Here is a 62,894-nt window from a genome sequence, read left to right as displayed (position 1 = left end):
AATGACAAACGCAACATAGCCTGACAGATCTCTGCTGTGCCTTAATCTCACATGGTAACCATAGTTACATTCACCAACCAAACAGCTCTCAGAGGTGATACGGATACAATTGATAGTTTCCCAGCGAGCAAACTCTCGGCTGTGCGAGCTGGGTTCATCAAAATCAGACATTTTCTTCAAATGAAGTAGGATAGGTTTGCGGACTTTAAGGTCTGATATATCATTAGCGTCTTAGAGCGAAAGCGAACAAGAGAGCGAGGAGAGAGAGCAAGAGAGAGAGAGAGAGAGAGAGAGAGAGAGAGAGAGAGGGAGATATGAATATATTCATGGCCCTGTGGTAATCACCCAATCCTGTCAGTCAAATACCATCAAGGATGTTGATCCATAAGCTGATCTAAGGTCAGTTCTCAGCATCACTATCTAAATGTTGTGTAACCCTCCTGACCAGCCTCCCCTCAGCGTTCAGCGCCCCGCCCTCCTGAGGAAAGCACCAAACCCACCCACCTACCTAGCCTCTCACACTCCCTCAGCTGTCTCAGCCTCACTCATGAGATTGGCTCTTGGGTTGCCAAGGCAATTGAAAGATGGAAGGAGATTTATGATATGGAATGCATTGACTAGGTGTAAACCTCAAATCTTTGCTCATCCATGGCACTACTTAAAGGTGGAACAAAAAACATTGAAATGATGACAGTAAAGGCTAAATGGTATAAATAACAGTCAGCTTTCATGTGATCGAAATAATAGGTTAAGTGAGCATCACTTTAAAGGGATACTTCAGGTTGTGGCCCTTTATCTACTTCCCATGAACTCTAGAACTCTAGAAACCAACAGACTTCCAGTCATTGCGCTAACGCTAGTTAGCATTGGCTCGCAAAACTACCTCGAACTTCCTTCATACTGGACACAGAGACATAACAACGGTATCCATGAGTTCATCTGACTCTTGGGAAGTAGATAAAGGACATCATTGCCAAAATCCCGAACTATCCCTTTAATATGGAGGATGAGTGTTAAAATGTTTTCTGTGTATATGTTATTGTGTGTGTGTGTGTGTGTGTGTGTGTGTGTGTGTGTGTGTGTGTGTCTGTGTGTGTGTGTGTGTGTGTGTGTGTGTGTGTGTGTGTGTGTGTGTGTGTGTGTGTGTGTGTGTGTGTGTGTGTGTTTGTGTGTGTGTGTGTCTGTGTGTGTGTGTGTGTTTGTGTGTGTGTGTGTTTGTGTGTGTGTGCGTCTGGCGTGTGTATGCCTGCCTGCCTGCCTGTCTGTGTGCCTGTGAGCATGCGTGCCAATGGTGTGGGAACTGCAAAAACAAAGATGAGTGATCCTACATCAGATCTAAACAGAAGTGTTTTCTCCCTGCTCAAAGCTCCTCTGCTGAATTAAAGACAAGCAGAGAGTTAGTTGGGTCTCTGGAGGGTTGTACTGAAATTATCCTAACGTTAAGGCCAGGCATATCATCTGTAGATCCGCCTGTCGAAGATTTAAATCTAATACAACACAAAGGGCATCCGCTGAAAGATCAAAGTATCCAGACTTTAGAATGACAGTGGTGTATGCATGTGCGTGTTCGTCAGGCAGTTTGTCTTCAAGTCATCATTCACCCAATCAATACAACATCATGTCCTGGTAAATCTATACATTTGACATGTTCGTCATTTAGCAGACGCTCTTTATACAGGAGGGATTAGGGTGAAGTGCCTTGCTCACGGGCACATTGACAGATTTTTTTCAGCAAGTCAGCTCAGGGATTCAAACCAGCAACCTTTCGGTTACTGGCCCAACGTTGTTAACCGCTACACTACCTTCTGCCCAAAATATACTCTTTCATGCACACTTGGTTGGTGGCACATTAATTGGGGAGGATGGGCTGGGTGGTAATGGCTGGAGTGGAATTACTGGAATGGCATCAAATACATCAAACATATGGTTTCCAGGTGTTTGATGCCATTCCATTTGCTCCGTTCCAGCCTTTGTTATGAGCCTTGCTGCCCTCAGCAGCCTCCACTGCTGTCAAAATTCCAGAAAATGATGTCATGGCTTTAGAAGCTTCTGAAAGGCTAATTGACATAATTTCAGTCAATTGGAGGTGTACCTGTGGATGTATTTCAAGGCCTACCTTCAAACTTTGCTTGACATAATGGGAAAATCAAAAGAAATCAGCCAAGACCTCAGAAAAAATTGTAGACCTCCACAAGTCTGGTTCATCCTTGGAAGCAATTTCCAAATGCCTGAATGTACCACGTTAATCTGTACAAACAATAGTATTCAAGTATAAACACCATGGGACCACGCAGCCGTCATATCAGGAAGGAGACGCGTTCTTTCTCCTAGAGATGAACGTACTTTGGTGCAAAAAGTGCAAATCAATCCCAGAACAACAGCAAATGACCTTGTGAAGATGCTGGAGGAAACAGGTACAAAAGTATCTATATCCACAGCCGAAGAACACCATCCCAACCGCGAAGCACGGGGGTGGCAGCATCATGTTGTGGGGGTGATTTGCTGCAGGAGGGACTGGTGCACTTCACAAAATAGATGGCACCATGAGGAAAGAAAATGATGTGGATATAATGAAGCAACATCTCAAGACATCAGTCAGGAAGTTAAAACTTGGTCGCAAAATGTGTCTTTCAAATGGACAATGACCCCAAGCATACTTCCAAAGTTGTGGCAAAATGGCTTATAGACAACAAAGTCAAGGTATTGGAGTGGCCATCACAAAGCCCTGACCTCAACCCCATAGAAAATGTGTGTGTCAGAACTGAAAAAGCGTGTGCGAGCAAGGAGGCCTACAAACCTGACTCAGTTACACCAGCTCTGTCAGGAGGAATGGGAAAAAATTCCCCCAACTTATTGTGGAAGCTTGTGCAAGGCTACCCGAAACGTTTGACCCAAGTTAAACCATTTAAAGGCAATCAAATACTAATTGAGTGTATGTAAACTTCTGACCCACTGGGAATTTGATGAAAGAAATAAAAGCTGAAATACATCATTCTCTGTACTATTATTCTGACATTTCACATTCTTAAAATAAGGTGGTGATCCTAACTGACCTAAGACAGGGAATTTTTATTGAGTTTAAATGTTTTTGGCGAATGTGTATGTAAACTTCCAACTTCAACTGTATGCTGCCTCTTTTAAGTGCTCCCACACATCCAAGCCAAGCTGAAGTGATTATCAAGGACATCATTATCATAAAATCATGAGGTAGTGGGTGGATTTTGTGCCTGATGATAATTGTTGTTATGCTTATAAGAGATGGGAGTCATACGGTTAAAGGTGGTGGTTCAAAGGGTTCAACGTCTGAGATCTAAATGGGGAACTAGTGAGTTTTAATGTACAACCGAAATGAAGAATTTTGCTGGTGGGCAAGACAGAGGGATTAACAAGTTAGACCTCTCAAACCACTCTCGATCCACCACAGACAAACACAGATGGAAGAGGAATCTGATAGAATACTGAACAACTCTGTGTTGAACTCTCTCTCATAACAAAGGCTACAGATGTAGGATCTTAATTTGAGGCAGTTTGTTACAGCAGTAAAAGAATCCTGCAGCAACAAGAAACTTGAAATATTATGTGGATTATAATTAATGGACATTTCTGTCGTGGTTGATACATTTTTCTGTACGGGAAAATGTTGCCTTAAATTTCAAAGTGGAACTTCAAATAAACTTCAAAAGTATTATTTACATCTCAAATACACTACAGGTTTTAAACGTCCTGCATTTCAGGAAAGTTCTACTGCAACAGGCTGATCAAATTAAAATCCTACATTTGTATATCCAATTTTAGTTCCAACCCTCTCTAACATGAGACTCTTCTAACCAGTAGCTTTTGTTCTTTTTCACTTTGAATTCTCAAGGAGTTGCATCAGCTCCCTACAGAGAGCATGTCAGAACAGAGCATGTGTGTGCACTGGGACATGCTGCCTTTAAAGGATGCTCTCTTGACAGCATACGTACACACACACACACACACACACACCTTTTTGAGGTATAGGTCTTATTTTAGTCAAAGGGAGAGATGGAAAATGTCACCCTACCCAAGGGCCCTGCCTGCGAGTCCTAAAAGCCAGCTGTGTTGTTCTTCTGTGCTGCTCAGGATGCCCCGTCCAGCCCCGCCCCTCCTCACCCCATCCGACCCCACCTTTCCTCACCCCCACGCCTACCCTTCTCATCCTTCACCAAACCTCCGCCAAAGATGACAGCAAACAGCACAGGACACCCCATCCCTGTTCCCCTACCCTTTGTCCCACTGAATGACTGCAAGGCTCACAACTCACACCACCAACCCCTGATGACCCTGTCCTCGTCACCGTCCCTCCACTGCTCTCCACCACTCCTGTCCCGCTCCTGCCATGGCCCAGGTCAGGACCTTGTCTACTTAGGCGGCGATGTCACAGAATGTGTCACATCCACTCAGCCTGTCTGAGTCGTGGTCTGGTTAGTGTGGACGGGTGAGGTCGGGAGTGGATGTGTTGCTGGACTTCCACAGCCCTGTCGAGTCCTCTATGAGAAAGCTAACGAAGGTTTGACATGAATGGGGTTGCCATTGTCATTGACCACACTGACAAACGGTAACATAGCACGCAGTGGTAGCTTAAACAGCAAGACTGCAAGCAAAATCGATTGCCGTAGTTATTATCTTGCGATAGATAATTGAAACCAATAATGCATTGAATTCCCAGAGGACAGCAGCAATACAACTACAACATAATAATTTGTTGGACCACTAACCAACAGGACCAATAATGACAGATGGGATATACAGTTGAAGTGGGAAGTTTACATACACTTAGGTTGGAGTCATTAAAACTCGTTTTTCAACCACTCCACAAATCTCTTGTTAACAAACTATAGTTTTGGCAAGTCGGTTAGGACATCTACTTTGTGCATGACACAAGTCATTTTTCCAACAATTGTTTACAGACAGATTATTTAACTTATAATTCACTGTATCACAATTCCAGTGGGTCAGAAATTAACATACACTAAATTGAGTGTGCCTTTAAACAGATTGGAAAATTCCAGAAAATGATGTCCTGGCTTTAGAAGCTTATGATAGGCTAATTGACATAATTTGAGTCAATTGGAGGTATACCTGTGGATGTATTTCAAGGCCTGCCTTCAAACTCAGTGCCTCTTCACTTGACATCATGGGAAAATCAAAAGAAATCAGCCAAGACCTCAGAAAACAAATTGTAGACCTCCACAAGTCTGGTTCATCCTTGGAAGCAATTTCAAAACGCCTGAAGGTACCATGTTCATCTGTACAAACAATATTACCCAACTATAAACACCATGGGACCATGCAGCCATCATACCCTTCAGGAAGGAGACGCGTTCTGTCTCCTAGAGATGAACGCACTTTGGTGTGAAAAGTGCAAATCAACGCCAGAACAACAGCAAAGGAGCTTGTGAAGATGCTGGAAGAAACAGGTACAAAAGTATCTATATCCACAGTAAAACGAGTCCTATATCGACATAACTTGAAAGTCTTCTCAGCAAGGAAGAAGCCACTGCTCCAAAACCACCATAAAAAAGCCAGACTACGATTTGCAACTGCACATGGGGACAAAAATCGTACTTTTTGGAGAAATATCTCCTGGTCTGATGAAACAAAAATAGAAGTATTTTGCCATAATGACCATCGTTATGTTTGGAGGAAAAGGGGAAGGCTTGCAAGCCGAAGAACACCATCCCAACCATGAAACACGGGGGTGGCAGCATCATGTTGTGGGGGTGCTTTGCTGCAGGAGGGACTGGTGCGCTTCACAAAATAGATGGCATCATGAGGTAAGAAAAAATCATCAGGAAGTTAAAGCTTGGTCGTAAATGGGTCTTCCAAATGGACAATGACCCCAAACATACTTCCAACGTTGTGGCAAAATGGCTTAAGGACAACAAAGTCAAGGTATTGGAGTGGCCATCACAAAGCCCTGACCTCAATCCTATAGAAAATCTGTGGGCCGAACTGAAAAAGTGTGTGCGAGCAAGGAGGCCTACAAACCTGACTCAGTTACACCAGCTCTGTCAGGAGGAATGGGCCAAAATTCACCCAACTTATTGTGGTAAGCTTGTGGAAGGCTACCCTAAATGTTTGACCCAAGTTAAACAATTTAAAGACAATGCTACCAAATACTAAATGAGTGTATGTAAACGTCTGACCCATTGGGAATGTGATGAAAGAAATAAAAGCTGAAATAAATCATTCTCTCTACCATTATTCTGACTTTTCACATTCTTAAAATAAGGTGGTGATCCTAACCTAAAACAGGGAATTTGTACTGGGATTAAATGTCAGGCATTGTGAAAAACTGAGTTTAAATGTACCTGGTAAAGGTGTATGTGACCTTCTGACTTCAACTGTAGGTAGGCCTATTCCGGTCCTATTGCAATTGTTCTCTATAAATTGACAGAGCTGCAGCTTCTTTCTCTGTGGAACGCCACTGCTCCATTTTCCGCTGGCTAAATCTCTAGTGGGAATTGCTGTTCTGACATTGCAGATAGTGCAGCATTGCTTTTTTTGGTCCACACTACTTTGCTTTGGTGTCATAAAACAGAGGACTGTAATTTGAGTAAGCACTTCTGCCTCTACCCAGACCATAATAATGTGCTTCCACACACAGTGAGAGAAATTACATAAATGTGGGAATGAGGAAGAAGGTCGAGATTATTCTGGGAAAAACTAGTTGGGGACCTCTCCTGGTTGTTCTCTGTTTGGGTGCTCCGAAAGCCTTAAATGTAGCCTATTTTTTGAATGTTGAGAAATGTCAAGGGTCCACATTGACTCAGTAATAAAAAAGAACTAGAGCATAGTTAAGCATGGTAGCCTAGTGGTTATAGTGTTGGGCCAGTAACTGAAAGGTAGCTAGATCAAACCCCTGAGCTGACAAGGTAAAAAACATGTCTTTCTGCCCCTTTACAAGGCAGTTAACCCACTGTTCATAGGCTGCCATTGTAATTAAGAATTTGTTCTTAACTGACTTGCCTACTTAAATAAAAAACATATTTTTCCATTTGATGGAGAGATACTTTGGTTACAGCTGATCGTTAGTTGGCAGTAGATTTTACGGTCTGCAAACGTCAAATGAATGTTGCGCAGACAAAGGTATCATCAGCAGCTCTGACCAACAGCCAATTAACCGTGAGCGGTGGTGATGTGTGCTGGATAGCTGGACAATTACCTTCGCCCATATATCTGTTCAGCCCCTCATCCATAAATCCAGCAGGAGCTGTAAAGATACGAGGCGCTTGACAAGGGGCAGTAACTCTCGGATAAAGCACAGAGAACTTTGTCCAGACATTGGCCAGACAGTCAGTAGCTGTAGAACACGGCTGGTGAAGCCCTGACAGACCTGGGTTGAAGTACTATTTGAAACCGTTAAATCATTTGAAATACTTTATCTGTGCGTGATTGAGCTTGTCTGGCGCAAGACAACAAATAGAAGAGACACAAAACAACAAGCCCCACACACATCTGGTTCTCTAGGCAGGCTAAAGCAAAAGCTAAAAGTATTTCAAAGATTTCAAATAGTATTTGAACCCAGGTCTGGTATGTACTCTAGTTAGGTGTTTAGTGGAAATCTTTCTCTCGGGTCGGCAGGCTCGTAACATGATTGTTTAACACAAGTGGAACACAGACACTGCTGTCGCCAGAGGTGAGGCTACAAGATATCAGGAATCTAAATGACACAATATTTGGTCATTAAGTGGCGGGTGTGACAGTCACATTGAACTTTTATAGTGGTATTCAGTGTTTCCTACTGATATGACATTACAGGGTAGTTCTTCTGCATCAGGTGCCTCTGTGCCCTGTCAAGGAAACATGCTAGCTGGGAAAACACTGTTGAGGAATATTGATAGATAGGGGTTTGTTTCTGTTGATCTCAATCATTGACTCCACATTATATTTTACAGAGCGACTTACAGGAGCAATTAGGGTTTAAGTACCTTGCTCAAGGGCACACCGGCAGATATTTCACCTAGTAGGTTCAGAGATTCAAACCAGCTACGTTTCAATTACTGGCCCAAGGCTCTTAAACATTAGGCTACCTGCCGCCCTGTGAAGAATCTCTTGTTGTTCTTCGCTTCCCCGTCAGAGTACTAGCAGGTCTAGCATCCACACTGACAAAACAACTCCCAGAGGCTGAGGCTTCACCTTGGGTCTTCAGGCCAAGGTCTCACCTCCGGCTTGGCCCGATGTCATTATCATGTCAATTATCACAATCATTATCATGTCGTGTATGATTATCACGCAAATCAAATACAGTAAATACAGCCATGTCTATCAGCACCAAAGGGATCCAGGTGTAAAAAACGTGATGCAAATATCGGGGAGCTGCTATACTTCTGCGCGTGTGCATGCGTGAGTTTGTACTCTGAGTGTTGAGGGTAAGTGAATGGGGCATCTAACGAGGAGGCATGGGACCAGGTGGGTGTTTCCACTTCCATTGTGATGCAAGTCATTCAGATGTAGCAGATTAGTGCCACGAGGCTGGTTCTGCTCTCAGTGCATTTAATATGAATGTTCTCCTTGTGGGATGGTTTGTTTGGAGATGTTGTAAAGTAACACCTCAAGTTATGGCAGACAGACAGGCAGACAGGCAGACAGACAGACAGGCAGGCAGACAGGCAGGCAGGCAGGCAGGCAGGCAGGCAGGCAGACAGGCAGGCAGAACTATGGCCATTAAAACATTCCATGAATGAACACAAAGTCTCCATTTTTAGAGCACAAACTCTGGTCCATTGAACTGGTTTTGAACTACAGGATATTGAGCTTTGGACATACTGCTTTCCTGTGTTTGCTGTAGGGAACTGGTAAATGTGAATGTGCACACACAACTAGAATGAGATTCTGTTTTGTATGGATGTGCAGCTGTAGTTTGATGTACCTAACTGTGCATTACACTAGTGTCATCTCTGCAAACCATCTCAGTAAAGATGTAACTTGATGAAGCTACGGGGCGTTGAGCACAGAGGATCAATCCCAAGAGGAACAGACACTGTATTGAATGGGAGAATCTCACTGGTCCACTGGAAGAAAACTGACTGTCGTCTGTGCCTTAATTCTGACCGTAAAACCATTGGGCCGAGCGTGAATGAATGAATTAGCTTGAAAGACCACGGCCCATTAAAGGGGTAAGGGGATACCTAGTCAGCTGCACAAATGACTGTATTCAACTGAAATGGTGTCTTCCGCATTTAACCCAACCCCTCTGAAACAGAGAGTTGCGGGGAGCTGCCTTAACCGACCTCGTCAGCACCCGGAGAGTAGTTGTTGTTGCTGGGGGTTAAGTGCCTTGCTCAACGGCAGAACGGCAGATTTTCCCACCAGTGATCTTTCGGTTTACTGGTCCAACTCTCTTAACCGCTAGGCTACGTACTTGCCGCACACAAACACACACACACACACACACACACACACACACACACACACACACACACACACACACACACACACACACACACACACACACACACAGATACATACACAACCTAACACCTAACTAACCACACACTCACGCATACTACACTGACATTCCAACACACACACACACACACACACACACACACACACACACACACACACACACACACACACACACACACACACACACACACACACACACACACACACACACACACACACACATATATACATTCACATTCCTTCACACTCTTCACATAGGCTGCTGCTACTCTCTGTTTATGATCTATGCATAGTCACGTTACCCTTACCGACATGTATATTACCTCAATTACCTTGACTAACCCGTACCCCTGAACATCGACTTGGTACCGGTAACCCTTGTATATAGCCTCGTTATTGTTTATTGTACTATTTTTTCCTTTAGTTTATTTAGCAAATTGTTCTTACTTACTTTTTTAAAACTCTGCATTGTTGGTTAGGGGCTCGTTAAATAAAAATTTCACAGTAAGGTAATACCTGTTGTATTCGGAGGATGTGACAAATACATCTTGATTTGATCTGACACACACACACACACACACACACACACACACACACACACACACACACACACACACACACACACACACACACACACACACACACACACACACACACACACAATGAGCCATGTAAAGGTTATTTTAAGATAACTCAACAATCAGCCTTTCTCTGGACAGCTAAAGAAACCACAGCACATCTGTGATGGAAAGCAGGCTCTCTGTAATGTGTTGCACTGAGGAGCATATGTTACACAGAGGTGTTACAGTGCCTACAGCATAGACTCAACATGGGGGTGAATGTTGCCCAGAGACACAATTGACTTGTTCACTTCTAATCTTGATTTAAGTTCCAGTCAGGACATATTTCTATCTTAAACTGACAGATTTTGACGGAGATGTTTTTACCATGTTACTTCGATTGACGCACGGGTACGCCAATACACTCTTAAGGATTAACCTGCCTTTGAACGTCAACATGGCATTTCCCTCAGGATTTAAAAAAAACCCAACGGGCACATTAAGTGGTCAGTCCTTGTGACATAGATATTCTGGGCAGCCTTGGTAAGACTGGGGTCCCCTCCCTGGGAGATGGATGGCTCTGACACTGGTCTGGCCTTATAAGGCAGTGGAGGGGGTGATTCTACCCTTGTTGCTGCTTCGTTAGTCAGAAACACAGGGCAGAACTGGAGCTGCCAGTGACTCACCTACACAGTCCCCCTGACTAACAAGTCCCCGCATCAGAGAGAAGAAGAAGTGGGTATTACAGTAACTAAACGAGAAAGAGCGCTGAACCAGGATGTGCGTAAACACCCTCCCATGTGTTTGCGCGGGAAATGACATTCCTGGAGACGGCCAGACATGTGCAATTGAAGATAGTGGAGTAGTTCTGGGAGGTAGTGTGCACCGTGCTTGTTTGAGTTTCAGTAATAAGCCACTCAGGTTGATACAAATACTTTATTCAAACAAAGGGGAATGTCCTTATTCTATATACAATGGGCTTCACCTTGATGGTCATCATTACCTCAGGTAAGGTTGTGATGGCAGAGGCCCAGCAGAGGCCTATCTACACCGCCCTCCATAGAGCCCCATAGTCCAGACCCGGGCATGTGAGTCACACCGTCTGCCAGTCTAATGACTTTCATCTTCACAATGGCTTCTCGTGGGTGGCTTGACGGGGACCTGGTAGTGCCTCCTAAACCACGCAGGTGGGAGAAACGCCACCGCCGCCATTTCCCTGAGAATCCTGAAGGAGGATGCTTGTGTTTTGCGCAGAGGTGGAAGGTGGGGAGCGGAGTGCGGTGGACGAGTGATTAAAGAGAGGGAGGGAGGGAGGGAACACTGTAGATAGCACACTGTACATACTGCTAGCCCACACAGCAGGTGCTGTGCTCATAAAGCATCTCAGAGCAGGAGTGCTGATCCAGTACAGAAACCAAATCATTTGATGTTCATACCACGCACCACAGTGGGCTTGTGAAAGCCCCATCATAAGCCCCTGATAAGCCCCACAAATCACAGTGCAGTTGAGAAGGATTCAACCATTTCAAAGATAAGGATATCTGGACACTTATAGATACAGAAAATACCTTTTTCTTCAAACAGCTAGGCTGCCCCATGAGTGCTGACAGAGCAGTCCGTGCAAGCTGCTTTTCCTTTGTCCCGTACAGGCCTGCAATCAGAAGGCCACATGCTCAAATCAAATTGTATTGGTCACATGCACAATCCAAGGCCTACGTACTCAGCCTGTGTACAGTACATGGCCGAGACTCCCAAATAGCAGCACCACAAGTATGCACTGATAACCGAGGCTATTCATGCGTGACACAAGGGGGCTGGTGTTTCGGAGATTGGGCAGCAAAGTCAAAAGAGTAACCCACTTCTAAAACGAGTACCTCCCTCCGGTGTCCTCCCACAAAAACAATATCTGGCATCAAACCAGGCTCCTCTGACAAGAGGATGTTTGTGAATATGCACTGATGGTGATGCTGCCTGGTTCACCTCACTAGTTGTAAAGACAACAAGGATGTTTTTTAAACACATTTAGATACATTTGCATCTTTTCTCAAATGCATGCAATGCCTGACAATATTTTAGAAATGCGTGGCTGTGACATCTAGTCTACAGGGTGGCTAAAGTGGTTTCTAATTCAGTTTCTTAAAGTACTTTTTACTTATTGATCAATGGGAGGTCATTTTTTTGTCAACGTTATAATCGTAATTTGTGATGGTAAGTAAAAACGTTACTTTGATTTCACCTCATTTTTACATTCTGTCACAAAGACCATCTGTTCAACTTTTTTTGTTGTTTTTGTTTTTTGTTGTTGATTTTTACCCCTTTTTCTCCCCAATTTCATGGTATCCAATTGTTGTGGTAGCTACTATCTTGTCTCATCGCTACAACTCCCGTATGGGCTCGGGGGAGGAAGGGGTAAAAATCAAAAACAAAAAACAAAAACAACAAAAAAAGTTGAACAGATGGACATCTGTTCAACTTAATAAAAACAATGTTTTCCCATCTCCAGATGGCTGTGTCACATCCGGCCGTGATTGGGAGTCCCATAGGGCGGCGCGCAATTGGCCCAGCGTCGTCCGGGTTTGGCTGCGTTAGGCCATCATTGTAAATAAGAATTTGTTCTTAACTGACTTGCCTAGTTAAATAAAGGTTACATTTAAAAAAATGAAAACGTTAAAAAAAAATTAAGATTATGGTAAGTGCCTCTCTTCAGCTTCATTAAATAATTAAATTAATCGAGTGCCTGGGATCGGGCACTAGGCGATTTGTATTATGATTTGATTTGAGTTTTTATCAATTTGAACAGAAACTATAGATTGTGCAACACTCCACAATATGTTAAAGTCTAGGTCTAGGTCTTGTGCTTCCAATGAGTGGTTCCACAGTGGATAGCTCAACATTGGATGGTTAGTTGTGTTATGGTGTGTGGGAAAAATCCACTTGAACAGCCCTCCCACCTTTAACACTTGTAAAATCAGCCATAAATCCCCTTGTGACATAAGCCTGTTGTATGTAACATGGGGGGATAATTTAATGCAAAATTCACAACAAAACGTCAGTTATTGAAACATTTCTAGCCTGTCTATTTATGGGTAACAAGGTTAACATGTTGTGCTTGACCCTCTCAGCTTTTTCATTACAAAACACCAGAAAATTGTCAAAAAAGGTAGAACCAGCTCACCTGCTTTTACACTATGATTTGACTAGTAGATGTTCAATGTTTCTTTTGAAATAAATACTTAAAAAGTAATAGTTTCAGCATATTAATACGAGAGTTCAGTTCACACAACAGGGTTGACCAAAAAGTACTCATACTTGAGTAAAAGTAAAGACACCTTAACAGAAAATGACTCAAGTAAGAGCACCCAGTAAAATACTACTTGAGTAAAAGTCTAAAAGTATTTGGTTTTAAATACACTGCTCAAAAAAATAAAGGGAACACTTAAACAACACAATGTAACTCCAAGTCAATCACACTTCTGTGAAATCAAACTGTCCACTAAGGAAGCAACACTGATTGACAATAAATTTCACATGCTGTTGTGCAAATGGAATAGACAACATGTGGAAATTATAGGCAATTAGCAAGACACCCCCAATAAAGGAGTGGTTCTGCAGGTGGTGACCACAGACCACTTCTCAGTTCCTATGCTTCCTGGCTGATGTTTTGGTCACTTTTGAATGCTGGCGATGCTTTCACTCTAGTGGTAGCATGAGACGGAGTCTACAACCTACACAAGTGGCTCAGGTAGTGCAGCTCATCCAGGATGGGACATCAATGCGAGCTGGGACAAGAAGGTTTGCTGTGTCTGTCAGCGTTGTGTCCAGAGCATGGAGGCACTACCAGGAGACAGGCCAGTACATCAGAAGACGTGGAGGAGGCCATAGGAGGGCAACAACCCAGAAGCAGGACCGCTACCTCCACCAATGTGCAAGAAGGACCACTGCCAGAGCCCTGCAAAATGACCTCAAATGTGCATGTGTCTGCTCAAACGGTCAGAAACAGACCCCATGAGGGTGGTATGAGGGCCCGACGTCCACAGGTGGGCAGGACGTTTGGCATTTGCCAGAGAACACCAAAATTGGCAAATTCTCCACTGGCGCCCTGTGCTCTTCACAGATGAAAGCAGGTTCACACTGAGCACGTGACAGACGTGACGGAGTCTGGAGATGCCGTGGAGAACGTTCTGCTGCCTGCAACATCCTCCAGCATGACCGGTTTGGCGGAGGGTCAGTCATGGTGTGGGGTGGCATTTCTTTGGGGGGCCGCACAGCCCTCCATGTGCTCGCCAGAGGTAGCCTGACTGCCATTAGGTACCGAGATGAGATCCTCAGACCCCTTGTGAGACCATATGCTGATGCGGTTGGCCCTGGGTTCCTCCTAATGCAAGACAATGCTAGACCTCATGTGGCTGGAGTGTGTCAGCAGTTCCTGCAAGAAGAAGGCATTGATGCTATGGACTGGCCCGCCCGTTCCCCAGACCTGAATCCAATTGAGCACATCTGGGACATCATGTCTCGCTTCATCCACCAACGCCACGTTGCACCACAGACTGTCCAGGAGTTGGCGGATGCTTTAGTCCAGGTCTGGAAGGAGATCCCTCAGGAGACCATCCGCCACCTCATCAGGAGCATGCCCAGGCATTGTAGGGAGGTCATACAGGCACGTGGAGGCCACACACACTACTGAGCCTCATTTTGACTTGTTTTAAGGACATTACATCAAAGTTGGATTAGCCTGTTGTGTGGTTTTCCACTTTAATTTTGAGTGTGACTCCAAATCCAGACCTCCATGAGTTGATACATTTGATTTCCATTGATACTTTTTGTGTGATTTTGTTGTCAGCACATTCAACTATCTAAAGAAAAAGAGTATTTAATAAGAACATTTCATTCATTCAGATCTAGGATGTGTTATTTTAGTGTTCCCTTTATTTTTTTGAGCAGTGTATATCAATATTATCAAAAGTAAATGGAATTGCTAAAATATACTTCAAAAGTAAAAGTATAACTCATTTCAAATTCCTTATATTAAGCAAACCAGACGGCACCATTTTCTTGTTTTTATTTATTTATGGATAGTCAGGGGCACAGTCCAACACTCAGACATCATTTACAAACAAAGCATTTGTGTTTAGTCAGTCCGCCAGATCAGAGGCAATAGGGATGACCAGGGATGATCTCTTGATAAGTGTGTGAATTGGACCATTTTCCTGTCAAAATGTCATGAGTACTTTTGGGTGGATCATTTTCTTTAGGAATGTGGTGAAGTAAAAGTAAAAGTTGGCAAGAACATAAATAGTAAAGTACAGATACCCCAAAAAACTACTTAAGTAGTACTTTCAATTATTTTTACCATAAAATGAGGGGCAGACGTAAATGAATCACTCATCACATGAAATAATAATCTTGAGATGTAACTTTGTCAAAGCAACAAAATAACTAGGGCTTTACAATGATGGTGAAAACGTTTTTTGGGGGGTTATTGGATTAAAATCTTCTTAGACATCACAGAGGAGGCGCAGAGGGACATGTCAAGATGCTGAATTGTAGCACTTTAGCAAGTCTTTACTCATATTAAATCTGATGTATTGAATTATCCATGTGGTCTATATTAAGGGGCATTTCAGGCACTGATTTCGTGGAACAACCCAGCACACGTTAAGTTCTGCCAGTCGGACATTGGTTGCAATGCTTTTGTCAAGTTTGTTTGTTTATTTGTCATATGCACATAGAAGACACAGCCATACCACATGACACATAATGTTTGTCATTTTTGTATCCTTTAAATGTATGTTTGTGCCTTTGGTATACACAATGTACAATCAAATTGCATTTTGCATTTTGCATTTTGTAGCAGTGGCAGCCTATTAGAACACTTGGAGGCGTGGCTTGTTAGGGGCATGGCTTAATACTTTTTGGCCTCCCATGTGATGACAATTCATGCCAGTTAATCTGTATTGTTCTGTGGTAGTTCTCTAATCATAATGGGACTGATGTAAACGCATGTAATGCCAAAAATCCTACTGAAGTCTAATTGTTAAGGTAGAAACCGTTTTGTTACAATATGACTTGGTACATTCTAATTTCTAAATATATTTCTTACAAATACTTCTAAAAATGAACGTTGGAATATATTTTACAAAACATTGATAAACATGTGAATATATATTCTAAAATACATGCATTTAACATTTGACATTCATATATACATTTTAAATACATGTTGGAATGTATTTAACATTTGTAAAAATAAACAATTTATACATTTATTTGGACAACTTTAAATATTTCTCATGAATCCTAAAAAAATATATTTTAAACGTTTTAGTTTTTCATATCAACAGCGAACATTAACAAAATATGCAAGACTCCATTACATTTTATTAATGTGAGATACATGCACACACACACCGCTGTGGGCCTGAGATATTCCCAATAGGATTGATAAATGTCATTAGTAACAGAGTAACAAAATGAAACCCCGCAGCAAACTCCGAAATTGAGCAGACTGAGAAACGGCATTGTGTAAATTGGAACTTGTTCGGCGCATTGCCATCTCTCTCCTTCTGTCTGTCTGTACAGATTTCACTGTCAGCACTGATGTCACAGTTTCAGCCCTCATCATCTCCTGAACACCATGTCTGTCTGGAGATGATGTGCTCGTGTGGCCTCTCTCTCGGAGCTGTGTTGGTCTCTCTATACTGCTGGGCTCAGCAGGGGGCGGGGGAACTCGCCCGGCAACTCACTGCATGCACCAGTCCACGTCGCCATGGCAACCTCACCGCCTGGCTTTCAAGGAGTTGGCAGTGAAAAGGAGGGAAAGATGGAGAGAGAGAAAGAAAGAAAAAAACAATATCAGTGACATGTAGGCAGGGTAGGCAGTGCTGACTCTAATAGTCAACAACAAAACATAAGAAGATGTTATAAGAGCCAAATACAAAATACATTTTACATTTAATTGCTATATTGTAATTACTTCGCCACCATGGCCTATTTATTTTCTTATCTTACCTCATTTGCACTCACTGTATATAGACTTGTTTTCTTTTTTTCTACTGTATTATTGACTATGTTTTGCTTATTCCATGTGTAACTCTGTTGTTGTATGTGTCAAATTACTATGCTTTATCTTGGCCAGGTCGCAGTTGCAAATTGATTCTGGTGTTTATTGTACTAAAACTGCATCAAAACCTAAAGAAAAGCATAAGGCCTTCCTTCCCGTCCATCCATTCATTCCAATCGTTGACACGCATGGCCGTCCCTGGCTCCAATCACTGTTGACAGACAGGGTCAGCATAGGCCTCGCTGTTTCTCCTAGATTCATTCGTTCCATTGACCAATTTTCATATTTTGCACATGCGTATTGCCTAAACATGTTGTGTGAGTAAGCCCTGCACATTTGGGCGTGTTCATAATTTGCCGCTTGCATCTGAGCCATCTGTTGTATGGTAAACTTGGGCTTCATCAAGGTTTATTTGTGAGTAAATCTGGCTTTGATAACAGCCAGTTTCTACCCAGCCACCGACCACACTGCACGTCACTGTATAACATCAACAAAGCACTTACATTGTGCTGCAAGCCCTAAACTGCATCAGTTATTCAAAAAGGATACATGGTTTAATGCAGGGTTATCAAACTCATTTTGCCCCGGGGGGAACATTCGGTCTTCAACGAGGTCTGGTGGGCGGCACTGAAAATTGGTGATATTTCCTCGCCAACTAAATTGCCAAAATAATCCTCCTCAATCCTTTGTTTTTTTTATTTCCCAATCTCCCTGACTGTCTAGCTTTAATTTCAGTCATTATTAGCAGCTGGCCAGTCAAGAAACTGTATGGAGGACCATTATCATTACTACACAGTTGTGATTTGGTTTTAGTCATTTAAAAGTACATTGAATTCGTTCCCCAGCGGTCTATATGTTTGACACCCCTGGTTTAATGTAAGCTCACTATAACGAAATAGAATCCATCAGCTGAGCCAACAGACATTTGAAAGAACAAATATTATTCTGCAAATTGTCTTTTTCAGTAATTGTGTTATGGACATAATCTCTTGTTGTCGTCGCCGAGTGCCAACTAACCTACTAAACTGAAATAAAATATAAACGCAACATGTAAAGTGTTGGTTTCATGAGCTGAAATAAAAGATCCCTGAAATGTTCTATATGCATAAAATGCTTATTTTTTGAAAATTCTTTGCACAAATTTGTTTACATTCCTGTTAGTGAGCATTTCTCCTTTTCCAAGACAATACATCCACCTGACAGTTGTGGAATATCAAGAATCTGATTAAACAGCATGACACAGGTCCACCTTGTGCTGGGGACAATGAAAGGCAACTCTAAAATGTGCAGTTTTGTCACATGATACAGATGTCTCAAGTTGAGGGAGTGTGCAATTGGTATGCTGACTGCAGGAATGTCCACCAGTGCTGTTGCCAGAGAATTTCATGTGAATTTCTCCAACTTCGTTTATTGGCAGTATGTCCAACCGGCCTCACAACCGCAGACCACATGTATGGCCTCATGTGGGCAAGCGGTTTGCTGATGTCAACTTTGTGAACAGAGTGCCACATGGTGACGGTGCGGTTATGGTATGGGCAGGCATAATCTATGGACAACAAACACAATTGCATTTTATCGATGGTGATTTGATTTCCATTGTCATGCCATTCATCTGCCACCATTACCTCAAGTTTCAGCATGATAATGCGCATGTCACGCCCTGACCTGAGTATTCTTTGTTTTCTTTATATATTTTGGTTTGGTCAGGGTGTGACGAGGGTGATATGTGTGTTTTTTTCTCATCTAGGGTGTTTGTACTGTCTAGGGGTTTTGTAGATTTATGGGGTTGTTTCCATCTAGGTGTTTATGTAGGTCTATGGTTGCCTAGATTGGTTCTCAATTAGAGGCAGGTGTTTATCATTGTCTCTGATTGGGAACCATATTTAGGCAGCCATCTTCTTTGGGTATTTGTGGGTTATTGTCTATGTCTAGTTGCATGTTAGCACTATGTTTCATTAGCAGTCTCGTTTGTTGTTTTGTTAGTTTGTTCAGCTTCCTTCGTGTTTTTCATCATCCATTAAAATTATGCATTCACACCACGCTGCGCTTTGGCCCATTCTTACGACGATCATGACAGCGCAGCCCCATGTCGTAAGGATCTGTACACAATTCCTGGAAGCTGAAAATGTCCCACTTCTTCCATGGCCTGCATACTCACCAGTCATGTCACCCATTGAGCATGTTTGGGATGCTCTGGATCAACGTGCATGACAGCGTGTTCCAGTTCCTGGCAATATCCAGCAACTTCGCACAGCCATTGGAGAGGAGTGGGACAACATTCCACAGGCCACAATCAACAGTCTGATCAACTCTATACGAAAGAGATGTGTCGCTCTGCATGAGGCAAATGGTGGTCACACCAGATACTGACTGGTTTTCTGATCCACGTCCCTCCCTTTTTTGTTTTTGAAAGAATCTGTGACCAACAGATGCATATCTGTATTCCCAGTCATGTGAAATCCATAGATTAGGGACTAATTAATTAATTTCAATTAACTGATTTCCTTATATCAACTGTAACTCATTCAAATCTTTGAAATTGTTGCATTTACATTTTGGTTCAGTATACATCTCTCCATTAGAGTATTTGTTCATTTGAGTAACCCAACGCATTACAGAACAAGTTGTTGTAGGTAGAACATTGGCTTTGTATCCATTATCAATTTCACACATGAAAAGATCTGCATCACCAAATGAATCCAGCTGCAGGATAACGGTGCAACATCTCGAAAGCCTTGAAAGCATTTTGACATCTAGTTGTCAATCTACTCCTCTGTGCAGGATAAACAATTTTACCCTCTCCATGTCCCTCTCCAAGCGCCACTCCCGCTCTCTCCTCGATCTCTACCAAAGTAAAGTACTTGGGAATTGTTTTCACGGTCTGTCATTTAGCCCAAAACAGGTTTTTCTATAGCACGCCACTTACCACCATCTTTTTCAGCCTTCTTTCAAACAAAGGCAATGTCAGACGACTCAACAACAAAAAAGCTACAGTGCCCCCTCTCTCGTCATTGAGGTGCAGCATCCCAACAGCGGCAGAGTTACTGCAGGGTCAAAGGTCATGTCCTGATGGGGTACAGATGTGTTCCTTTCTCTCCCCTCCCCAAGCTTTGAACCACCACAGGTTCGGATCAGAAGCACATCCAGATGTGCCATCAGATGACAAAAGACAGCAGAATTACAAGCCCTCTAAATTGCCCTGCATTATAGGGTCTGTACAGATAGAGATAATTGGATGGATAGAGAGAGAAAATTGTTGCTAGTCAAGGATGTTATTTTCTTGGCGTTTTTACAATGCCTTTATTTGGATGATGCCTGCGAAGAGTAAAATACACACGTATATACACATGCATGCGTGGGCACACACACACACTTACACTCGGCGCATGAACACACACACACCAGCTACATTGCTTCCTAAAAAAACTCAACCATAACTGTAATATCAATGCCACTTGAGCCCTGTATTGCCCAATTAGATCCAGTGGTCAGGCTCAGAAAATGTCCTCACATTTCAACCAGGGTGAGAGAAATAGATACAGCATGAAGAGACCTACACACGTGAGACCACACCCCCTAAGGATTTGTCCCGAACTATCACACAGAGGAGAAATGAGATGAGACTAATGCAAATCCAACATCCAGAGACGTGCACTACATTCACACACACACACACATACACACACAGACGTTAGCACGTACACACACAAACACACATGCAGTCAAGTCAACCACACATCCATTTGTGGATCGACTCTAGTGGAAGAGGAATAAGGCAACAGTGATATGATAAGCAATCAGGGAGTAAAAACACGATGCTCGTCTCTCATCTCTCTCTGAACCACTGCATGATCATATGAGGGCAATATGTAATTGCCCATATGGCTCTTCCATGTGTGTCATGATAACTGGGTTGCTTTACCCCTCGGAGATGGTCTCTGGTGAGCACGATTATGGAAAAGTGGGTTAGCGGGGGTAGATCAAGAAGAGAGGGCTAGATCAGGTGGAGATAACAAAACTACTGAACTGAACTGCCTCGGTGGTGATAACCATGGATCAATCATAGAGCAACCACGGAGCAACCAGTGTAGAACCACTGGTAAAAAAAGGTGGATAGTGAGGAAAAAGAAAAGCTACATACAGACAGATACAGAATGATAGTGTCAGATTTGAGACTGACAGTTTGGGATTATTATTTTCTACCACGGTTGACAAAGGACAAACGGAAAGTTGAAGCATCTCAACACAAACAACCTGGAACAAAGAAGAGAGGGGTACAGGATAACGTGCACAAGTCAGAGGACAGTGAACAAATTATTCAATGGAGGAAGAGGAGACCGACATGAAGAGCAGGAGCTTGAGCAGAGTACGCTACACTCCTTCAGTCGACTCGTCTACAACTGTACTGATTGAGGACCGAGACTGAATGCTAACTAAGGCCTGCTAACCTCCAACAGTGCAGAAGAGCTATTCAACAGCTTTGCATTTACAGTATCTTCTCCAACTACTCACCAGAACCACAGGGCCACACATTGGTTGATGTACCGTATGTTGTCATACGAAGATGCCACTAATGGCCAAAAAAGGTTATGGCCTTAGGCAGAGGGGGCTATGCAGAGTCAAACCAATGGATGAGGTGGAGAGGAGAGGTGGTGGGCTGGGCTGGGCAGACCATTGAGGAAAGGGCCTCTTTGGTGACTCTGGTTGTGTAGATCAGAGGACAAAGACAGGCTATTTAAGTTAGAATCACTGAGTGTATGTTGCAGAGATGGAATTACTTAAGTGACTGACTGACCGACCGACAGACCATCTGCAACGCTGTATGGGAGCAGTATGCAGCAGGGCCGGGCAGTGACGGCTGGGAGCTGCAGCGTTAAAAACAGAGTATCTTAAATAATCCCACAGCACCCCTCCATGGCCTGCATACTCACCAGACGTCACCCATTGAGCATGTTTGGGATGCTCTGGATCGACAGTGTGTTTCAGTTCCCGCCAATATCCAGCAATTTCGCACAGCCATGGAAGAGGAGTGGGACAACATTCCACAGATAACAATCAACAGCCTGATCAACTCTCTGCAAACAGAGGTGATTTCCTTATATGAACTGTAACTCAGTAACATTTTTTAAATGGTTGCATGTTGCGTTTCTATTTTTGTGTAACACCGGCACTTGACTTGTTTCACCCTTACTAGCACTGACTTTGCTGATAGCTACTTTACTCGGGAAAAATGTACTTAGTATGCCTGTGATGTGGTTGTCTCAACCTAGCTATCTTACTCTAAGTCATTCTGGATAAGAGCAAATGACAAATGTAAAAAAAACACACAAAAAACAGTTAGGGCTGTTGAGGCTGGCTGTACCAAACGAGGAGGGGAGGAGCCGTTAGCTAGAGAATCACTGATAACTCTGAGGGCTGCAGGCAGCTGGGGCTACTGCTGCTTCTAATTACACAGGATAACTAGTGTGTGTGTGTGTGTGTGTGTGTGTGTGTGTGTGTGTGTGTGTGTGTGTGTGTGTGTGTCAGTGAGTGAGTGAGTGAGTGTTTGTACATACACACCTACTTGCGTGTCAAAAGGAAACTAAGCAAGATGTCACTCTATAGCGAACAAGTAAGATTTAGCAAGAACGTTACTGTGAAAGAATGTATTGTTTACACTATATACACTTATCAGGGGTATGAGTTCCAAAAGGTACCCTATTCCCTATTGTGTGTAACGCCTTAGTTTTGACAAGAGCCCGGTTAAAAATGGCCAGCATCAGTCAGCTGATTCTAACCATCCCTTCTTGTTAGTTCTAGTCGGGCAGCTTAGTGTCCCATTCAGAGGACCCTCACCTTTTGTTAGTGGCTTATTGGTCATCTCGTTCAGCCTATCAGTGGCCTTCATTCCCAGGACTTCAGTTAGTCTATGACCCCAGCACGCTGTGTGGTCAGAAACATGCTTTCCCCATCCTGATGAGCATTTCCACAGTTTCCCCCCTGCTGATCTGTTCCTCCTGTGGACTGAATCCCTCATGCTCATTGTATTTATTTCATGTATTATGTTAACATTTCAACATTACTGTAATGTTTATTTGAGCACATTCGCCTGAGTTTCATGTGTACAAGTCCAATAGGTTGTTTTGTCTATTGCCATGTGACGAGGCCTTATGTCTGCTGTGGTGTATAGTCCTTGCTGTTATTTTATTTCATGAGGCAAGTCAGTTAGGAACAAATTCTTATTAACAATGACGGCCTACCTTTGCCAAACTCGGAAGACGCTGGGCCAATTACGCGCCGCCCTATGGGACTCCCAATCACGGCCGGCTGTGATACAGCCTGGATACGAACCAGGGACTGTGACGCCTCTCGCACTGCGATGCAGTGCCTTAGACCGCTGTGCCACTCAGGAGCCAGGTATATACTTTACCTGTGCTAGCTCATGTCATTCATATTATAGCAGTGCAATAGCCTAAGTTATTTCTCTGCTTTCCTTTCAGAACCATAATTAATGTCAGTTTTCACTTGTTTCTCAGTTATCTGAACCATGAGCGGTCAGATGTGTGTGTGTGATGTGAACATCTTCTTCCATTAAACTCCCCTTATCCTGGACGTCCGCCTCATCCATGTTCTGACAGTACATTCTGTAGTGGTTGCTACCGGCCTTAAGCAAGCACCTAAGATTTCTTATTACATTTACGGTCCATCGATTCTCTACAACCCTGCCCCTATTTTTCATGGTCCTTCAAGCCAGATCTAGTAACTGCTACAGCCCAAGGATGGCGGTTAACAGAGAAGATTCTCAAGATGATGTGGTCCGTCCGCGCTGACCAGCTCACCTGCCAAAATATCTCGACAATTACGCCGATGGCTACGAGTCAAGGCATAGACTACCACACACATCCGCATACCACTCCTACAAGGGAGAGCAGTTAAGCACTTGAGAAAGGATATACTGCAGTTAAAGTGGCCTTCTTCCCCTTCAACAGTTCACCGGTCCAAGTCATCACCCAGGCTGATCAGCAGAAGAGGACAGTACCTCAGCCTTTTCATTGGTTGCTGATTCACCGGGTTCCCACCTCAGGCTAACCTCGGCCTGAGATCCTCAGGATCAGCATCGAACCTTGACCTGAGATCCTCAGAATCAGTATCGACTTGAGCGTGGACCTTCAGTGACAACCGGAGAGGTCTCACTGCGTTTACACAGCCAGTGTGACGAGATTGAGGAGTTCATTGAAGCAGTCTGGAAGATGAAAGGTTCCCACAGTCCACCCGACCACCGTCGCTAGTACTTACCTGATGGACACTCCCAGTTGTCACTTGGCCGTCTCAGCCAGTCCTCTCCTCTTACAACTGAAATACGTCTTAGATGGGGAGAAAGGGACCTCTGCAACCAAGCTGCTCAAGAAGTTGATGACATCATCTCAGACATCGTCATGCAACAGATACTACACCAGAAGTGCCAGAATGATGTTCTGCGGTGCCAGCGCGACCAGCTCATTTACGCCAGACGTCAGAAAATGCTTGAGACGCAGCACCGTTCTACATCAGCTTCACAATTAGCCCCAGTCTCGGATCCGACCCCTGCTGTGGAGTCCCTCACAGCTGTGCTACAGCTTTCTCCAAGGCCAGAGGAACTACCAGAGCTCACCCTGGCAGAGCACCCTACCACTGTGCTCCAGTCGACCAAGGTGTTCAGAGTCCTGTCGTAGAAGACACCTCACCTTCTACCCTACTAGGTCCTCAGTCTATAGCCTCGGTAGGCCCAGAGTATCTTAGCCCTAAGTTCCCTGATCGCCTAATGGCTTCAGTTTTCTGCTAAGCTTTCCTATCCCAGTAGGCCCAGAGCTTTCTGCCCTTATAAATCTAACATCCCATAGCTCACAGTCTATTACCCAGCTCTAGGCACTCAGTCAGTTTCTCTTGAACCCAGGGTCCAGCTCTCTCCCACCTTTGGGTCTTTTACCCCCACCTTTTCAGTTGTGCAGCTGTCTCTTCACCTGATATCTTCGCCTGTTGCTGCTGTGGGGATCCAGTTGATCTCAGTTCCGGTCCCAGAGCCATCTCCTTTCACTGCCGTGGTGATCCGGTCGTCTATTGTCCTGAGATCTCAGTCCGTCGCTGGTGTGGAGATCCATCCGACCCAAACTCCTTTCCCTGGGACCTCTCCTGTGGCAATGGGGTGGCCTCGCCATCTGCAGTCCGGAGACCCTCATCGAACTCTGCTGCTGCGGACCTATGGTCTTTAGTCCTGATAGATTCGTCGAGACCTGCGGCCGAACCTCTGCTGTCTGCCGCGCTGAGACCATCAAGGAGCTCTGCTGCTGCGGCCCGACCTCCTGATCCAGGGCCCTCACCTGGTTCCTCTGCCTAGGTCCAGCCTGTCCAGGGGCCACCGCCCGTTGCTGCTTCATGGCTCCAAGTACCCAGTCCCAGGGTCCTCGTCGGGCTCTGCTGCAGCAGCCCTGCGGTCTCCAGTCCCGAGACCCTCATCGAGCTCTGTCGCTGTAGCCCTGCAGTCTCCAGTCATCAGCTGACACTAAGCCAGGTGTCAATATGAATCCTGCTCCTCCCCTGGGGGTCTTACAAGCCTTCACTATTGAGGGACTCCTGTTGCCTGTTCCTGGGCAAAGGGGGGCAGCCGTCACCGGATCCACCACCGCATCTTGTTGGCTCCCCTCTTCCAGAACTGCTTCACAGCCTGCACTGGCCCCCACAGTATCACTCGACCTGTTCTGGTGACCTCCAGCACATTTGTGACGGGGCGGCCGGGTGCGCCAAAAGACAGGCCTTCTGTTGGACCAGTCACCCGTTTGGTCTACATTTCTGCCTATCTGGATGAACACAAGTATTCACGTCATTCATCTCAGCCCTTGCTACCCTTTGTTGTTGATTACAAATCTGTCAACATATTTGGGGGTGGCTATTAATTAAAACAGCCAGCTTCAGTCAGCTGATTCTAGCCATCTCTTCTGGTTAGTTCTCGTCAGGCAGCTTAGTGTCCCATTCAGAGGACCCCCACTTTTGTCAGTGTCACGCCAAATACTTATCACCACATCTCATTCAGCCTATCAGTGGCCTTCATTCCCAGGACTTCAGTTAGTCTATGACCCCAGCACACTGTGTGGTCAGAAACATGCTTTCCCCATCCTGATGAGCATTTCCACAGTTTTCCCTCCTGCTGATCTGTTCCTCCATTGACTAAATCCCTGTATGTCCGATGTTTAATTGTGCTTGCATCTAAACGTAAGTGCCTTGAGATCTGCGTCATATTATGTGGAGCTACGTTTTGTGGTCTATTGTGTACACCTTGTGTAGCGCCTGCTAGTTAGCTCGCGCTAGCGTTAGCACTACCGTTACCTTTCTGCATTGGAATGCATGAGTTTTTTAGCGATTAGCCGTCTACTAGCATTTCTCAATTAGGGTGCTCAGCTATTTTCTATTGTATATATAAATCACTCATGCTCACTGTATTTATATTATGTACACATTTCAACATTACTGTCATGTTTATTTGAGCACATTTGCCTGAGTACAAGTCCAATAGGTTGTTCAGTCTATTGCCATGTGACGAGGCCTTATGCCTACTGTAGTGTGTAGCCCTTACTGTTTTATACACTTACCTGTGCTAGCTTACACAGCCATCTCATTCATATTATAGCAGTGCTATAGCCTAAGTTATTTCGCTGCTTTCCTTTCAGAACTGTCAGTTCTCACTGGACATGATTCTCAGTTATCTGAACTATGAGTGATCAGATGTGTGTGATGTGTGAACATCTTCCATTAAACTCCCCTTAACCTGGACATCCGCCTCATCCTTGTTCTGACAGTACATTCTGTAGTGGTTGCTACCGGCCATAAACAATCACCTAAGATTTCTTATTACATTCATGGTCCTTCAATTCTTGACAACCCTACACCTATTTTTCAAGCCCTATGGGTCTTTTTTTAATTGTATTTTTTTACCTTTATTTTACTAGGCAAGTCAGTTAAGAACAAATTCTTATTTTCAATGACGGCCTGGGAACAGTGGGTTAACTGCCTGTTCAGGGGCAAAACGACAGATTTTGTACCTTGTCAGCTCAGGGATTTGAACTTGCAACCTTTCGGTTACTAGTCCAATGCTCTAACCACTAGGCTACCCTGCCGCCCCTTTGTCAAAAGTAGTTCACTAAATAGGAAATAGGGTGCCTTTTGGGTTTCAGATGAGAGAACTTCAGATTATTAGAAGGGATGTAAGATCCTGGGGTAGACGGAAGGTGACACTGAAGTGGCCCAGTAATTACTTTTTAAATTGCATTTGTTCCCTGAAGAACGCCCATAAAGTTAAACTTTAACCCCACACAAACACATTTGCCCTTCATGCACCAGTGGGAGGGTAGCAGTGCCTGCTTTTTCCTGATTCAACTCCAGTCTGGATACAATCTGTGTTTTACTTGTGAGTAAACACTAGCAGATATGCTCACAAGCAAATATTCATGAACTAGCATCATTTCCAACGCATGCACACACCAATTAGGTGGTTGGTTTATGTTGCTGTGTCATCAACTTAGCGAGAGAGCTCTACCACTTCTTAGCTCTTGGAGCCATGTATTACTGAACTACATTTTCCTGTCAGATGTAATTTTATGATACTTACTTATTATCCATGTGCTGTGCCTGATGCAGCACAATTTCATACAAAACACGATCTGTTGTAGACAACAACAAAAAACAGTGCACAGTGACTCTTGGCTGACTTCTCAGACTTGTTCATCTAAGCCGGTCTGGGTGCAGGTCAGCTCTAAATGGGTGTCTGAGCTGTACTGAATTGGCAGGTCACTCCAGTCAGATCAGTCTACTGGACAGGCTGACCACAGACACTGTGACAAGAGGCTCATTCCAAAGTTCTGATGTGTTCTGGTCATTACTGAAGTCGGTTAGAAAGACGGACGGACGGGGGCAGAGAGAGAGAGAGAGAAAAGAAAGAACAGATCATTTGAGAGGAAGAAAGAGTGAGTAGAAATAATTTGAGAGAGAGAGAGAACAACAGGGCTTCATTGTGATGACAGTCATCGGGGTTATTGTGTGGAGACGAGGCTTCACATTCCTCCTTCATCTGATCTGTAATAACATGGATTTACTCAGCCTGGGCCCACACAGATCTCTAATTTACTCAGTATGGACACACCCTTACATGTTAGATCGGAATGTAAGACCCCAGCTAGAGAGAGCGAGACAGACCGACACCAGCTAGGTAGATGGAGTGAGTGGTAAATCCTGGCATTTGACTAAATGAGAGAAGAGGAAAAAAGTAGGTGAGGTAGAAACAGACAGATAAACCATTGGTCAGATGGATAGATCAGTAAGGAACGATGAAAATACAACCACATCTGTTCTTCTACATTAGTCTCATGGCATAGTAAAGATTGAGCTCAAAAGTGAGCTTTCAACAAACAGAAAGAGACTTTTCCCTGGAGGCAATCTGGTCAGTTGAGTGTAGTGCAGATCACGAGCAGAGATCACCACCTGCTGTCTTGTCTCTGAGCTGCTCAATAGCTTCTGCTCCTCACCCACCCACCCGACCAACCAACCACCACACTCAAATCCCCTTGGACCAGAGCACACAGCCCAGGGAGGTGTGATGAAGGGGGTGGGGGATGAGGAAGAGAAGAGGGACTTAGGGAGAGGTTACTGGCTAGTTCTCCATTTCCCTTGCTCCGTCTTCCCTCTTTCCTCAAGCCCCAGGGGTTGTATGGAACATCCAGCCTGAATGAACCGTGTCCCATAGAAAGGGACTTTGAGGGGAAAAGCCAATAAGGTGCTGGAGTAGATTTGCCAGGCCATGATCAAGGCTAATCAAGCCTCTCCTTCTCCATCTGTTACTTATTTCCCCACCCTTTGTTTCTTTCTCTAGTCTCTTCAGACAGACGGGTTGCTTGCGGCAATGTACCAATGCTCCAGCTTACACGTCTGTAGAGGTTCTGGCGTAAGTTCAGACATGGAGGACGAGTGGGAAATGGGAAGCACATCGGCGGTAACGTCACTGCCGTATCCGCTTGTTGACCTTTGCTAAACATGAGCACAATTCCTGCCCACATTTGAAGCACTGCCTACCCAAACTCGTGATTTGTTGTTGTCTAAAAGAGAACCCTCCCAGGATTTTTTTTTTTTTTTTTTTAAACGTCTGAAAGAAGCAGAAATCCTCCCCAGATCTTGAGCCGTTGCCTTACGTTGCTCCAAGGCATGGGACATCTGAGACTACTTTCTCCCTCTCTATATTTGCGCCTCCCTTCCCCAGGCTTTCTTTACCAACATCCTCAAATTCTCCTGTCTTACACCACAGATCTAAATTTCTCTCATCACTTTCTCAGTCATATTCTTCAGCTCCCTTCCACCTCTCTGAGATCTCAAGATCCTTCTTTCCCACCTGTCCTGTGCAGTCTCCTCCTTCTGTCACGGTTGGCCCACTGCGTGCACAAACAACAGCGGCCTCTCCACAGCACATATGCTCACAGGGGTCAAGTGGCTGAGACAGCTGGGCCAACACGCCCAGGCAGCACACCCAGGGGACCCCCAGGGCTGTCCCCTCATTCTGTCTCCCATCAACAGGCCATGGTGGGGGCGATGGTACTGACTCTGCTCCAGTCCTTCAATTACATATGTATGGGTGTATGGGTGCAGTACACAAACAACCACATACAGTAACGCTAAGGCTGGGAATTGCCAGGGACCTCACGATACGATCACAATACTTAGGTGCCGATACGATATATTGAGATTCTATTTAACACACACAGAACGATTCAATACTGCAATTTGATGTTCCAAACTTATTGCTCACTATAGAGACAAGAGATATAAAAATTGTTTTCATCAGTCAGGGAAATATGTGCTGAAAACATGTTGCCTCGCTATTTCAAAAGATGGAGAACAAGCTATAGAATGAAAAATACTAGCATTTTAGCGCAGATACAGCCGACTAGCGCCAGCTGACGCTACATACAGTAGGAAATAAAAAACTTTTTTTTTTTTTTTTTTTTTTTTACACATCGATAATTCATCCAAAAATAATATTGTGATAAGTAACTAATCAATCCCCCCCATACACACACACAAATGCAGTGTGAGAGGGAGTGTCCTATGATTTACATGTCTCAGCGGAGCTGCACTTACTAGTCAGACTGCAGCACAAACAAGACCAGTTCCATCCCTTTACAGAAACTGCAAGTAGGCAATATAACTGGATAGCCAGGGTCTACTATTATTGACCTGAATATATCTATCACAATGCCCAGAAGAGGGTTGAGAGGATGAAAGGATCAATCTGAGGTTGCTCAGATTTCATGTGTGGAGGGAATGCTCAGAGAACAAAGCATAGAGGCAGATACTGTAGGACCCGTGCTGTTCATGTGTAGTTATGGATTTTGATGCACAGGAAATACAACAACCTGACATAAATGGGGTTTCCCTGACACTTTTCTTTCACACGCAGGCGCACACACACAACCCCCAAAACAAGGACTAACCCCTTAGCTTCACCTGTCCGTGTGATTAACGACCACGGCGCCATTAGTGCTGTTCGCAACACTGAGATGGTGGGGATCGAGATAAACATGAACACACATGCTACTGGCTGGCCCAAAAACAAGCACAACGCCATCAATTATTCAGTCCCAGCCATCCCCATTGGCAGCAGATGGCTCATCTTACTGAGCAACGTGGCATATCGTACAAGTGCATATTTCATTTCTATACTAGATAAGCATGATTCCTAGTACAAAGATGAAATGGAGAGAGACATCAGTTGAAGAATCAATACCAACATATTCACAAGAGTATACCCTCTCTCCAGTCGACACACAACGACAAAGGCTTACCAGGTCTTATCGATGCTTCAACACTGCCAGCTTGAGGGTGGTGCTGGTTCCACTCAGATAGTAGGTTCCATTCTAGGGGAAATCTGAAAAGGAATCAAATGGAACACAATGGAGGTGGAATGGATGATTAATATGTGCATTCGTCCTAGAAGATATGGTCTGGTGGCTTCCAGTAAACAAGGCAGTTGATGAAACACAAGAGCATCAACAAATACACCGAGCATTTGGGCAGCTACTACAATTCAACAAGCCAGACAATACGCTTTTTATTTGACCTTTATTTAACCAAATGAGTCAACTGAAAAAACAATTCTCATTTACAATGACGATCTGGCCAAGACTCATGTACACACACACACAATCTGCAGAATGATTTAATTTACAGCAGCAGCATACCGGTATTCTATAATACATTCACACTTAAATAATACACATTATTTTCTGACCAAGATTAAACTATATGAAAAATGGATGCCATACAACAACAAAAAAGGAACGATTAAGGACTTTATAACTCATCTTATGATAATGTATCCTTGGAAGAAAAATAATGCCAATTATAGCAGAAAATGCTAAATTGTCGACAAGAAAGATAAGTCGTTCACGGATTTGTTTCGACAGGCAGCAGTGCATAAAGTAGTATTTCTGTGATACTCATGTCTCCTAGAGTATTCTGCTTCTAGCTAAACAATTCCATCACATCCATGCTATGCATCATGTCCTGTTCAGTCAGATACTGAACGTGGACACAACTGGACACAGTATAGGTCTATCATTGTGTGCATATAATATCCATTGAACTGTCTGCTGACTGACAGATCAAACTGGCTATAGAAGAAGAACACTACAGGGAAAATATGTAGTAGAGTTGAGGAACCTGAGGATTTCAGAAAACATGTTATAGCTCCATCTACTGGAGAATGTAAGAAAGGTCAAGACAAACTGCACAAAGTGGTGCGAGATGAGAGATGCAAGTGAATGAATAAAATGATTTACAGCACTCCAACATGCCCAGGACAGGGTTGTATTCATTAGGGTATGCAAAAGAAAACATTTTACAAGAGGACAAAATTGAGAATTTCTTATTGGACAAATAAGTTTGTTCTTAACTGACTTGACTAATAAAATAAAGGTTAAATTAAAAAGTCCTCTCCGTTTGTTTGTTTTCTACAGTTTAGTGCCTAGTGAATGCAACCCAGGTTCCATCCAAAATAACGACCACTAAAACTAGATGAAGTAGTCAAGTCATATTAAAATGAGTTATTGCATGTCGCTTTGATACAAAGGGGCAACAAAAAGCTAAAATTGCAAAACGTATAAACGTTTTTGCCCAGGCCCTAATACCAGAAGTTATTTCAAAATAAATTTAAACTTTTTTAACCAACACAATTATAACATCCAGCTTCAATGTTATGTTGGCACATGAACACAATGACAGTTCTGCTATTACATTTAAAAATAATAATAATCTAAACGGGTCCTGCATTTTATGTTTGGTCCCACTTTGAAATAAACAACAAGTCTTCATTAGAACTATAATCATGTATAAGCGAGGTCCTATGACATAAAGGGCAATAACAGGCCCTTGCATCTATGCCAAATATGTACCCTCCCCATGACATTTGTTCATGAATGACAACAACGTTCTACCACAGCTCCGGGGGCTGACGTCCAGTAGGTAGGCACCATTAAAGTTGTTTTTTTTCAAAATGTGACCTTTTCTTTCTAGTACAATCATCCCACACTCACAGACTAAAAGAGTTGTACACACTAACAAACTCCCTCTGTCTCTAGATTACAGAGGGAGTAGAAAATACATCAACAACTTAAAACATTTCAAGCATGCAGACACAAACACACATAGCGATCCTATGTCAACCTGCAAAGAAATAAAACAAAATGACAAAAGTCTACATAGTTCAAATGAAAAAAAGCAAACTTTGAATCTAATAGTACATCAACTGTACTTTATAACTGGGGAGAACTGAAACTCCTGACAAACTAGAGGGATGTGATTCCTCAAACCCAGTTTTGGCTTGAGCCCCACAGTGACGGCTCTTCAGTTCAATGCATGCATCTCCTTCTGCAACTCTTCCTCCCTTTCCTTCCAGCTTTGCCCTGGCAGGGATCTCTGTCTCCCTCTGCAGGTGGAAGCTCACACTGCGCCACAGCAGCGGTTCAGGAAGAGCTGCTCGATGACCGAAGAGTCGGCTAGGGTGGACAAGTCCCCCAGGTCCCGCTCGTTACGGGCAATCTTACGTAGCACGCGCCGCATGATCTTACCTGTATACACAGAGAGAAAGAAAGGCAATTTGTTCAATAACGCAATTTACAAGCTCTCATTCAGAACGGCTTTCAAATCATAGGGTAAAATGTTGCATCATATATGTGCTATTCTCACCTGATCTGGTCTTTGGAAGGCTTGGGGCATTCTGTATGAAGTCGGGGGTGGCAATGGCACCAATCTTCTCTCTCACTGTCACAACAGATAATAATACACAGCATTAGTCATCTGAACATCCTCAATCCCAGTTATAATTCATCTGCTTCAACACAGGAACCTATTGTCTCTGAGATGCATGTAAACAAGGATGGTGCCTTCGAGGACAATCCCTTTCGTCATGTTCAGTGTCAGTACTTGGCCTAACGCGCATGCAAACACCTTGTTTTTTGAGCTCGGCCTCCAGGGTGTGGTTGAAGCCGACTCCATCGGTGAGCGTGACAAAGCAGTAGAGACTCTCCCCCTTGACAGGGTGCAGCCGGCTCACCACTGCTGCCTCGGCCACCGCCGCGTGCTCTCCCAGGGCTGACTCTACCTCTGCCGTGCTCAGCAGATGGCCTGGTGTGTGTTCAGTAGAGAGAAAACCTTTAGAAACGGGGAGGTACTAGCTAAACTTGTCCAACAAAGATATTCATTTTCTGTTGCAAAATATTGTGCTACGGTGTGCCCTACTTAACATGACCCAGCTATGCATACACTCCATTGAAAGGAATATAGTACAACAGTCTACTTAGCTCTGAATCATATTTCAGTGCTCGAGCATGTAAGGTAACATTCTCTATCAATCAGTCAGACCTTCTTGGAGGACTAACTTTATCTAATCTTTCACAACAGCAGAACACTAGTCATGACTCTGAAAATGAATCAAACAATGAGGAAATCCTTGATTTAGTTAAAAACATTTATCATTGAACCAGACATTGTAGATTCTTCTGATGACAGTTGTGGGAGGAAACGGTGCCGTTATCACAGGAAAGGTTGACTCGAGTTTCTAAATCAGTGGAATGCCCAGTGGAAGCAGAGAGGGGTGCCAAATGCGGAGAGTGTCCAAACGAGAGTGCAGAAGGCTGTTATATAAAACACCTGTCTCCGGATTACATCTTCAAACTAAGGGCATCCATGACAGAGGGGGAGAACTGGCAACTCTTAAAAATACTAGTTCAAATCACAACGTCAGAGATCTATCTTCTGGTTGGAAAGTCGGAGCTCTAGTTCCCGAGTTGGAATTCCAAGTTGGATGACCGTTCAAATATATTTTCCCCAGTTGGAGCACGTTTTTTACCCTGAGTTCGCAGTTGTTTTGAACTCTGCATTAGAGTTGGAATCATGGCATATTGTTTAGCTAGCTAGCTACAAGTCTAAAAACAAAAGACTCCACTATGCAAGTAACCATTTCACTGTACATCTTCTGTATCCTGTGCATAATGTAATATGTTCTACAACACAAAGGGGAATTCCACCATTAGCAGTAGGGCAAAACAAGAGACCACATAGTAGACATACCAACACTACGCATTACATTTCACAGAGCTCCAGCTGATAGTACTGACCTGAGACATTCAACATGTCATCCATCCTCCCTGTGATCCAGTAGTAACCATCCTTGTCCCTATGACAACCTGGGGGGGAAACGTTAATACATAAGTGCCATATACAGGGGGTCTTGATTTAAACAAGTATACATAAAACAAATTGGAAGTCTATAATATGATGTCACTTAAAGAATACATATTTGTGCGGTATTCTATAAACATCTGTCATGATGGTGCTCAAGACCATGTTAGCCTCATCTTACCATCACCAGTGACGTAGTATCCAGGGAATTTCTTGAAATAGGTGGTCTCAAACCTCTGGTGGTTGCCATACACCGTCCTCATGACTCCAGGCCAGGGCTGTTTGAACACCTGAGGAGGAGGACAAGATGCAAGGATGTCCAAAGTCAAAAAAGCATTGAAAGTCCAATTCATTAAATGCCGACAACATATTGCATATATGAGAAAGAATTACTTTTGCAGCTAAATAAAAGTACTGGGTAATTTCTACAGTTTTCTTACTAGGTAACCCTCGCATGGTCCCTCCAGCTCCTCCCCAGACTCATTCAAAATGGCTGGGACAACTCCAAAGAAAGGGAAGGTCTGGTGGTGGAGGAGGAGAAAGACCAGAGAGCAAATTAGACCGACTCTGCCATCATAATGACAGGAGGCAGGCATCATCTTAGTGGGCAGGAATGGAGAACTTGATAGAATCAACGTAACACTTACAGCAGAGCCAGGCTTCATGGGCGTGGCAGCAGGAAGAGGAGTCAACACGTGGCCACCCTGAGAGAAAAACAAATGGAAAGAGAGATTCAGTCACACACCAAAAGGGCAAAATGAAACTACCTTTCAGTATTTACAGTTTACAGTGACAGAAACAGAGGAGAGATGTCGATGCTGCAAGGAAGCCACCGTGGCCCTTATTGTTTTCTATTTTTACTAATAGAAACACAGCTGTGTGTGCTGAATTCAGAGAAAGACCAATTCATTAAAAACAAACAAGTGGGTACTGACGGTCTCAGTCTGCCAGAAGGTGTCGACCACAGGGCACCTATTTTCCCCGACCACGCTGTAGTACCACTGCCACGCCTCTGGATTGATGGGCTCCCCCACCGTCCCCAGCACCTTCAGAGACTCCCGATTGTACCTGACACAAACAATGGGAGGGACGTGTTATCCTGGAAGACACACTCCTATAGACTCACACAAAAGGACAAAACCAAACATGCAGGCATTTGTGTATATAGCAGTATATTGAGAAGGCAAAAACAGACCATCTACACAGTAGACGTACTTAACTTCTTCGATATAGGGGGCGCTCTTTTAATTTTTGGATAAAAAAAACATTCCCGTTTTAAACAAGATATTTTGTCACGAAAAGATGCTCGACTATGCATATAATTGACAGCTTTGGAAAGAAAACACTCCAAAACTGCAAAGATATTGTCTGTGAGTGCCACAGAACTAATGCTACAGGCGAAACCAAGATTAAATTTCATACAGGAAGTGCCCCAGATTTAGAATGCGCTGTGTTCCAATATCTCCTTATATGGCTGTGAATGCGCCAGGAATGAGCCTACACTTTCTGTCGTTTCCCCAAGGTGTCTGCAGCATTGTGACATATTTGTAGGCATATCATTGGAAGATTGACCATAAGAGACTACATTTACCAGGTGTCCGCTTGGTGTCCTCCGTCGAAATTGTTGCGCAATCTCCAGCTGCGTGCATTTTTCCATTTGGTTCAGAGGAGAAAGGCAACTGCCACGAATGATTTATCATCGAATAGATATGTGAAAAACACCTTGAGGATTGATTCTAAACAATGTTTGACATGTTTCTTTCGATATTATGGAGTTAATTTGGAAAAAAGTTTGGCGTTGTAATGACTGAATTTTCGGGGGGTTTTCTTAGCCAAACATGATGAACAAAACGGAGCGATTTCTCCTACACAAATAATCTTTTTGGAAAAACTGAACATTTGCTATCTAACTGAGAGTCTCCTCATTGAAAACATCCGAAGTTCTTCAAAGGTAAATGAGTTTATTTGAATGCTTTTCTTGTTTTTGTGAAAATGTTGCCTGCTGAATGCTAGGCTTAATGCTATGCTAGCTATCAATACTCTTACACAAATGCTTGTGTAGCTATGGTTGAAAAGCCTATTTTGAAAATCTGAGATGACAGTGTTGTTAACAAAAGGCTAAGCTTGTGAGCCAATATATTTATTTAATTTGCGATTTTCATGAATAGGAAATGTTGCGTTATGGTAATGCACTTGAGGCTATGATTACGCTCCCGGATACAGGATTGCTCGACGTAGAGGTTAAAGGATCATTTAAGCAGATGAAGCACTCAATAGTCCCATCTGTAGACACTGACCCTTTTCTGTATGAAGTCCTGTCATATTCAATAGGGCAGAAATGGTTGAAACTGGGTCAAACCATTAAGTGCTCTCCAATTAGAACAGTTCTGTTTTCTGTTGCAAAACAATTTTGCGACAGTGTGCCCTAATGAACACAATCCTGGTTAGAAACAGGATGTATGAGCCAAGTGTGTGGAGACTCACTTCTGGACGGGCTCGCTGCCATACTTCATCAGGAGGCGGATGGCTGTGGGCGCCGTGTAGAACTTGGTAACTTGGTACTTGTCCACTATCTCCCACATGCGGCTCACATCCGGGTAGGTGGGCAGACCCTCAAACTGGACACCGATCAGATTCACACCACAACAGAGTCGGTCACAAAATGACCACAACACAGAGCCCGAGGAAGATTATGTCAAAACAACTATGATCATAAACTAACTAAGTCATCATTGGCTGTCTGATAAAAAAGATAATGCTGTCTCAACTACGTGAGGAAGTAGAGGTGGAAAATAACATCTCCTTTGATCGCTCTCTTCCGGTTTACAACTTTTTTTAATGAGTCGCTGTACGAGATGAGTCACAATAAAAACATGACTTGGTTACAACAAATATCTCTATACAGTTTGTCAACATGGAGTGTGGAGGTTTTTGACACCATTTAAAATCAAACGATATTATAAACCTGTTGCACAAAATTTGAAGTGGAAGCCCAGAAAAGCAACAAGTTCCTCATAATTAATCACAAAAAGCCTCCCTATATAGTGCATCAGAGCCCAAACGGAACTAATGACAGTAGTAAGACTGTGGGGCCCTCCACTCACCAGGACGCTGGTGGCACCGTTGGCCAGGGGTCCATAGGTGATGTAGGAGTGGCCCGTGATCCAGCCGATGTCGGCCGTACACCAGTACACGTCGTCAGGCTGGTAGTCAAACACCAGCTTGAAGGTGGTGGCCACGTAGAGCATATAGCCACTGACGGTGTGTAGAACACCCTGACGAGAAGAAGCACACATGATCATGACAGCAGCACTGACGTGCATGTGAAGAAAGAAAGAAAAACAAGAGTGCAAAAACCTAGAAGAGACAGAGAGAGGGGGAGGCAAACAAATTGATAACGTGACCGAGAAAGATGAAGACGTGCACTTTAGGTTTCCCCGAGTGGACACAGAGAGACAGAAACGGAGTGTCATTTTTGCGTGCGATATTGCGCACCTTGGGTTTCCCCGTGGAGCCGCTGGTATAGAGGATGAAAAGGGGGTCCTCAGAGTCACACCACTCCGGCTCGCACTCGTCAGACACGCCGCTCAGCAAGCTGTGCCAGCACTGATCCACCTCTGGGTTCCACGGCACCTGGCGGAACCACACACACACAGGTAAAACCCACACAGAATAATTGCCCGGGTGACACGGATAGCTAAATGTTTTCAGCCCGTGCGAGAGACCGCATCAACAATAACGATTAATTCAGCTGATTCTATTCAGCAACATCCAAGCCTAACAGACAACACTCATATTAAGCAGTAGGAAGAAGTATTAAATGCTTTTAAATTGCTTAAATCAGAAGTCAGCTCATGTCAACCCTGCCGCTTAGACAAGAAAGAATAGAACAAACAAGAGAATAAGAAAGCGAGGCACCAGGGATTCAAGTCTAAGTAAAGCAGCAGTGTATGCACTCGAGCAGTCTGTGAAACAACGGTGAGAGAAGTGAGCAAATAATGCAACTTCCAGAATTCATAATCAAACGCATCTCCCAGGCTGCTGTTCTTGGGGGTTAAACGTCACTGGTGGGGTTAATGAAATATACTGTACAGATGTTCTTAAACTGTGGGTAGGGTCCTGCGTTTTCAGTCAACTTTTATCGTCATAGTATTTCTGAAAAATGCCATACATGTGCATCACATTGATAGTGCTGCACATATACTGATATACACTGAGTGTAGAGAATATTGGGAACGCCTTCCTAATATTGAGTTGCATCCCTTTTTGCCCTCAGAACAGCCTCAATTTGTCAGGGAATGGACTCTACAATGTGTGGAAAGCGTTCCACAGGGATGCTGGCCCACGTTGACTCCAATGCTACCCAAGTTGTGTCAAGTTGGCTGGGGATCCTTTGTGTGGTGGCCAATTCTAGATAGACACGGGAAACTGTTGAGTGTGAAAAACCCAGCAACGTTGCCGTTCTTGACATGTTAAAACCAGTGCGCCTGGCACCTACTACCATACCCCATTTAAAAGGCACTTAAATATTTTGTCTGACCCATTCACCCTTTGAATGGCACACATACACAATCCATGTCTCAATTGTATCAAGGCTTAAACATCCTTATTTAACCTGGCTCTTCCCCTTCATCTACACTGATTGAAGTGGATTTAACAACTGACATCAATAAGGGACCATAGCATTCACCTGGCCAGTCTGTCGAGGAAAGAGCAAGTGTTACTAATGTTTTGTACACTCACTCAGTGTATATTGACAGTGCTGCACAATCACAGTAAGAGAAATATTTCCATTATCTACAGCAGGAAACAAAAGGCCCCACTGACGGCATAAGAGATCAATATTGATACACTACATCTACATGGTTAGTCAGGGGTCAATTACCATTTGAAACCTTCTAGTCATCGTTTATCCTTCAGTGTTGCTTTCAGGTCCAATTTAAACCCAATGATCTGATCATCTTAACTTAAGTATAGCTAAAAGTAAAGGCTAAATCCAGGCAGAAAAGGTAAGGGACCCCGGACCAGCTCTGAGCAGAGTGCTGTTAGTAAGACCACAGACAGACACTGACAGAGAGAGACCCTCTAGAGACAGCAGTTAAGTTGTTAATATAGGTGGAACACAGGATCGACCCCCAGGGTTAGGCTACTGCTGAGAAGAGGATCAGGCAAAGGTGTTTATTAAAACAAATAAACAAGGAAACAAGAAATTCAAGCTCAGGGAAATCTGAAATACCTGAGGGACGGGACGGATTTTCTTGACGCCGTCTCTCTGTTTGTCCTGCTAGAAGGGGTTAATAGAGACGGTTATTTCAACAGACGTATATAACAAAAAGAGGGGTGGCTTCTTGTCATTTGAACTGTGACATCTGAGACAAAGCCATACAGGGGCATACATCTATACTTCTCATCTTATACAAACACCAAGGCAAAAGTCTTGACTGTTTCAGGAAATACAAGTGGAAAAACAAAACACAGGAGGGAGTTAACATTAAAGGGATGACGACTTATGCTATTATTTACTAAACAGTAGCCCCCGTAGCATGTGGTAAAGTTGATCGACATGCCCTATGAACAAATGGGTCGTATTCATTAGGCACCAACTGGAAGAAAAGGGAGGCACTACCTGATCTTCTTAATAAGCGACACCCATTTTTATTTTCCATTGCAAAACCTTTTACTTTGGTGTGCCCTGATGAATAGGACAGTGGGGCTTCTGCTGCTGGTCTCACCTGCAGGTCAGGACAGGGCCGCTTGGCAGGGGGGGACTGGGAGACCAGGGGAATGGCTTCCACCTCCTTGGACAGATGTTTCAGCATGATACACCTCTGAACTGGGAAACTCCTGACAGAAGGAGAAGGGGGGGGGTGTCACCAACCTCCCGTGAGCTAGTCAGATAGAGCAGTGCGTCATGAAAAGCATGGTCCTTACCGGTCCCTGCATTTCTGCAGCGCGTCGTCAGCGATCACCTTCAGGTTGATCAGCTTATCTCCTCTGTAGAAACCATCTGAGACAGGGGGGGCATGTCAGTGTTGGGGGAATTCAGAATGGATGAGGTGAAAGGGTGCACACCGAACAATGAGAGAAAGGCAGGGCAGTTACTGGTACTGTAAGATGTGACTGTCAGTGAACGGGCATGAACCCGTCACAGCCCAGGAACAATCTTCATCTTGATATTTTGAAACCCACTGACTATGAAAAGGAATGATTCCGTCTTAGATTATATGTATAGCAAAGTGACAAAACACTTTAGTATTGAGGGTTTTCAGATGTGCATTTTGGGATTGTTTGACATCTAGGGTTCTAGTATAATTTAATAGTTTAAAAACAACACCTTTTAGTCCCCTTAGCAACAGTCTTTATCAGAGGGGAGAAATTGCCAACGACCGCCCCACTGGCGCACACAAAGAAACCCCATCTAAAGAGGTTATGGTTTATACGATTAGCGTCACTCTAGATCAATATCTGTAGTGTGATGCGGTAAGCCTATTCACTGGGCTCTCTCTCTCTATGAGCAAAATAAAGCAGGGCTAATTAAAACCGTGGATTAGGAGGTCATGGGATAATCTATGGCACTATAATCCATCTAATAAGAGTTTCATTATTACTGCAGTTTTGTTTGCAGTCTCACCGGCCGTGATCAGCAACGAGCACTGGGAGTTCAGGATCCTATCGCACAGCGACTCTGCCGAAAAGCCTGCAAACTGGAAAGCACACAAATAAAAACACAAGTACACTAATCAAATACACTCTGCAGTGTGTGCGTAAGTGTTTGCATTGTAGGGTGTGGGTAGATAATTTTGTTTCTTCGAAATCTGTACGAGGAAGAGCTGGTAAAAAGTCTATTCCATCCATTTAGCACTTAAGTGGCTTAAGACGGCATCTAATTCTTAATTTTTATTTATTTCACCTTTATTTAACCAGGTAGGCAAGTTGAGAACAAGTTCTCATTTACAATTGCGATCTGGCCAAGATAAAGCAAAGCAGTTCGACACATACAACACAGAGTTACACATGGAGTAAAACAAACATACAGTCAATAATACAGTAGAAAAATAAGTCTATATACAATGTCAGCAAATGAGGTGAGATAAGGGAGGTAAAAGACAAAAAAAGGCCATGGTGGCAAAGTAAATACAATATAGCAAGTAAAACACTGGAATGGTAGATTTGCAGTGGAAGAATGTGCAAAGTAGAGATAGAAATAATGGGGTGCAAAGGAGCAAAATAAATAAATACAGTAGGGGAAGAGGTAGTTGTTTGGGCTAAATTATAGATGGGTTATGTACAGGTGCAGTAATATGTGAGCTGCTCTGACAACTGGTGCTTAAAGCTAGTGAGGGAGATAAGTGTTTCCAGTTTCAGAGATTTTTATAGTTCGTTCCAGTCATTGGCAGCAAAGAACTGGAAGGAGAGGCGGCCAAAGGAAGAATTGGTTTTGGGGGTGACCAGAGAGATATACCTGCTGGAGCACATGCTACAGTTGGGTGCTGCTATGGTGACCAGCGAGCTGAGATAAGTGGCGACTTTACCTAGCAGGGTCTTGTAGATGACCTGGAGCCAGTGGGTTTGGCGACGAGTATGAAGCGAGGGCGAGCCAACGAGAGCGTACAGGTCGCAGTGGTGGGTAGTATATGGGGCTTTGGTGACAAAACGGATGGCACTGTGATAGACTGCATCCAATTTGTTGACTAGGGTATTGGAGGCTATTTTGTAAATGACATCGCCGAAGTCGAGGATCGTTAGGATGGTCAGTTTTACGAGGGTATGTTTGGCAGCATGAGTGAAGGATGCTTTGTTGCGAAACAGGAAGCCAATTCTAGATTTAACTTTGGATTGGAGATGTTTGATGCGAGTCTGGAAGGAGAGTTTACAGTCTAACCAGACACCTAGGTATTTGTAGTTGTCCACATATTCTAAGTCAGAACCGTCCAGAGTAGTGATGTTGGACGGGCGGGCAGGTGCAGGCAGCGATCGGTTGAAGAGCATGCATTTAGTTTTACTTGTATTTAAGAGCAGTTGGAGGCCACGGAAGGAGAGTTGTATGGCATTGAAGCTTGTCTGGAGGGTTGTTAACACAGTCTCCAAAGGGCCAGAAGTATACAGAATGGTATTGTCTGCGTAGAGGTGGATCAGAGACTCACCAGCAGCAAGAGCGACATCATTGATGTATACAGAGAAAAGAGTCGGCCCAAGAATTGAACCCTATGGCACCCCCATAGAGACTGCCAGAGGCCCGTACAACAGGCCCTCCGATTTGACACACTGAACAATATCAGAGAAGTAGTTGGTGAACCACAACCAGTATTGTTTCTTATCGATGGCGGTTAAGATATCGTTTAGGACCTTGAGCGTGGCTGAGGTGCACCCATGACCAGCTCTGAAACCAGATTGCATAGCGGAGAGGGTGCGGTGGGATTCGAAATGGTCGGTAATCTGCGTGTTGACTTGATTTTCGAAGACCTTAGAAAGGCAGGGTAGGATAGATATAGGTCTGTAGCAGTTTGGCTCAAGAGTGTCCCCCCCCCCCTTTGAAGAGGGGGATGACCGCAGCTGCTTTCCAATCTTTGGGAATCTCAGACGACACGAGAGGTTGAACATTCTAGTAATAAGGGTTGCAACAATTTCGGCAGATCATTTTATTATGAAAGGGCCCAGATTGTCTAGCCCGGCTGATTTGTAGGGGTCCAGATTTTGCTGCTCTTTCAGAACATCAGCTGACTGGATTTGGGAGAAGGAGAAATGGGGAAGGCTTGGGTGAGTTGCTGTGGGGGGGGGGAAATCAGGCTGGTATGATATGTACCTAAAGGCCTCATCCAGACATGGTTAAGATGGTGGCTGTTAGCTACTCACCACGATTGAGTGCACAGCCCCGATGCGGACGCAGGCCAGCATGGCCACCACCAGCTCCACCACCATGGGCATGTAGATTGACACACGGTCCCCCTTCTTCACCCCCTGGGACTTGAGCACGTTAGCAAACTGGCACACCTGCTGGAGCAGCTCTCTGTAGGTCACCTTCATCACGTCGCCAGGTTCATTCCCTTCCCTGTGATGGGATCAAGAACAGAGATGTATCATACATAATGTTTGTAGAGATGTTTCCCGACAAAGACGGCCATAGTTTTAGTCATGTTGCCGGGATGCCAATGTCCAGTGTTCAATTTAACCACTGGCTGATTAATTAGGGCCGATTTCAAGTTTTCATAATCTGTAAAATCGGTCTTTTGGACACTGATTATATTGCAATCCACAAGGAAACTGCGTGGCAGGCTGACCACCTGTTACACGAGTGCAGTGTCAAAAGGACCTTGTGGCTGCAAGGAGCCACGGTAAGTTGCTAGCTAGCATTAACCCATCAAGGACTGGGGTTCCGCTAGCGGAATTCTCGTTAATCCAGCCACAGTGTCTGATTTCAAAAATGCTTTACAGCGAAAGCTCCACAAACGATTATGTTATGTCACCACCAAGTCACAGAAAAACCCAGCCATTTGTCCAGCCAAAGAGAGGAGTCACAAAAAGCACAAATAGAGATACAATTAATCACTAACCTTTGATGATCTTCATCAGATGACACTCATATGACTTCATGTTACACAATACATGTTTTGTTCGATAAAGTGCATATTTATATCCAAAAATCTCATTTTACATTGGTGTGTTATGTTCAGTTGATGATCTTCATCAGAATGCACTCCCAGGAATCGCAGTTCCACAATAAATGTTTGTTTTGTTCGATAATGTCCATAATTTATGTCCAAATAGCTTATTTTGTTTGGGCGTTTGGTAAACAAATCCAAACGCGCGTTCAGGTCCAGCCGAACATCGGACTAAAAGTTCAAAAAGTTATATTACACTCCCGGGTTGCGCAGTGGTTAAGGGAGCTGTACTGCAGCGCCAGCTGTGCCACCAGAGACTCAGGGTTCGCGCCCAGACTCTGTCGTAACCGGCAGCGACTGGGAGGTCCGAGGGGCGACGCACAATTGGCCTAGCGTTATCCGGGTTAGGCCGGTAGGGAAATCCTTGTCTCATCGTGCACCAGCGACTCCTGTGGCGGGCCGGGCGCAGTGCGCGCTAACCAAGGTTGCCAGGTGCACGGTGTTTCCTCCGACACATTGGTGCGGCTGGCTTCCGGGTTGGATGGCGCTGTGTTAAGAAGAAGTGCGGCTTAGTTGGGTTGTGTATCGGAGGACGCATGACTTTCAACCTTCGTCTCTCCCGAGCCCGTACGGGAGTTGTAATGATGAGACAAGATAGTAGCTAATAAACAATTGGATACCACGAAATTGGGGAGAAAAAGGGGTAAAATTAAAAATAAAATAAAAAGTTATATTACAGGTCGTAGAAACTTGTCAAACTAAGTATAGGATCAATCTTTAGGATGTTTTTATCATAAATGTTCAATAATGTTCCAACCAGAGAATTCCATTGTCTGTAGAAAAACAATGGAACGAGAGATACCTCTCATGTGAAAGCGCGTGACTGAGAACGAGGCTGCTGCCAGACCCCTTAGTCAAACAGCTCTCATTCGCTCCCACTTCACAGTAGAAGCCTGAAACAACGTTCTAAAGACGGTTGACATCTAGTGGAAGCCTTAGGAAGTGCAAAATAACCCATATCCCACTGTGTATTCGATAGGGGCTGAGTTAAAAAACTACAAACCTCAGATTTCCCACTTCCTGTTTGGATTTTTGTCTCAGGTTTTTGCCTGCCATATGAGCTCTGTTATACTCACAGACATCATTCAAACAGTTTTAGAAACTTCAGAGTGTTTTCTATCCAAAACTAATAATAATATGCATATATTAGCATCTGGGACTGAGTATGAGGCAGTTTACTCTGGGCAGGCTATTCTTCCAAAAGTGAAAATGCTGCCCCCTATCCCAAAGAAGTTCAACTTATCTTATAAAAATCAATCTTCACATAATCACTAGTTAACCTAGTAATATCATCAACCATGTGTAATTAACTAGCTTGTCCTGCGTTGCATATAATCAATGCAGTGCCTGTTAATTTATCATCGAATCACAGCCTACTTCAACTTCGCCAAACGGGTAATTTAACAAAAGCGCAAACGTACCTAACCATAAACATCAATGTTCTTAAAATTAATTCGTTTTTTTAAACCTGCATATTTAGTTAAAAGAAATTCATGCTAGCAGGCAATAGGAAATTGTCACTTCTCTTGCGTTCAGTACAAGCAAAGTCAGGGTATATGCAACAGTTTGGGCTGCCTGGCTCGTTGCGAACTGTGTGACCATAATTAATTTGCTAGAATTTTACATAATTAGGACATAACATTGAAGGTTGTGCAATGTAACAGCAATATTTAAACTTAGGCTTCCCACCCGTTCGATAAAATATGGAACGGTTCTGTATTTCACTGAAAGAATAAAAAAAAATTATAGTGTCCGGATTTGACCATATGAATGACCAAAGGTTCATATTTCTGTGTTTATTATATTATAATTAAGTCTATGATTTGATATTTTATAGAGCAGTCTGAGCGGTGGTAGGCAGCAGCAGGTTCGTAAGCATTAATTCAAACAGCACATTCCTGCGTTTGCCAGCAGCTCTTCGCAATGCTTGAAGCACAGTGCTGTTTGACTTCAAGCCTATCAACTCCCAAGATTAGGCTGGCAATACTATAGTGCCTGTAAGTACATCCAATAGTCAAATCAAATTATTTTATAAAGCCCTTCTTGCATCAGCTGATATCTCAAAGTGCTGTACAGAAACCCAGCCTAAACCCCCAAACAGCAAGCAATGCAGGTGTAGAAGCACGGTGGCTAGGAAAAACTCCCTAGAAAAGGCCAGAACCTAGGAAGAAACCTGGAGAGGAACCAGGCTATGAGGGGTGGAGATAACAGAACATGGCCAAGATGTTAAAAAATGACCAGAAGGGTCAAATAATAATAATCACAGTGGTTGTCGAGGGTGCAACAAGTCAGCACCACAGGAGTAAATGTCAGTTGGCTTTTCATAGCCGATCAAAGGTATAGGAAATACAAATGGTATAGAGAGAAATAGCCGGCACGTCATATTTCCTATAATAACTACAACCTATAACTTCTTAACTGGGAATATTGAACCAGCTTTCATATGTTCATGTTCTGAGCAAGGAACTTCAACGTTAGCTTTTTTCCATAGCACATATTGCACTTTTACTTTCTTCTCCAACACTGTGTTTTTGCATTATTTAAACCAAATTGAACATGCTTCATTTTTTATTTGAGACTAAATTTATTTTATTTATGTATTATATTAAGTTAAAATAAAAGTGTTCAATCAGTATTGCTGTAATTATCATTATTACAAATATATATATATAAAAATCGGCATCGGCTTTATTTGGTCCTCCAATAATCGGTATCGGCGTTGAAAAATCAGAATTGGTCGAACTCTACTCAAAACAATCACTCATACCAACATGCTCACAAAGCTCGTGCTCACGATGGATCTATTCTAGCTAAGTCTCGTGTGCCAAAGGTTGAAGTAATATACTGACATTTTGCCTCTGCTTTACTCAGCAATGTGCCTGAGCTGTGGAGTAATTTATCTCTTGAAATATCCTCTTAAAATGAAAAAAGCATGACTGGTAATCTCTAAAGACAAGCCCTTAAGACTGCAGAGTGTGCACTAATTTGGTTTGTTGCACCACAGCTTAGAGGGAACATTTCTCACAGGGCGTTGGCTAGTTTATATTGTCAGTTATTTTATCATCAATTCACCGAGCCTTGTGTAATATTAAGCAATCTGGAGTTTCACAATCGGATTTCCACCCCCCGTAAAAGTATGTTTTAGGATGGCACAGTGATTGCTATCCTTGGGCAGAATGTGGGATAGATGGGTGAACTTGATAAGTGACCTTTGCTCTGACTTCTCAGCAGTCTCTTGGGGCTCCTGTTATGGGCCAGTGTTCACACAGAGGGATGACATAGCCAACTGTGTTAGGAGGGACATAGTGCTTTAACAGAGAAACAAACTTGCCCAGTAACCACACTTTAAAACAGAATTTGTCATTTTTTTGTAGGCTGAGGAGCGCATTGGAGTTGCCTTGTTCTATTTCACTGGCACGAGCGGTCTTTCCATCACCTGTAGTCAGAGTACTAGTAGATGCACAACTGAAATCACAGAGCATTTTATACTCACGTCATTTAGCAGAAGCTCTTATCCAGACTGATTTACAGGCGCAATTAGGGTTAAGTGCCTTGCTCAATGGCACGTCGACAGATTTTTCACCTTAGTCATCTTGGGGATTCAAACAAACTACCTTGCGGTTACTGGTCCAACGAACTTAACCACTTGGCACGCATGCAGCCAAGTTTGCACATTTGTTGACATTATTTGCTAGTTCGTTTCTAGCCCACTTATAGCAAATTTTAGTCAGCAATGGGAGAGTCATTGCTTCCTACAAGAGCATGAATTTGTACATATCAGTCTATGAAAAGCGAGCTTTTTTCTTAGAAGGGAAAAAAAAGTGTCCTATTTTGAGACCGGCTTGAATTTGCAAATAAGCCAATAGGCAGATGGTATCATACATGTTTGTATGATTCTCTGTATGGTAATAATACATTTACATTTTTAATAAACAATAGCGCAATTTCAAGTCACCTATAATTTGAGCTTTCGGACAAGTAAAACATTCCTAAAATGGTTCATGGCCCGCCTTGCACCTACATCAGCACAGAATAAACATAACGAACTACAGTAGCAATTAGGGCATTTAGGGACAAAGCCTATTAGGCTGTGTGTAATAGGAAATCTAAAGGGAAGAGAGTGCTTCTGGGTCTGGCTGTGAATTTAGATTGAGAAACAATAGGCCTGCCAAATACTGTAGAGGGCCACTGTTGTTATCTCGCAACTGTTTATGTGCAAGCACGAAAAGGCCCATGCAAAGCTCTGCTTTCACACAACATGGATTTCTCAATAGACTGTACACTCCTCCCTTTTAGATTGATGTTTATTTATGAGCTTCACTCTGCTCTCTGGTGGAGTCTCACACGACTGCTGGCAGGTCAAGGTTATCCAACTAGTTCCCCTCCCCATGGTGGTGACAGAGTGTGACTAAACACACACAAGTCAAGGCAGCCAGTCCTATGAATACACTTTCAGCACTCACAGTCAAGATGATGAAACACTCCACTGTTGTAGAGGTTGGCAGAGGACAGAAAGAAAAAAACATGCCTGCCTAGCACCTACATCAGCACAGAGTAAACACAATGAACTACAGTACAAATTAGAGCATTTAGGGACAAAAACAGCTAAAGTAGCCTAGCAACAGACGATAGGCTTTCCTATTACAACATCAGTCCGAGACAACAAAAAAAGTAATTCCTAAAGAAAGGACATATCCATTGGACTGACTAAGATAAGCAGCAGGGCCAAACTAATGGTATGCAAAGGCTGATCGGACATGGGAATGATGGGACAGACATTTCACACTTGAGAAGTCATGAGCACAGAGAATGGCATTTCAAGCTCCAGCAAATTTGGACGTTCTGCAAAATCTCTTCTAACTTTAACCAATGTAATGAGTAGCCCGTTGGTACGGAATACAGTTCAAAATTCGACTAGTGAGAACTTCTCCTGTAGTGAGAAGTCAGTTTTCTAAAATCAGAGTTGAGACCTCAGTCACCATAGTACAAGTTATGTGTAGGCCTATTGTTGTTCACAATTAGCCAATATCTGCGCTACAATTTGCAAGACACGCAACGCAGACACCTAAATGAATTCAACTTTGATGTGACTGGGAGCTTGGGTGTCCGTAAACCAATGAATTGAGACTACAGAGTTGCAAAGAAAAAGACATATCTCAGACTGGCCAATAAAAATAAAAGATTAAGAAGGGCAAAAGAACACAGACACTGGACAGAGGAACTCTGCCTAGGAGGCCAGTATCCCAGAGTGGCCTCTCAATGTTGACGTTGAGACCGGTGTTTTGCGGATACTATTTAATGAAGCTGCCAGTTGAGGACTTGTGAGGCGTCTGTTTCTCAAACTAGACACTAATGTACTTGTCCCCTTGCTCAGTTGTGCACCGGGGCCTCCACTTTCTATTCTGGTAAGAGACAGTTTGCGCTGTTCTGTGAAGGGAGTAGTACACAGCGTTGTACACAGCGTTGTACGAGATCTGCAGTTTCTTGGTAATTTTTCACATGGAATAGCCTTCATTTCTCAGAACAAGAATAGACTGACAAGTTTCAGAAGAAAGTTTTGTTTCTGGACATTTTGAACCCACAAATGCTGATGCTCCAGGTACTCAACTAGTCTAAAGAAGGCCAGTTGTATTGCTTCTTTAATCAGAACAAGTTTTCAGCTGTGCTAACATAATTGCAAAAGGGTTTTCTAATGATCAATTAGCCTTTTAAAATGATAACTTGGATTAGCTAACACAATGTGCCATTGGAACACAGGAGTGATGGTTGCTGATTTTTTTAAATTAAGCCATTTCCAGCAACAATAGTAATTTACAACATTAACAATGTTTACACTGCATTTCTAATTTTATGTTATTTTAAAATGGACAGAATGTAATTTTCTTTCAAAAACAAGGACATTTCTAAGTGACCCCAAACTTTTGAACAATAGTATGTATGTATGTATGTACATATATCCTTTATTTAACTTGGCAAGTCAGTTAAGAACAAATTCTTATTAACAATGACAGCCTACCCCGGCCAAACCCGGACGACGCTGGACCAATTGTGCGCCGCCTTATGGGACTCCCAATCACAGCCGGATGTGATACAGACTGGGATCGAACCCGGGACTGTAGGACGCCTCTTGCACTGAGATGCAGTGCCTTAGACCGCTGCACCCCTCGGGAGCACTGGTACTACAAAGATCAAAATTAAAAAGTGAAACATTGTTTCCTGAAATCAGACAGCGAGGCTTGTATTAATTAAGCCCCACTGTACCAAACTAAATGCTAGGTTGGAAGCAAGAAGAAATAATCCACGAGATGAGATAAATACAAGAGATGATTCGGACAGGAACATGATATTCTTATGGCGGCGCAGTGATAATATTCAGATTGAACTATTAGCAGGCATAGGTGTGTCTGTGACGCTAACACAGAAAGGCTTGGAACGCTGCTCGTCCAATCAGCAGCCAGGATCCAAACAACCAATTTTTGTGTATTTTTGCGTCTCAACTTCAAAGCTCACTTATACCAACATAACACACAAATAGCTAACACATCCCTAAATAACCCATCCAGCACTAGAAGCCCATTCGTCCCCATGGATTCACTATTCATTCATGGGGACATCTTTGAACTGAGGCTAGCTTTCACAAAGGAGGGGGAAAAATATTTGATATGACTAATGCGCAATGAGGCAAGAGACAAAGGACCAAGGATCACTGTTGAACTATTTAACTATTTAGCCTCCTCTTCTAGCATTCCATCCCATTGTTCCTGAGGGACACCCCCCCTCAAGCAGAGAATCATAGAACGGCCAACAAGCGAGTGCTTTGACAACCTCCGTAATTCCCTTGACACACACACACACTGACCAGTAGAACGCCACTTTGTCCCCAAGCTTCCGCTCATGAACGTTGCGGTCAAGGACGTTGTAGCAGATGTTGGTGGTGGCCCCCTCCATGCACTTGATGTAGATCTCCCCCTTCGTCACGTCAAAGTTGTAGTCCAAGAACTGGCCCGTGTGCTTCGACTTCCAGTAGAAGTCTTTTGCAATGTCACCCCAGAACTCTGGAATAAGGAAACAATGAGCCATTATGATGACCACTATCTGGTGGTTGAAAGGGACAATCATGCAAGGCCACCTGCAGCCTCCACCACCAGGAAGAACAGAAATGTCAGACAGATGCATTTCTTGTGACATTTGCAAATGTGTAAACACTCATGAACTGCCATCCATGTCAGACAGATAAGATTTTTTTTTTTAAAACAGTATTACTGCATGATGTTGGCTAGCTATCCTTATCCACCCCTGCAGATATGAGAGAGCATGAAGCGAGGCAAGTAGGGAAGGGACGTGTTTTATGCTCATTAGCACAGAAATATTAAGGATATGCTGGCAAAATGTATACATTGTTGGGTCCCAAGTAAAACAAGACCTACTGGCATAAGTTTAGTTTATTAGGATCCCCATCAGCTACTGCACATGCAGCAGATACTCTTCCTGGGGTCCACATAAACCATACAAATACACAACAAAGTACAGAACAGTTATAGACAAAAAGATATAACCTTCAATTCAAAATAAAGTCACAAAGAAACATATATACTATTTACACACTATTCATATATAGAGTATAGTTATATCTTTAGAAAAATAGTATAGGCGCTGTGATACAAGATGTTTGTTTTTGAAAGCTAAACTGGCTTTCTGCCTGAGTAACCTCTGGCGGCAGAGCAATCAATGACGACATGGCTCTATACACAACTGAGCGACTCATTAAATCTGTTTTTGGTTTGGGTATCGTGAAGAAATCCATAGAGGTGTATGTTTGAAGTGCATGCAAATACATTATACAAGGGGTTACACACGTTTTTCTTAAAGACTCGAAGTAGTTAACTTCTCCACACCCATGTAACGCTATCATGCATGGTTGTTGTTATTTCTTGGTATGCAGTTAAGGGGGAAGGCGTGCTGCTAGGACTTTATTTTCTGCACCTTAACATATTACTGGATTATAATGAAGATGGGACAAGATCAGGGCCTGAAAAACTAGCTAGTACAGTTGACCTGTGTATCAAAAATACAGATATTTTTATAAGCAGACATACCTCTCCCCATCGTCACAAAAACTTTATCAATATGACTTGACTGTGATAAATGACCATCCAATGTTACTTCAACTTGTTCAATGGTCACACCCTTGATGCACAACTCCAGGCGAGGATTAGGTCTAAAAGAATGCTTTGAACCAAATACAATGCTTTTGGTTGTAGATGCATGTATGAACAGTTTATTGTTAATTACCCATTCTGAAACGAACTCGTTTCTATGAGTCAGTGAGCTCACTGGCTGTAGATGCTGTGTGGAGTGTGCAATCAGTATACATTCATTTCAGCTTCTCGAAAGACAAGGCAAACATTTGTAAAAACAGAAGTGAAAAGGTGTTCGCTCATGCAATGCTTGTACTTCCACAAGTTGTTGACAAGGCTTTGATACGTGTATTTGTAGAAATCAAATAAAACATTATGGGTCACATAAACATATTTAGCAGATGATATTGCGGGTGTAGCGAAAGCCTACCATCTGGATTTTCAATGGATTTCAGGTAGAGTTCTTTGTAATTTTCAAAGTTGGGAACATGAGCATTCTTCTTCAAGGCTCCTCCTGCATGAAAAACATCCTCCTTTGGTGCTTTGTCTGGAATCATTTTGCTCTCGAGTCAGCTGCCTGACGAGCTAGCTATCCTACCTACCTATCGATTAGCTGTCGAGATACGAGACAGGTGGCAAAATTACCTAGAATGGTTTGAGGGTAAAACAAATATTTGCTCGTGCCCAATGCAGCTCTAGTAACGTACAAATCAAACCAGCCTCCAGTGAGTCACCCTCTCATTGGCCTGGCACAAAAACAAGGGCTAGTTAGCCAAATTAATGTACTTCCTTGTTTGACTGCGGATGCTCCTTTAGCCTCCTACTAGCTACTTCCACGTTAATGCTTACAACTATGGTAGCTAAAGAAGCATAATAAAGCAATGAGGTTAGCTACTGAGAAAAAGACAGGCAGTGGAACCCAAATAAATGAACTAGCAGCGAACTACTTACATCAACTAGCCATCTCTAGAAAAAGTTAAAATATAAAATAGACTTTTTGGCTAAGAAAAGTGTTTCAATGCAACTGCATTTTCAGTTTGAGCTGGCTAGAGTTCAAATCCTTGCAACGTTTTAGCTAGCATACAATAGCTCCCTAGCAGCTAGGAAAGTAGCAAGCAAACAAGATTCACTGGGACTTGCGAGACAAGGCCTTTCTGTTTCGACGTGCTCGGTCGAACACCACTTGACTTGATATACCCTTCTTCCATTCAAACAACACCTATTGCATTCATACTGAAATATGACATTTTTATCTGCAATGGTATCCGTTTTGCCCTGAAGTGGAGGTGGTCTACCGTTCGTCCAAAAACCTCGTTGGTTTAACCGCAGAGACACCGCTAAGGTAGTACGCGTGGGAGCTCAGGAGGTGTACTCCGTTTGACCCACCACCACCGCGGCCGATCATATTTGAGAAGGCAGGTTTTAAAAGGGACCACGTGTCAGAATTTAAGATCCCCGGCCACTTAATTTATATTTTAGGAAATTTACTATTGACAGTAAAGAATAGTAGAATTACACCGGGTTAAATTTCGAAATTTGGTTGTGCAACAGCAGTTTTCCTCTTGTTATGTCAGTCACTGACAGTCCCTCATTTAGCCGTGCTAGCTAACACTTTTTGGTAACACTTTGCTTGACACCTAGCATCATCACACTTTATGGCAGGGTCATAACCATGTCATAATATCTCAGAACAGCTGACATAACTTGTCATAACCTTTATAATATCGTCATAACACAGTCATGGCGCATATTTAGACCTGTTGTGACATATATTGCATTATTTTATGGCTGTTTATGACAACTATATAAGAGTGTCAAAACCCACATCTACCACACAAGGCAAAACATTCCATTACTTACACCATAGCCTACTTGTCAACAAAATGTTCATGTTATATAAAAAAAAAAATCTGAAATTGACCATATTAAATTATCATTGTAATTGCACACATCGTTGTTGGATATGCACCTACCCCAATGCTCTGTTTCTGATGACTGGGATGGATGCAGGAGCATATTTCATGAGCAGAACATTATTTTTTTAATTTAACCTTTATTTAACTAGGCAAGTCAGTGAAGAACAAATTCTTATTTACAATGACGGCCTAACCCGGACGACACTGGGCCAACTGTGCACCGCCCTATGGGACTCCCAATCATGGCCAGATGTGATGGAGTCTGGACAAGACACCCACTTTGTGACTGATGACTGACATAAGGGCACCTGATAGGCCTATCTGGCATATATGTGTGATAAAGTGTATTTTCTTAGTCCAAGTAAAGTGACACAAGATGGTCAGAAATGCTTCATGACATTTCATCAGGTGCATTTCCTTAGTCCAAGTGACAAAGGATGATCATAATGCTTTGTGACAGTGTCAAAGTGTATTTTCTACAAGTTTTTTTTTTTTTTTAAATCCTAGAGTCGATTGACATGCTGGTGCATCAATCTAAGTAACATTTTTTTTAAAATCCCCATTAAAATATGTCAATTTAAGCTAGAGACATCTATTGTGCCTGGCAGGGGAGCAACTTTGGTTTTAGAAGTGGGGGAACATTATATATATATATATATATATATATAGATATATTATTTTTTATCCAATTGGATAAACACTCCAAACAAGCCTACCCAACTGCTTGGAGGCGTCTGTATGCTCCTAAAGCACACCGTTGCCTCATTTTGTATCACATTCCAATGATAAAACTGGGGGGGGACCAAAATGCAATTTCAGAATGTGGGGGGATGTCCCCCCCCCCTACCCCAGTGAAAGTTGCACCCCTGGATAAGGACCACTATGTAAGCAGGGGAAGCTACTGTATTTTAGCCTTTTGAGAGTGGGGCACAATGGTGAGCACCAGTGAAGTTTGGTCAGACGCACAGCAGGTGGCGACAGCGTTCAACTCAGGTAGGAAGCGGATCTGATGGGGGGTGAGGCATTAGAAGAAGAGATACAGTAATACTGTGAGAATAGCTACAACATGGGTGGGATAATGAAAACATAGGGAGAGAAATCAAGACCAAGGTAATACAAATAGGCAATAGAGTAGTATAATGAAGGCTGTTGAGAGGGAAATGAAGGTGTACGTGGTCTAATGGAAGTAAGAGGTCTACTGCAGTCAGTCAGTCCATCTTCTCTCCTCCCTGCCATGCATTAGCATCTCCATCCTGTTCATTATCTAGGTTGAAGATGACAACAGGATTCTAATATCTCATATCTCTTTGCAACAATGGGACCAGCTATGCTAGTTAGCAAAGGTGTTGGTAGTTTGCAAGGGTGCTGGTCCCAGATTTGTGACAGCATGGTCTTAACCTGTATATTTTCAACCTAGTTCCGTATGTATTAGTCAGTGATAGGGGATACGTCCCTTTCTCTCTTCTATTTCCTTCCTCTCCAACAGGCGAACAAAGAGCCAAAAATAGTTTCGCTACCAAAGGAGATGTAAAGCTGTCGACTATTATAACAATGGATAGCTTTATCACTGACGTTAAATCCTTTACAACATCTCTGCTAGACTCTGTGGAGCAGGAGAGAGGTCCACCCAAATCTCCACCACAGTCCTAATGATCTACTGATCATATCAGTTTGCAAACAATGTAATATATATATATATATACACACACACATATAAATGATTGAGTTAATACAGCCGCATACAAACATGGTCTCTTTTTTGTTGTCTTGAGTAAGCAGCTCCAAAATGCAGGTGTTTCAGCTTTGTTCAGTGCTTTCTGTGGTGGCGGGGCAAGCCAGCAGAAAATACAGAGCGTTGCGCTGTGATTGGCTCAATGTTCTGTCAGTCATGGGGACACTACGTAACCGGCAAGTCTAAGGGTAGACTTCAAAAATTCTAGACCCTTGGGTGCTGCCATAGAGTTAATTAGACATGCCCATCCAAGAAGGCTAAAGGTAATTGGACACAGATAAAATTAGGTCAAATCACGTTATATCTACAGTAGCTTTGATTGGACTGATCATGTCAACATCATACTTTCAAAATCTTAGCGAGCAGTCATCATTAATCAAGTCGACAATCTACTGGCAAATCCTTTTTAATCCTTGTGATTTATGATTCATTTTTTTTTGCCCCACCAAGATTTACATTACCACTGGTAAAATAGGTGTCCTGACTCTCATGGAACTAAATGTCCAATCTGGCCCTCATACCATCATGGCCAACTAATCATCCAATTGGCTCATTCTGCCCCCCTCCTCTCCTTTGGATCTATTCCCCAGGTCATTGCTGTAAATGAGAACCTGTTCTCACTCAGTCATTTTACCTGGTAAAATAAGGGTAACATTTCTGGGCAATTCCTACTATCAAATCTGGTCTGAGGCATGGACGCATCTCTGAACAGAGTGCTGGACATAATTTGTAAACCGAGTGTAAACCGATTCAACAACAGGTTAACATTTTCGGTTAGTCAGACGACTACCAGCAGGTGGTCCCTAAAACACACCGCGCAGACAGCAAGTGAACGAACGGTGAACAAATGCTTCAAGTGGTCCAACTAATGGGGGACAAACAGAGAGGGAAGGTCATAAGTCAAAACCTGGTACAGTTGACCCAGAACCATATACCTATCTTATACCTATACAATCACAGATCTACAGTACCCGTCAAAAGTTTGGACACACCTGTCATTCAAGGGTTTCCTTTTTTTGTACTATTTTCTACATTGTAGAATAATAGTGAAGACATCAACATTATGAAATAACACATATGGAATCATGTAGTAACCAAAAAAAGTGTTAAACAAATCAACATTTATTTTATATTTGAGATTCTTCAAAGTAGCCACCCTTTGCCTTGATGACAGCTTTGCACACTCTTGGCATTCTCTCAACCAGCTTCATGAAGTAGTCATCTGGAATGCATTTCAATTAACAGGTGTGCCTTGTTAAAAGTTAATTTTATAATTTCTTTCCTTCTTAATGCGTTTGAGCCAATCAGTTCTATTGTGACAAGGTATGTGTGGTATACAGAAGATAGCCCTACTTGGTAAAAGACCAAGTCCATATTATGGCAAGAACAGCTCAAACAAGCTAAGAGAAATGACAGTCCATCATTACTTCACGACATGAAGGTCAGTCAATCCGGAAAATTTCAAGAATTCTGAAAGTTTCTTTGTCACGCCCTGACCTTAGTTATCTTTGGTTTCTTTATTATTTGGTTCGGTCAGGATGTGACAAGGGTGGTGTGTTTAGTTTTTGTATTGTCTAGGGGGTTTTGTATATCTAGGGGGTTTTCTAGTCTAGGGGTTTATAGGTCTATGGTTGCCTGGATTGGTTCTCAATCAGAGGCAGCTGTTTATCGTTGTCTCTGATTGGGAACCATATTTAGGTAGCCATATTCCTTGGTTTATCTGTGGGCTATTGTCTATGTATAGTTGCATGTCAGCGCTAGTTTTTAATAGCGTCACGGTCGTTTTGTTCAAGTGTTATTCGTTAAATAAATAAGAGGAATGTATTTTCATCACACTGCGCCTTGGTCTCCTCGTTACAAAGAACGTGCAACTAATTTTGCTCAGTGTACTGGCGCACCACTGTATATGGACCTTGAAACTTGGCTTGCAAAGGAGAACCAACAATTGGCAGCAGAGCAAGAACCTGGTCACCTGGACTAAAGTGACGAGGCTCAGTTCGGCGATCAAATATGCCCTTCATCCTCTCCTGTGAAGATGATAACTTCTCTTTAGCCATTTCACCAGCGGCGTACAGCCGTCGCCGGAAATCACACACATACGATAATAGGAACTGAGGAGGCTCGGGAGACTTCCAGTCATCCTGGAGAACAGATAAAAGTCCACGCACCCTATGTCCAAACACAAGGTCATTTGGACTGAAACCTGTGCTCTCCTGTGAAACTTCCCTAGCAGCTAACAGTAACAAAGGCAAACCCTCCTCCCAATCCTTATCCATCTCAGTACAATAAGCTCTCAACAAAGACTTAAGTGTTTGATGGAAACGTTCCAGTGCTCCTTGACTTTGCGTGTGATAGGCACTAGACAAATTGTGTTTAATATGGAGCTGTTGAAGAACCTGACTAAACAGATTAGAGGTGAAATTAGAGCCTTGATCACTCTGAATGACCTTAGGGATTCCAAACAATGAGAGAAACTGAGTTAAAGCTTTTAACACAGATTTAGTCGTGATAGATCGAAGAGGATAGGCAGCAGGAAACCTAGTGGTCTGACACATCACAGTGAACAGGTAACTGCTACCCTTTTCAGAACGAGGCAGAGGACCCGCACAGTCAATAATCAGATACTCAAAAGGTTGGCTAAGTACAGGAATAGGAAACAATGGAACTGGTTTAATAGCTTGATTAGGCTTACCAGTTAATTGACAGGTGTGACAAGTTTTGATAAAATCAGAAACATCCCTCTTTAATCTAGGCCAAAATAAATGTCTTAATATGCGATTGTAGGTTTTCCTCACCCCCATATGTCCAGCAACGTCGCTGTGAGAAGTTTCCAACACCAACTCACGAAGCTTAACTGGTACAACAACCTGACTAATTGCCTCCCCTAGAAAACAACTATCATGAGACACCCACTTTCTCATCAGGACATCCTCTTGGAGAAAATAGCCATGGGCGACATCTCCCAACTGTTCCACAGGCACAATTTGGTCACACAACTCTTCTAACGTGGGGTCATTCCGTTGTGCATTGATTAGATCTGAGCGGGTTACAGATAACGGGATAACAGGGAAAACAGTGACATACTTTGTATTATTATCATTAGTCGGAGCAGTGACCAGTTCGCCACGACCCATAGAACGTGTCACTGCACACGCAGAGAACACCTCTGGGAAACTCTGTACACTCATCAGGAATCCCAACAAATGACGGCTTAGTGGAAACCACTAGAGATGGAAACACGACAGGCCATACACGCTCACCAGCCAAGTTATTCCCAAGGATAACGTCGATACCCTCAATAGGCAACAAAGGACGCACCCCCATAACAACTTCACCCTTCACCAGCCCACAATCCAACATCAGTTTATGCAATGGAACTGACAGAGTGTTCAAACCTATTCCCCTAATTAGAACACTATTCCCTGAATCAGTCTCAGCAGAAAAGGGTAACACAGACTCCAACACAAATGATTCAGAGGCTCCTGTGTCTCTCAGGATCTTCACTGCCACTAGGTCTTTACTTCCTAACATAGACACAAAACCTTCCGTAATGAAGGGTAAATAGTCTGGATCAATATGGACTTTCACATTCTCCTGGGCCTGAGGAAATGAGTCATGGGTGAACTGATGTGGAACAGGTGCAGCTAATGCGGTAGGCTTAGATTTAGCGTAAGCACCCTTTGACCTGAGAAGTGGACATTCGTTTTTCCAATGACCTGAACCTTGACAGTAGTGACACTCCTGCCCAAAGTCAGCTTTACCATGGGAGTCAGGCTCAACCCGAGTTGAATAGAACTCTGCCCGTGAACCAAAGTATCTCGGTGAGCGAAGCCCAAATCTATCCGAACGCCCCCACTCTTTCCGAATACGGGGCTCTGCAAAGACACTTTTGTGAGTCAACACATACTCGTCCGCCAAAACCGCAGCTTCAGCAACATTCTTTACTTTCTGTTCGTTAATATACGTGGCAATACGATCAGGAATTGTGTCCTTAAATTGCTCTAACATAATCAGATCACACAGCCCTTGGAAAGTCACAACTGCAAGGCGGAACACCAGCGATTAAACTGTAAAGATAATTGTCGCGCAAACTCAACATGAGTCTGCTTATCATCCTTTTTAAAGTCCTAAATCGTTGGCGGTAAGCCTCAGGGACCAATTCATAAATCTGTAACACAGCTGTTTTAACTTTATCATAACTGGCACTGTCATGTACACTAAGAGCTGAATATGCTTCCTGCGCCTTACCAGTCAGCACACACTGCAACATTAAAGTGCGGTCAGAATCAGGCCAAGTCCTAGCGTCAGCAACCCGCTCAAACAACGAAAAGAATGTCTCGGGGTCCCTTTCATTAAACTGAGGCAATAACCGTAAGTTCCCAACAATATCAAATGTCTCTGGGGCACGACCAAAAACGAAACTACCCCTAGGTAAATCTGGGTCACCTTCCCAAAACAAACTCTCCCCTGAGATCTTTCCTTCCCTAACCAACTCTATACGTTCTTGTTGCAACTTGAGTTTTGCACGCTCCATATCTTGTTTAAATGCCAATTCCTTTTCATATTTTATACGATCATGCTCTAGCTTCTCACGATCATGCTGCCGATCATGCTCTAGCTTCTCACGATCATGCTGCCGATCATGCTCTCCCTTCTCACGATCATGCTCCAGCTGTAACAGAAGCAGTTCTTTCTGCTGTTCAAAAAGAAGGCTACTAGGACTAACCGATGGAATGGCCATTGTAACATTACTGGGAGACGACAAATCCTCAGCAGAGGCTGGCCCAGTGGTAACTTCAAGAATACCACTCTCCATCAGATTGGCCTTCAATAACAACCTAATAGAATTTTTTAGACGTTTATCACTAATCTCAACCTTGTAGTGTTCCGCGACCTTCAACAGCTGTTCTTTAGTACCTAAATCTAACAATCCCTCCGATGGAGAGCGAATGAACTCATCTACATAAGACGCCATGACGCTCTTCCCTTCTGTTGAGCACACCAGACTACAACCCGAGAATTGACAATCACCCTGAGCACCACAGAAGAGAGATGAGATATGGAGCTTCCCCAAAACCTACAATAACTCAACCCTAGTCTTCGTGCAGATTTGCGGTGGGAATTTACACACTGTAGCCCACTAGCAAGGAAAAACTCCCCAGCATGCTGGCAAATTCCACCAAGCCACGGATGTGCCCCCGAGACAACTGCTCAGTCCACAGACACCACACAAAAATAACAAACATTAACCATGCCCAACATATTCCAAAAAATGAAACACGTCGCTAAACCTATCAGGGGAAAAAGGCTATAGCTCCAGGTAGCAAGTTCCACTACCCTACCCAAATCTCCCACTGAGGTACACAGCCGACTACTCACCTCAGACTGACGTCCCAACAGAAACTAGAACAAGAGTTCAGGCTAAGCAGGGCCTGGAAACAACCATTATACTCTCTCCAACACAGCACACAAACAAAATAACAAAGGCAACCAATACTGGGCCTATCACACTCAAACACAATATGCAAACCAAACACGTACCTCCACGGTCTCCCAAACCAATAGTTCAAAGATCCCGGACGAGCCCCCACTTGTCACGAACCGGCTCAAAGCCCGTAACAAAGGGAGACAACGTGGAGATAAGGAGTAACAAAATATATATTTATTAACTAAAGCAACTAAGGAAAATATACAATGGTGTGTGTAATCAGTAATCAGTAGTGTAAGTGAGTGTTTTGCATGCATGAATGTGATAATGCAGGGTATTGAAAGGTGCCAATGCAAACAAACAAAAGGCCACCAAGAACCACAACACAATCTACAATGGTGTCTGCATGGAGAGAGTCTCCTCCATGAATGTGGAAGAGGTCTATTTATCCTGGGACACACCTGGCCCAGGTGTTTCCCATGTAGCTGACGACCCTCCCCAACTCCGCCCACCGGCATCCTAATAAGGAAACAAGAACAAAGACAATACGGCAGACAGAGTGGGAGGGTCGTCACACATTCTTCAAGTGCAGTCGCAAAAACCATCAAGCTCTATGATGAAACTGGCTCTCATGAGGACCGCCACAGGAAAGCAAGGCCCAGAGTCACCTCTGCTGAGTTACCAGCTTCAGAAATTGCAGCCCAAATAAATGCTTCACAGACACATCTCAACATCAACTGTTCAGAGGAGACTGTACGAATCAGGCCTTCATGGTCGAATTGCTGCAGAGAAACCAATACTAAAGAACACCAATAAGAAGACTTGCTTGGGCCAAGAAACACAAGCAATAGACATTAAATCGGTCCTAAATTTGGTCCAAATTTGAGATTTTTGGTTCCAACCGCCGGGTCTTTGTGAGACGCAGAGTAGGTGAACGGATGAGAAACTGCAGAGAAACCAATACTAAAGAACACCAATAAGAAGACTTGCGTGGGCCAAGAAACACAAGCAATAGACATTAAATCGGTCCTAAATTTGGTCCAAATTTGAGATTTTTGGTTCCAACCGCCGGGTCTTTGTGAGACGCAGAGTAGGTGAACGGATGATCTCCGCATATGTAGCTCCCACCGTGAAGCATGGAAGAGAAGGTTGGATGGTGCTTTGCTGGTGACACTGTCTGTGATTTATTTAGAAATCAAGGCACACTTAACCAGCATGGCTACCACAGCATTC

General features: G+C 43.3%; 1 protein-coding gene across 2 annotated transcripts; it reads right to left on the bottom strand.

Moving 5' to 3' along the window:
* Window positions 1-31,153: 31,153 nt before the first annotated feature.
* On the bottom strand, window positions 31,154-53,981 carry LOC135504560 (acetyl-coenzyme A synthetase, cytoplasmic-like). Of its 2 annotated transcripts, none has more exons than XM_064923264.1 (18): window positions 53,016-53,981; window positions 51,307-51,502; window positions 43,642-43,837; window positions 41,420-41,492; window positions 40,720-40,795; window positions 40,521-40,632; window positions 40,025-40,069; window positions 38,284-38,421; window positions 37,893-38,063; window positions 37,273-37,406; window positions 35,724-35,856; window positions 35,436-35,492; window positions 35,229-35,309; window positions 34,970-35,078; window positions 34,725-34,793; window positions 33,556-33,732; window positions 33,295-33,369; window positions 31,154-33,176 (listed from the first exon to the last, which is right to left on the bottom strand). In XM_064923264.1, the coding sequence occupies exons 1-18, from the start codon at window positions 53,140-53,142 to the stop codon at window positions 33,049-33,051; spliced, it is 2,097 nt and encodes a 698-aa protein (XP_064779336.1). In that variant the 5' UTR covers window positions 53,143-53,981; the 3' UTR covers window positions 31,154-33,048. The 2 variants fall into 2 exon arrangements, with proteins under 2 accessions (XP_064779336.1, XP_064779335.1); XM_064923263.1 differs by having other exon boundaries at window positions 40,025-40,072; window positions 53,016-53,980.
* Window positions 53,982-62,894: the final 8,913 nt, after the last annotated feature.

This window comes from Oncorhynchus masou, chromosome 18 (assembly GCF_036934945.1).
Source record: "Oncorhynchus masou masou isolate Uvic2021 chromosome 18, UVic_Omas_1.1, whole genome shotgun sequence".
NCBI lineage: Eukaryota > Metazoa > Chordata > Actinopteri > Salmoniformes > Salmonidae > Oncorhynchus > Oncorhynchus masou.
The sequence above is the reverse complement of the archived record's forward strand: the minus strand, read 5'-3'. Positions and strand labels throughout refer to the sequence as shown.

What these genes read in the sequence shown, in the direction of transcription:
- LOC135504560 (XM_064923263.1), bottom strand. Translation starts at nt 53,142, where the DNA reads ATGATTCCAGACAAAGCACCAAAGGAGGATGTTTTTCATGCAGGAGGA. An exon ending in GGGCTGTGCACTCAATCGTG is followed by an intron (nt 41,493 to 43,641) that starts GTGAGTAGCTAA and finishes TGTGCTTTCCAG; the next exon opens with TTTGCAGGCTTTTCGGCAGA. An exon ending in GGCCCTGTCCTGACCTGCAG is followed by an intron (nt 40,073 to 40,520) that starts GTGAGACCAGCA and finishes AACCCCTTCTAG; the next exon opens with CAGGACAAACAGAGAGACGG.